Below are 72,089 nucleotides of genomic sequence, written 5' to 3'. Positions count from 1 at the left end.
AAAATTACACACCGATAAATTCGTGCATTATATTATAACTTAATTTCTATCTAATAAAGGGGGACAATTCGTTCCTCAATTTCCTCTACCATTTCACATGGTTACTTGCAGTCATTTCAGAACATAAATTCGAAATCCCTATTGGCCTGTTACCTTTTCAGACCGCAGATGAATACCACGTGGCGTTCAGCAGTTTTTATAGCAGTTTTCAATCAAAAGAGCCACTGAGTTTATTCTGATAAAAGTCCAGACTCCCAATGTACCCGCAACACATTTCATATTTTTAAAAAAAAGACAAAAAATAGCTTTATTTCACATAATAAATCTGTCAAATCGTAAATTACATTATTTTCATATAAAATACAATAGATAAATTAATGTACAAGATCATTTTGTCTATAACGTACGCCGGTTCAAACTTTTCACATTACATGATACGTCGCACATAATATTGACGGATCAAATAATATAATAGTACAGACGAACGTTGTTTCCAATGGGAGTTTAGCTGATCTACTGTCTGAGACATTATCGTTAATTCGGTGTTTGTGATGGAGAAGTTATGAAAGTAATTAAGTTTATATTAGATAAAATCCCATTACCGTTTATTCACCGTAATACGTGACATTAAGCATACTCGTTGTGATTATCTCAATTTCCGGTTGATACATCAATAGCATTTGTAACAACAGATACTATATAGCAATAACATTTATCCATATTTCAGGGCAATAAATCTTAGATTTAATGCGAAGAAATGTTGTTTCATTGAACCAAGAAACCATACTTAATCTATAAATTCTACTTTCTCAACAAACGTACAACCGGTAGTTGTCAGGTAACGGTATAGTAGTAAAACATGGATTTGCCAGCTACAAAATCAGCCAAGTTCAAGCGCACCTTCTATCAGGCTGGAGCGATAAAACCTGTTTATTTATTTGCTTATTTATTTATTGATCGATAGATTGGACAAGTTGATTCGCATGCTACTCTGCCATTCAAAGGTAATGATGCATTCAAGACGAGGTTCCAAATGCAAGCATATGCTATTTTAGACATGGTTATAATCTAAGTCCCAAAATAATACCTGGTACGTGTTACTCGCCACGCCGGCAACTTTCTGCACACTACGCATATATTTTTTATGTCTATAAAGTAATAAGCGCTGCATTAGGGGAATCTACTTTTCATTATATCGATTATTGAGAGTTTAATGACGTCTTGAAACAAACCAGTCATATTATTTGGTACAATCCTAACGCCATGGGAGTGCTTACTCTCGTCTTTCACTGAAATAAACGTGGTTAATTTACAAGTGCATCCGGGTTCAAGACAAAATTTGTAATAATAGTCTCGTTCCTTGACCATGTCCACTTTGTAACAGGATTGAATGCGGTGGAAATTTACCGATAATTACACTATGTCAACAAAAGTCCTAAATTCTAATTTTTTAATCTCAAAGTCTCCGCGTTAAGCTCACAATGATGTTGTTATACGTCCCGTTAACAAAAACGAATTGTGTTAAACAGGATAGCCGGGTCGACTTCCCCTGTGTGTCGTTGGAGAAGAAACTTAACACCATTTTCTGAGGCAGGATACAAAGATAACGTATTAAGGTGACGTTAAAGCCAACAAAACAATATTACAACCAGACGAAACAGTATTGCCTTGTAGAATCTATTTAACAAGTACAACAATAAATATTTACTGGTTATACACGCTTTTAAGTCAAGTCGACCGAAAACAATATTGAGCCTGAACTGCCGTCGCATACTGTTTTGGTAGATCAGGACGTATGATCTTTGTTCTACTGATCTTTGTTCTACTGATTACTCCTAGCAAATTGCCAGTGGCGTCACTAGGGTTGGTGTCACCCAGTGCGGTAACTCATGGTGTCACCCCCATGGACCTCCTTCCGTAATAGACCATACAAACATTTTATAGTCATTTTAGTGTCACCCCCTCTGATGGTGACACTCGGTGCGGTCCGCACCCACCCACCCCGTACCCGCTAGTGACGCCACTGCAAACTGCATAGAATCAGATGTGACGATACATTATACGATGACACATCTGGGTCTATGCAGTTAGTAGCTAGACTTATAAGCGAGCATAGAGGGCAAGTTTGACATTAAGATATTGTAACGTTTCATTTTAATGAACCAATCAATCTAATATCTAGCCTTCCTAAGTTAAAAGCAACATCAATCAATCTAATATCTAGCCTTCCTAAGTTAGAAGTAATCAATTTAATATCTAGCTTAAATTACATGCCAAAAAAGTAAATGTACTGAATAAAATTCTCATCTAATACTGCATGCAGAAATTAAAACATACAGGGTTTAAGAATTTGCAAAAGTAATAATCGCACACACACACACACACACACGTATATATGGCCTCGGTTTCTGGATTTGTTTTCTGGTCGTTTTCCTGTCATTCTCTTCTTAATCTTGTAGTTTTCTTATCATCCTTGTTGTTGCTTATTGTCTGCCACTTTCTCTACCTATGCGGTTTTCCCTGGGCAAGGCACTTGACTCAAGGTACCTGGGCACTGTTTTTGTGCCGTAAATCAAATACCAAAGCAAACCAAACTTTCCCTACCTAATTTGTCACCCATAACTGCCTGAACCTGCTCGATATTATGACTTATTCGAGATCTTAGCTATATATACGATGGCTTAAATTAATCGATTCTGAATCCACATATCATAATCCATATTCGTTTAGCATAGTCGTAAAATGTATGTCCTACAAAAATGCAAAGCGTATGCCTGTATTTAGCTTGGTAATAGATTGCATGTAGCAAGTACAACACATCATGGGTTCACTTCAAACAATCAGCGCCCCATGTTATTTGTAAGATGACCTTTGCCAGACGTGGTGCTGCACTTCATCATTTGATATTTCATTTAAATATTTGTCTACAGTACCAGTCTTCTCCTAAAACTTAACTCATAAATTGTGTTGATGTTTCGCTGTTGTTGTTGTTGATGATGATGATAATTTTGATCGCTGATGTTGTTGTTGATGGTGATGTTGTTGTTGATGGTGATGATGATGATGATGACGATTTTGATCGCTGATGTTGTTGTTGATGATGATGATGATGATGATTTTGATCGCTGATGTTGTTGTTGTTGATGATGATGATGATATTGATCGCTGATGTTGCTACTATTATGAAAATCACTGTAGATATCGATGACTTTACTGTTTTAATCCCTCAATCTGATACCAGTTTGCTTCGAACAATCACGAGTATATTATACATAGAATGCCCTTGTTAGTAGGAGGTATCAAGACTGTTAAGTGACAAAATCTTCACAGTCTCCCCCTAACAAAGGCAAGAATTTTTGTATATGCTGAATCAAGCAAGACAGGGATACACGGTCGCTCGAGGGAAACATGCTGACATTTAGGTATACCAGGTTGCATCCGTTAATCTCAAGCAGCTATTAAATTATATAATAGAAAGAAAAGTGCGAGTGTAACTTTAAATTTGAGCCGTGACCTCGACCTTGAAGATAGTTAACCCACTTGGTTCACAACAGTTTCGAATAAAGATATATAAGAATAACAAATTTTGCCCCTTAATATCATAAAGCTAAAGTTTTAAAGAGCAGAAGGGAAAGTGCGATGGAATACATTGATGTTGACCTTGACCTTCAAGATACAACCCTAATGTGGTTCTTGCTACGCCTTATGGGGATAATATATCAGTATATCAATTTACATCTCTTTGACTCAAAAACTGCTTCCTACATATTCCAGGTTTTCAAATATTGTGTTAAACAGTGATTGTTCCAGGACGAATAGAGTAACCGATGCTGAAAACAAAACGTATTCTTGCAATCAAGATCTAATGACGTTGATAGTAATATGTTTCTTATATATCTTTCAATTTTCAGATAATTTATGCAGCTAACTGAAAAACAAAAGACATTTTCTTAATATGTCAACCTTTCATGTATGAACTTCCTCTTAAATCATAAACCGAATTACATTTTGATCACTTAATATACGCATGAATATCGCAGTTTATGAATGAAGCGCCTGCAGTAGTCATTCGTTATCACTGCGATCAATGTCAATAGCAGCAAGTCTTAGACGCATGGGACAGCATGTTGATATATGTGATTGACAGCTACAGCTACTGTGTAATTGTCAAAATTTTGCATCACAGTAGATTTCACCAGCTGAGTGGGTATGACGGTTTAATCCGAGGTTTGGCTGATAGCTGATTTGTGCTTGGAGTGATATTGCAATAGACTTCGACACAGCGGGTTTAGACAGATTGTTGGAACTTAATGTAGTTAATGATACATATTTCGTGCAGATAATGCTACTCATTGTCATGTATCTGTCAAGTGTGGATACGGCACCGTTTTTTCGTGCTTTTTCGGTAGTGACCTCGAAACCTCGATGAAAAAGAAGCTCTAGACTTGTTTTAGAATATTGTGATACTGAATCTGAAAATATCAGCATCACTTTCCAACATGCAGGAAATGCCAGTAAAATTCTGGCTCTTTGTTCAATCAAATATTGATAGTTATATAGTAATGTATAATACGTGTTAGTTTAAAACGTTGCAAACGTTGTCGGCTTTATTTCAGAAAACCTGATTGGCTAAAGCTGAGAATTCATTCACATTGGCTAAATATATCTTGCTCCAGATAATAGTTGTCTCTCTGTCAAATAAATAAATGTCATTGTCCTCCAATGCGCTTTTCTTTGTTTGCTATAGACTACAACTTTGTTTGTTTGCTTTCTTTCAGCTCGTTTCTTTGAATGGTAGGATGTCCACTTCCTCTACACAGATATTTCAAATGTTATTGTATTAATTACAGTCACGAACATACCTTTCAAAAGTCTAAACCAATGACAATACGTTCTTACTACATTACACAAACACCCCAAGCATGTCAGTTTTATAAACCGACCCAATTATAGTGGAAATGATATAACTTCCGGCTCTGTATAATTGCTCAATGTTCCTCACTTCACAAAGCTACAAAATAGCACCGAAAAGTGAATGTAAGTGGCTAAACTGACCATCATTACACATTTCGAGCCGAACTTAAGCAGTAATTGGAAAATACATACACGTACCTGTATTTAATTAAGGTGATAAAACGATGCAAAATATATCTAATTTATGTATGTCTAATTTATGTAGTTTATACTTGCAAATATAATAGAACTCTAACGATCCTCACGACTTAGCGATGGGATGTTATTATACCCTGTCTGTCCATATGTGCGTCCGTAACTACACCACCTATGGTAGCTGAATAGAAAATCGCCTAATCGTGTACATATGTTGTACATATGGGGACCATCTCTGTGAAGTGTTAGTTCTTTAAGGAGGCCAGATACACAAAAACTTACAATTACAGTGAGACTTTTTTAAATACACTTTGCAGATGTAATAGATTTTGGGATATGAGTCCTGAGTAACGGTCCAAAAATGTGGAGGGGGGGGGGTAAGGACACGGACGTAGCTCTATCGTTTGTTTATGAAATACTTTCATAGAGATGTAATAAAAGTGTTTTGAGACCTGAATCTGGACAGAATCTTTCAAGGCAATTACGGCCTTCCGTGATCAAGCAAACACAGACGATAGCGAAAAATAAAATTGTGTCTTTTGCGTAAATGATAACCGCAAAAAAATACTGAAGTTACTTCGACCGTATGGGCTGCTTTTTAAAAATGTATTATTCTAAATAGAAAACACTATTAAGCTTTGTTTATGGATCAACGTACGTATTGAATATTTATATTCCGATAGTATTTTGGACAAGTGGATGATTTATGGCAACGGAGTGCCAACTGGCAATCTAACTGAGTGCCGAACATATCATTACAGCTGATCACTTTGTGGATTTAAATACTCTTTGCATGCTGGATAATATTATTACTAAACAAAATGTAAAGCTTGTATTAGCTAGGAATAATAATGGTGGAGGCGCTTAATAGGATTTCGGTGTTCAATACTAGAGTTCTGGTTTGGTGAACGGTGCTCCATGGTAGTGTAACCTATTTAAATTAGGTGTTTTTATTTTTTTAAATCATTATATGAAGGTCATGTATTAGTTTCGTATTTTGTTGTTGAATTTCTCGATACAAAACTACTCCCGACATTTGGCTTTTGGGATTATATGCTATTTAAAGAAAAGTACACTATGTTTACATGATTAAGTTTTTAAAGCATTCATTACGTAACAGCCAATACAAACATCTCGATCGTGACAATTACTACGGGGTTCTAATTTGAAAATAGACGCTTTGATTGTATGTTCCGTTTAAAATGAAACAACAAAAACATCCACGTGTATCGAATCAAATGTTGGTCAGATCAAACTGTCTTCACATTTCGGCTACAGAACTGCAATTTATGGGCCTTACATTTCCACACAAGCAGGTGTAGGAATACTCGTCTACAGAACGGCAATTTAAGGCATTATATCTCCATGCTAGTAGGTGTAGGAATACTCGTCTACAGAACGGCAATTTAAGGCCTTACATCTCCATGCTAGTAAGTGTAGGAATATTCGTTTATCTGAGACTTCATATCTGGATCTGTACAGTTTGTGAGCATTAATCAGTAGAATAAACAGGATAGATTCTGATCTGCAAGCACATTATGCTACGGCAGATCTGGATCTTTGTTGTTTGCAGTATGTCTCGGCTTGGAAGCACACACTGTAGTTAAGCAGGAGTGATTAATGAAGGATAATTGATTAAGGGAGCACGGTGGGAACCGGGCTGGACGATATGGTAGGGATATAATTATTTCCAGCTTACGCATATTTAGGAGTCCTTATATCAGAGGTTACTTAAACCATCTTTATCTACTTGAGAATGCTGATCTCTGCCATTATTATAAATAAATGAGTGACATAATGAAATACCCTGGCTTTTGATGGTTTTAATCATTTGATTTAGTGTATTAGTTATCATCATCATCATCATCATCATCAAAAGAACTAAAGCTAGATACAACACTGAAGCCAGACGTTTTGCATAACACGCACCTCGGTACAGCAAAAATATTTAAACTCAAGTGGCATGTGGTAGTAGTAGTAATAGTAGTAGTAGTGGTAGTGGTAGTCTTTGTAGCAGTGGTGGTAGTACTAGTAGTAGTGGTGGTATTAGTAGTAGTAGTAGTAGTAGCAGTAGCATTGGTAGTGGTAGTCTTTGTAGCAGTGGTGGTAGTACTAGTAGTAGTGGTGGTATTAGTAGTAGTAGTAGCAGTAGTAGTGGTAGTAGTAGTAGTGGTTGTAATAGAAATAGTAGTAGAAGTAGTGGAAGAAAAAGTATCAGTACAATAAGAAGAAAAGGGAATTCGATACAAATTTTCTTAAGCTTTCCATGCTTCAAATTTTAAAGGTAGCATAATGTATTAAAACAAGGGGGAAATGTCGAGGCTCATTCGTCGACAATATCTCACCGATTAAACCTATGAACGAATCTTCCTCAATGCTTGAGATGTGTATCTCTAACGAACAGTATAAGTCAGTCAGTCATATATTTGATGTAGGGACTTTTGAGTTTATGCTGTAAGCGACATGTCTATAGTCACATAGAATACACTATAGCTTAGGTATTCTATGTGAAATCGAAATATAAATGCAAACATTATCGTCGTGCGATGAATACCTTTTCTATTCATTGGATAAGGAAGTGTTCTATTAAATATTAACAAGAATGTATTTGACAGTACAATTTACATAGAAACTTAACACCGTTGACCCTTTCCGGGATGAACAAGCAAAAACTTTAAAACTGTCCTGATTAAGGAATTCAGTGATATATGGAACGTAATACGTAGCACGTGAATTATTGTATAGCACGCATATGACAACGTATATATGTCGCTGAACTATCGATGGGGACTAACGAATTTATTTTCCGCACATACGGAAAAGATTGATGTCCAAGAAAACAAAAACGAATTCACCATAATATTAATAAAAGTGTTTGACCCAGCAGCATTAACGAAAATAATTCAATTTTTTTTATAAACTTAATAGAATTATTTCCATTAATTATTGCTCGAAGGTAATCCTTGAGACATTATCAAAACTTAGAAGCTTATCTTCCTGGTTCTTGCAATAAAACAGTCATTTACGAAATAAAAGAGACGTTAAAATCATTAAAGTCCATTATGTTATATTTTGAACGTTAAGTGGCCATTTTACCCCCTAGGCATGAGCGATGTAGTAAAGTTCCATCAGCTCCCGCAATCGCAAATTTCTCTGCACAAAAACTGAGCACATTCTCAAATAATACAAACTGTTCATGATTTTAGATTTCCTGACATTTAGTCATTCAAAATCAGCATCTTTTATTTCCAAGCACTTGTTAAGTTTGGTTTTACTGCTGGGCCCGAAACCCATCTTCGAGTGCAAAAGTGCATTCAGTGAGCAAAAGTGCCAAAGTGCAATCCAAGCTTATAATACGCAGCAGATCTTGATGAAATGAAATATTATGAAGAGACAAATTGTTGTAAACAGGAAAAAAATAGCCATTTTATGTTCTTTCACCCAAAAGATTATCCAAAGAAATGTATCTTTATAATTTTACAACATTCCTATATATTATCAGGGTTCAGGTAAATCAATCGTCCAGGCTCGTTACAAATTGGTTGTGCCGATTAAAATTTTAATATGCACTCGTCAAAAGCCTGAGTATATGCTGATTCCAAACCGATGGAATAAATCTTAATATATCGCTTACCATTTGATCAAAATCATAGTAGGTGATGCTCTCTCTGCAATATACAATCTGGACAACGGAACTCGGCAAGGAAGTGTGATAAGTCCCACACTATTCAACCTCATGTTCAACAACCTCCACGACAATATTACTAACAAACTAGTCGAGCTATCTCAATTTGCTGACGATAGTGGAATCTGGAAAGCAGGTAACCCAAACAACAAAGCCAACATTAACCAAATACAACAGAGCTTAGATGAAATCGGCAAATGGGCAGACAGCTGGGGATTTAAAATATCAGGCACCAAAACTGTAGAAATTATTTTCTTCCCAACAACAAATAGATATATATATATATATATATATATATATATATATATATATATATATATATATATATATATATATATATATATATATATATATATAACATATCCCAAACTCCAACTGGAAAATACACCAATCAAATTTGTTAAAGAAACATATTTCATGGGAATGTTAATTGACGAGACCCTCAACTGGAAATCGCACATAACAGTCCAAACCAAAGGGTGCCAACAAGACCTCAACCTTCTACAAAGTATTAAGGGACAAAGTAGGGCGTGGAACAAAAACAATGTTCATGCTCTACAGTTTGTTAATCAGAGCTAAACTAGATTATGGCTGCCAAGTGTATGCATTGGCCAACAACACTCTGCTCCACAAACTAAACAGCATACAATATAAAGCGCTTAGGCTTTGTACGGGAGTTCTACCTAATACCTCAATCGAGGAACTCCAAATATTAACAGGAGATTTACCACTACATCTGAGACGAGGATAACAAATATTGAGATATGTCACCCGAAACTCAATTCACACAAGCTCCAACCCAACCAAATTGGCCATTAAAATGTGTAACACTCCATTCGGGAGAGAACATGTCCCACGCCCCCTTGCAACCAAACAATACCTACCTTCTGCAAAGAAATGGAACTCCCAGGTATTCAAGCAGAACAGTACAAAATATGCGATCCTACTCCATGGAAACATAACACCCCCAAAATCAACTTTATTGTCTAGACATTTGGATCCAAACTACAAAACCCGATAGCAACATTAACAGAAGTATGTAAGACCATCGGTGAAACATACTCTGAACATCTTAAAATCTAGACAGACGGATCCAAATCACAAGAACTAAAGAGAACAGCAGCTGAAATAATAATACCTGAACACTGAGTTGTACTCGGAGGAAGACTTCCGGATGACTGTTCCATCTGTACAGCAGTATTCTTGGCAATAAATGATGCACTTAAATGGATTAAAACCCAAACGTACAATCAGTAGGTTATTATAACAGAATCTCTAAGCGTACTCAAATCCTTGGAGACTGGTACAAAAAAAAGGCAGGGGAAATATGTTAAACGAACAATGAGAGATTGAATGAAAACAACAAAGCACTGAATTATTGTGGGTACCTAGGCATATTAATCTAATAGGAAATGACAAAGCTGACCAACAAGCAAAACCTAACCTCATGAACAATACACACCTTGGCTACAGTGTACAAGAGGTATATAGTCAAATGAAAATTAAAATAAAGAAATGGCAGCAACTCTGGAAAAATACCAACAAGGGCAGACAACTGCAAAAAGAGGTCAACCAAACCATCTTGACACCTAAAACATAGAAACCACCGACCTCCGTATTATTAATAGGTCAAAAACAGGAAAAACGTTACTAAGAAGCAGTTCTGAAAAACATCTCGAGAAAGAAAACTACAAACTGTCCTCATTGTCCAACAGCGGAAACACTAGACCATGTTTTCATGTTGCCCCAAATACCATAATAAACGAACTAACTTCCAAGAACAACAGAAGAAATACGAAACCCCTACGACATACCCAGAAATATTAAACAAAGTACATAATAAAACATCGAAACTGCATACAAGAACATAATATGGTACCTAAATCAAAGTAATAAACATGATAAAATATAAACAACCATAAGAAAATAAAAACATAACATTAAAATTCAAGACCAGAGAAAGACAGCATGACACAAATGTACATAGAGTGTCTGACACCCAGCTGCTTGGTACTATTTAAATAAGTGAAGATACACCATGAACACAAAATTCTAAAAAAAATCAAAATAGTCAATCAAACTGGAAGACTGCACAAGTGACCCACTCATTATTGGAAACGTAATTGTCCACTAGACAAACTGAACTAAAATTGTATCATACGCGCAACGACGGTTTAGGGCGTACCGCTTTGCTGTGGATTTTCGCGTCCCGGGGGTGCCTTTCCTCCATGCCTCGCCTAGACATGTCCAAAATTAAGGAGTGCGACATTTGCATATAAAAATGGGGATGTGGTGGCACCATACCCACAGCCCCGACCAATTAATAATCCTGAACTTCAGGACTTAACCGGTGGCGAAAGCACTTGTTGCGTAAACGATCTAAAACAATTTCAGTTCAGATTTGTGCAGGGAGTTGAATTACACTTCAAGTATACAAGCCACTCCTTACCAGATGGGAAGCAGCAATCCGGTCGCGGTTAGGATCCCTCAGGAGAGGCCCTTTCAAGAGTGGGACCGTCGGCAAATTGGGACTGAATGATAGCAGCGCTGTAAATCAGACCCAGGATCACTCGAAATTGAAAAGATCGAGCTACCTAACAAATCGTGGTAGAGAGTCCTGCAGTTTCCATTTGCCTGGAAACCACTTTAGATAATATCTCTATTTTTAAACCTAATCTGATCATTTCGATTCCACCGTCCAAATTTTACTTACCAGACTGGAACATTATAATCAGTGATATTTAAAAAATTAGTCATTCAGACTCAAACGGGTTGGTATTAATTTTATTTAGAGGAAAAATAATACACTTTGTACATTTAAATTCAAAGTTTTTTATTATTCCAAGGAAATGTATTAACTAGTTGGATTTGGCTGATTGCATAGGTGGTTTTTACACATTCTTGGCATTTTTAATCGTCCATTAGTAAAACTGGACTAGATATGAAATAAGTACGAGCTGGATTTTTTGGGCGTACACAACATCCGTGGCCTGCTTGTCGAGTTCCTTGCCACCTGCCTCTCTCGGACATTTGTACATGACGGAGATGTGGAACAGTTTCTGTCCGTCTAAAGGCAGGTGCCCCGATGTGACATCATAGTGACGACCAATCGCTACTGGTGTAAAATACTGCTTTGGTTGACACCTGGTACAGTTAACAACAGAATGAAATTCTTTACTTAACATGACTGCGTGTTGGGTTCAAGCTCAACGCTCAATGATGTTAACTAAATTTTAGCACCATTTATGCTAGTCTAAAATAAGAGATAACAATATTTTATTTGCCAACAAAGTAATCTCGGAAATTTAGAGTCGTTCTAAGCTCTAAATATAACAATTAAAAGTCGTTATCAACCAAGAGTAAGGAAATAGTGTTTAAGCGAGTCCAACTGTGTATACCTTCACTAAAATGTACGTGTGGGCTGTGTGTGACTACAAAAGAGTCAACAGGCTATGTTCAGTCTGATCTAAGAACGCAACGGCTACTTCATGCTTTTTGCACGGACAATTCATATTGCCAGTAAAAGCCATAAGGTATTCTTATTCATTTTAAAGACCATTTCATTCCACTACAATACTTTCTGAAACTCTGTTTTCCTTTTCTACAGAATGTATTGCATTGCCTTTTTTTACGGAATGTGTTGCATTGCCTTTTCTTTAGATTGTATTAGTTTGCATTTTCTACGGATTGTATTATATTGCCTATGCAATAGATTGTCTTGTTTTGCCTTTGCTACATACTGTATTCCATTGCCTTTTCGAACGATTGTATTGTATTGCCTATCCTAGATTTTATTGCCTTGCTATTTGTACAGATTGTATTACATTGCCTTTTGTATAGATTATATTGCATTGCCTTTTTTACGGATCGTATTGTAATGCATATCCTATAGATTGTGTTGCCTTACCTTTTATACAGATTTCATTGCATTGTCTTTGTATGTAGGTATATATATATATATATATATATATATATATATATATATATATATATATATATATATATATATATATATATATATATATATATATATATATATATATATATATATATATTATTGCATTACCTTTCCTTTAGATTGTATTGCCTTGCTTCAGCAATCAAAAGTACAATCGCATACATACATCACTTTTTAAGAGGAAATCAACGTTTTGGACATTTCATACTGAATAAAAATATCACGTGATTGCTGTATTAGTGTCATCTGGGTGATATCCCTTGTCAAACCCTTACATAACTGGGATAACGTTTTAGTATACTTTTAAATATCTTCGCATGTATGCAGCATGTTTAGAGCACGAGCAATGTAATAATATTGCTTTGAAATCGCTTCTTTCGTCATCTTCATCATCTCCAACTAATATTAAAAAACAAGACTGTTTCCATATCGCCAGTAATCTGCATGCACAGCTTCCGTCGTACAGACCTGCCAATCTTCTGGATCAGCGTTAGATGGACACCGCCGTATGGAAAATATAGGCTCAGTTTCACTATAATCAGATGAAGGAAGACGAAGACATTCTGCATTGCAACTCTTTCCGCCATTTAATAGTCAACAGTGATCGAGGGCAACGCATATTTGGACTAGCAAAATATATTGACATAGCACAATAGTCACATATATTTCCTAAGAGACAATTCAGTGTCCTTAAATAGGGCAGTTTGTCTTTCTTCTTTTGGTTTGCTTTCTACTGAACCTGCTCCTGTTCACAGCTAGTAGAAAAATATTTACTCATGTCAGGTACTTTTTAACTTCCTTCTTTTTGTTTCTTTCTTTTTTGTAGTAGGTATAGAAACCTCTCTGCAAGGAAAGATTTGTTGGTGTCTTCTGAACATGACATAAACAACTTTCCCAATGTTAGTTTCCCCTTACCTGCATCCTTTCTAGTTATTCATGACCAAGTGAAGCCATAACAACCTGTAAAAGTTATTTTATGTCAGGTTTCATCTGTACAGGTGAGACTAAGGTGGATTGGAGCACCTGAAGCTTTTAGTCCAAAACACGATACAGTTTGAGTCCAAATAAATGATGAAATTTTGAGTCCAAAACACCATATATTTTGAGTAAAAAGGACAATATATTTTGAGTCAAAAAGACGATATATTTTAGGTCCAATTGACGATGAAATGTTGAGTCCAAAAGAATGTGACTTTGTAGTCCAAAAATGCCATATATTTTCAGTTCAAAACCACGATACATCCTGAGTCCAAAAGACTGTAAAAATTTGAGTCCATAAGGAGATACATTTGAGTCCAAAATGATGATGACATTTTTGTAGTATAAAATACAACAATTATGAGTTAAAAAGATGATATATTTTAGGTCCAAATGACAAGAAATGTGCATGTGTACAAGGTTTGGTGGTGCATTAAAGCAAATGCCAGATACTTTAGTTGCATTTGACAGAAGCTTCCTAAAAGGATGCATTGATGGCATACATTATATTAATAGTATATAATAGAATATTTCTAGTGAAATTATTGATATAATACAGTATATTGTAGTAAAAAATAGAATATTCCTAACTGAAGCATTGACGGCATACAGTACATTAATAGTACATAACAGAATATTCCTAATGGAAACATTCATTGGATTACAGTATATTAGTAATACATAATATAATATTCATAATGGAAGCATTGATGGAATACAGTGTTTTAGAAGCATATAATAAACTTCCTAATGGAAGCATTGATGGCAAACAGTATATTAGTAGTATAAAATAGAATAGTCCTAATAGAAGCATTGATAACATACAGTATATTATTAATATATAAGAGAATATTCCTAATGGAAGCATTGATCGCATACAGTGCATTAGCGGTGTCAGCTTGCTCTCCTATTCATTGGAAATGATCAATAATCAAACAGATAAACATAATTTCTTCTCATGATGCAATTATTGTAGAATCAATATGCATGGCGATGGGTTATTGTCTGATTTAAATAAACAACGTCGCTTTGCGTCTGGTTAAAATATGCAAGACAAAGTTTTACTTGTTTACCTTGATAAACATTTTACCTCGAGACGCACGACTTTCCCATTCTCTGCTCCTCTCCGTTCCCTAATAATAATATTCAGGAAATCGTTTTATTCTATATAAGCTCAAGGAGAATCTTGTTGTTAATACAGATACTTCAAAACATTTTTCTGTTGGAATCATATAGTTGGCAACAAACGTTATAACAGCGCTTGGTTCCTTTTGAAGTTTACAATATATGTGATGTTTTCACTGTTTTTGTTTTATCTTTTTGGAAATTCGTAGAGCAAATTTTTCTCCAAACACATCAGTGATAATTTCTCCAAACTTCCATGTTCCTTAATGTGCTCCAAGATAAACCAACACAAAGAATTTATATTTACCCCGTTTTGTTTCATCCTTGTTCATTAGGATCCTCGTTACATACTCCGCCATCAATATGTTTGCAATAATCTTATGTTTTCAAAACTTATATAAATCGCTATGCTCAACATACATGGCAAATATGTGGAATGAAACTCAATCGTTATGTTAATGTACCCCCATATAAAATCTTGGACCTTATGAGGGTAAGCAGTTAATACAACAATATTCGGACACTATATTTTAAGGTTTTGTTTATGGCTCCATTTCTCCTTGAAGTCTCCGCGTTTAAAGTTGCTTCACTTTCTGATCTGTATATGGAGTGTTGTTACAGTTTCTTAGTATGTTCCACTCCAATTGTATTACTGCTAATAGTCTGTGTTTGTATTCGGAAATTATGTTAGTATTTCTGAGAGCTAAAGTATGTATCTTGACATTAACTCCCCGTTTTCATGCTACTAATTGTTTCTCTTTCTTTAAATCAAAGCAAATGGTACAGTTAAACATGCTAATCACGATCCTCTTTACTAAAATTTTTAGAGCAGTGAAATATTTATGAGATGCATAATGTATATATATCATACTGTTTTTAAGTCTTACCTCTAGCCTTGGAAATACAAATGGCAACAATGGTTGTTTTATTGTTTCACATTACTTACGTAATCAGCTTTCAAATAATATATACTGGTATATTTCCTCGTTCACATTCCATAGAAGTGCACCTGACCCTAAGCTAACTGTTTTTATGAAAATAGAATTGCCTCTTCAATTTAGGAATTTTAGTACCAACAAAAATGTCATCTTTAGCACATTAAGCGAAAATTGATATTCACGAAAATAAACGAATGTCACTGTAATTTCTCATACGGAAGCAGAAGTGCGGTATCAAAAAGATTATAACACCCTAAGAAGAAACCAGAAAAGGATTAGCAGACTAAAACGTTTAAGCATCCATGTACAGAATTTAGTTTTTATGATTTATAACCCCTGGGACATTTGAAAAGAGCTTTAACCCCCTCATTATGGTACTGTCTGTGTCAGTAGTCTATCATATACTAAAAGGAAGGCTGTCATTTGGCACTGTCTATGTCAGAATTCTATCTTATACTAAAAGGTCAGCTGTCATTTTTAAACTGCACTATGCAACAGTTTTATGTTGGTGACAATTTTATTCCTACCGCCAGCACTCACATGTTCAAGATCATGCAAATTTACATAAATTCCCCCAGTCACACGTGTACAATCCCACCACTATGTAATATTTAAAAGTTAAAGATTTTGAAAACATGTTTCAATGTGTTTTTATGCTTGGTGAGAGAGAGAGAGAGAGAGAGAGAGAGAGAGAGAGAGAGAGAGTAAAAAGACATTTGATGAATTGATTGAATATCAGTGCATTAATACTTAGTAATTTTACCATCCAATTTTTTAGTATGTTGTGATACGAAGTGCAAAAAATAAAGTAAACAAAAAATGAAATGTCCTTTTTATGCGGGGTTTTATTCATCCGTAAATATTGTACAAAGAAATTAGCGTTGATAATTTTAAAACACATATCTTGTGTTATATGATTTACATTTGCATGACTGACAGCACTATACATATCTGAAGTTGACTTTGTCTTGATTTTAATTATTTCATAAATGTCATTCCAGCTATATTCACTAATTTTACTCCGTCGACCAAAGCAGTGTGAGTGTTCTATCAAACACATTCCGTTTACTCAGACAGTATCCACGGCTTGTTATTAACATTCCGTTTACTCAGACAGTATCCACGGTTTGTTATTAACATTCCGTTTACTCAGACAGTATCCACGGCTTGTTATTAACATTCCGTTTATTCTGACATTATTCACAGTTTGTTCTTAAAATTGTGACCTCGTTTAACCTCAATTCTTTTTGGAAATAAACTTCTGAAATTAGGACAATAGATAATGTTTTTATTACCATAATGCCTAAAAGAAAAGCAAAATACCAGCTCTGTTTCTGGATTATACCGATCATTAAATTTAAAGAGGTTTTAGGAATAAATACGATGTAAAATATCTCTTTAAACGAAGTCTTTTGATTGGTGTCGATGAAGTGGATGATGCAACAGAACAAATTTACTGGTTTGATGTATTAAGAAAAGGACATGGTTTTATGTAAATCATATTGTGCGTTTAAGTTTTGTCCGTAATTGAGGATTGTAGATGGAGCTTTCGCATACCTGACTGTTGTCATGTTATAAGTAGCAAACAATATGCTTACCAAAATTTTCAAGGCCTAACCACGTTTACGAGTTAGTGGAATTTGCATGGAAAAGTGTAGATTCCCATAACACTATTGCGTGGTAGATCAAGTGGGGATTTGTATATAAAGAGGACTTAGTAAACTAATAATTCACTCCTGTTTTAAGATCGGTCTGTGGAATGGTTTACAGTTATGCTCAGACATAATTTGAGAAGAGTTATTTATTTAAATTATTTATGAGAATTAGGAAGTGCATTTTCTTTTATGCCGTTCGTTTCTTACACGCCTACATGCCTACCAGTCTTGATAATTAAATGGTGCAATGAAACTCTTAATTTTCATAAAGCCTTTCTGCGGTTGGCATTAGCAATTATTCCAAGATATTGTATATTAGATGAGCACCAGTCTGTCAGAATAGCAACTACCGAAGAAGACCGTGTGGTCAGAAGAAATGCTTGAAAGATTCCCTGAAGTCATCCTTGAAGCAGTTCAACATTGGCTCTGGATCTAATCTTGGAAAGATGACTTGGAACAGTCTCCTCCAAAATGGAGCTACATATCCGTTATATATTTTAAGCTTTCGAAAATCCCCGCTTTTCACAGAAATAAAACAAAATTGGAGATACATAAGATTCAAATATATCATATATTATATGAACTAGACATTGTATAGTATCAGCATTATTGAAAAGTACATTCTTTGCTTTGACATCTCTGCTATCAATCAGATCAGTAGCACATCAAAACGAGCCCCTTTTGGTAAAAACAATAAACGAGCCCCTTTTGGTAAAAACACTAAACGAGCCCCTTTTTGTAAAAACAAATCCCAAATGATTAACATTATAAAGAATATCGAGATTTTAAGCTCAGTACTTAAAGAAAATCTATAGTCTACTGACTATTTTGTTACAAACCATAACCTTTCTTTTATTAATATTTTACAAATATATGCTTCTAACGTATCTAATGATGATTTTAGGCCATCTGATGTCCCTGGAAATATTACTTTGTCATCAGTAAACAAAGACAGATATTATAAAATGATACCCGTCTCTATATTTGATTGTAATGCCATTTCAGGATCTTTAATAGAAAGCAAAAACAAAAATGGAGAGAGGCTTGGGCCTTGAAGAAACCCAGGTGAATAATCGCAATATTCTGAGTGCTTTAGATGTTTCTACACTAAGCTATAAATAGATCTTATTATCGTAAAATGTTTGCGCAGTCAGTCATCAGTTTGTTACATTTTGACATAAACTTGTCCTTTCTACACAATAAACTATTTGGTTTTCTTTTTAATCTATAAAAGCACACATAGAGCGTTTTATTTCCATCCAGTAGCTTTGGACTAAACAAAAAAATAATATTGAGATGGCGTCTATTGTACTATTATTCTTCTTAAATACCCTATTTAAAAGTATGACCTTTTGATTTAATATGCTAGTGAACATTTTCTTTCTATTATAACTAAGCAATGTTTTCCTTCGTTAAGTTGTTGCGTCTGATGGAACGTCTTTTGTAATACATGCTTTAAATACCCAAATTTGAATTATAAATACCACTGCTAACTATCATATTAACAAGTTTCATCGTACAATCTGCTAAAGTGGAAATGACTTCATACTGTTTTCAATCAAAATTGTGTCAGGGCCTGGTTTCTTGATTATTATTTGCATTTTCCAGCTGAGCAAAGTTCTTTAACTGCAATTGAGGCAGCCGACTCTCTAAATTTAAGTTCTCAGTCGTACCTTCGTCTTCTATATTTATACTCTTCTCTAATTGGAAAGTATTAATTTCTGGTAGTGCTGTTACTAGTTTCTTGAAATATGGATAATAATAAAAATGATTCGAATAATTACTGAAAAATTTCGGACTTATAAAAGATTCAGAAAATCATTTGAATTTCCTTCTCGTAAATTATGTTATATTTGCCCTCTTAATCTATTGCGGAGTCATTTACGCGCTCTGCAGAACGTTTTGTATTCTTTTTCCTTCATTTTGTAATTCCTTCTGTTTACATTGAATTGAATATAATTGTAAAGATCTTTCATTTAGTTTCCTTTATTTTCTCTACAAGCACCATTAAACCAAGAAGCCTTATTTTTAATATGAACATGTACCGTCTTATTAAACTATTGATTTGCATTGTTGGTAATAAAGAGCTTAAATGCCACAGATTTTTTATCGATTATTTGTGGTCTATAAAGTCCAATAATATTACCATTAAAGTGTTCTTCTTTTTTCTCCATTGTCTCGATTTGTATTAGCAGGGAACGCGATTTTAAAGTCACGATTCCATTTACGTTGCAGCATTTTAAACTTAATGTAATTTTAACGATTAATGGACTATGATTTGAAAAATCTGTAAATCTATGTACTCTGAAGTTTTTAATGATGGAGAAAGTATTCCGTCAAAACATAATCAATGGTACTTTCTCCTCTTCTTATTACTGACCCTTATCTGCATCATCACCTAGTCTTCCAATTACAACGTGTATACCAGTGCTCTTACACAAGTCGACTAGGTGCTTTCAAAAACTGTTATTGATTTGGTCGTAATTAGCCGTTGGAGTTGGAAGGTCACTAGTATTCTTTTCTTCAGTCGTTATGAAGGCAGCTTCATTTTCTGTGTAACCCGCTTTTAGACCGGTCCTACTATTAAGATGACCCGTTAATGTTACAGTTCCCTATGTGCATAATGATTGCCTTTCAATCAGTAGTTAACCAATCGAAATCATCGTCAAAAACAACGTAACCTTTTATAAGTTTAACTAAAAATTCAATTAAAATGATTTTAATCAGACTTTACATTGTATATAATGCAATACATCTACTGATACGTTTGATCACTCTTAACCAATTTTCTGGGGAAATGATAAACTTGGTAACTGCACAAATCTATGTGAGCTTTTTGCTTTTTCCATGTTTCGAACAAACATATTAGGTCGAATTTCGAGAGAAATTCATTTAACTTATTTGTGTCTTTTTCTCTTCCGTAAGCCCCTCAATGTCTTTACCGATGTTTCTTCGCTCCCCTTTTCTGACTGCGTCCTTTGAATGACCAGGCATCTGTAATCATTAATTTTGATGTTATCAGGAAGATTGCTATGTATGTTTCGTCCTCTGTTTTTGGCTGTAATTTCCCATCTCCTTGTCGAAGTTCCTTTTGTTTTTCACTATTCTCTCGTAACGGCTGGTTGTTCTCCATGTAAGAGTAGATTATCCTTCACCAGAACTAAGAAAGAGAAACTGATTTTACAGACGTTTTTTTTTCCATTGGTCCACTCCAATAGATACAATATATAGAGTCTGCAAGAAAGACCAGTTAGCATTTTACTTTGCACATCACAAAAGTTTTGAAAGGCTCCTATGTAATAAGTTTTGAAAGGCTCCTATGTAATCAGATACCAATGCATTTTCGATAACATCTTTCATAGCTTTTTTCTGCTTTTAGAAAAGAAAAGGGATGGATGTTAAACAACTCAACTGAAACTGGTTGTGGACTGAACGGGTGTACAATGGCTCCAATGTGGGACCAATAACAAAAGACCTATTCAAGGCCTTCGACAGTCTTCCGCATAGCCTCGTCATCGAAAAAATGAAAGCCTACAACATTGATCAAAACTCGATTAAGCTAACTGAAACTGTTTGTATAACAGAGAACAACACTTAAACTGGGACCCCCATATATTAACTGGGATATAACCTCCAAAGACGTGCTGCTATGACCTCTGATATTTATAATCCTTATACATTATATATCCTACTTCACAAAACAAACAATATTTTATAAGTATGCCAACGGCAAACCATATCTTACAGCTAGATACTGACTGGTACACAAGCGAACCCTCAGATACTCCAAGCTATTATTACTGGCAAGAAAGCGCAAAAAGTAACCAACATCAACATAGAAATCCATGAAATAGCCTGCGAGGACTCTTTGAAGCTCCAATGAGTAGATATTAATTCTCAACAAATTTTTAGCAACCACATATCTAAGATCTGTCAAAAAGCAGAAAGACAATTAAACGTTTTGCAACGTTTCGACCACTGTTTATCCACTAGTGCTAAGCTACTATTCTACAAAAGATCTTTTAGGTCCAATTTCAACTACTGCCCCCTTATCTGGCACTTCGGTACAAAACATAAATCGAACAAATGGAGGAAAGATAGTATAGGGCACTAAAATTGATGATTCTACTAACTCACATGATTCTCTGCCAAGACAAATAAACCTTCCTACTCTTCATGTTAGTCGATTAAGATATATGACAACTGAGGTGTAAAAGATACTTAACAATAAAATGTCTAATTACAAAAACTGTAAATACAATCGAAGAAATCAAATCTGGCAACAGTGCCAGGAGTAATGACCACTATGTATGGCATATCTGACAATCCTAGAGTCTGGAACGGTGTGCCCAATAAACTAAGAACAATCACTAATTTTAAAGATTTCATCAGGATAATTCAGACATGGCAGCACTGTAAATTTATTATGTCTGTTTAGTGGTCAATGGTACTTCAGGAATAGGGTGACCCTCTTCACTGTGATAATCAGACATAAACCTTGCTACCATAATGACTATTTTAAGTAAGCACAATCTTCTATTTTAACTTTCAGTACGTCCATTTCTCCTGACCTCACCTTTCTTACCCGAACAGCACCTTTAGCAGCATGCGATGTCACATTGTCTTGTCATTAATCATCTGTAGTCACTGACGTTGTGCATGCTTTTAAACAATAAAATAGTCATATTCCATATTTAAATTATTAAATGTGCTCCTCTCTGTCATATGTTACATATGTTCATACCTAACAAAAATAATTCATTTTCATGTTGTCTACTACTGTATGGTAGTTTAATTTAACTGCATTTTATATACTATTGTATTGTTCTTTTAATCTTATGTCACCGATGGCACTTAAATGTCTATATGTATACAGTTACAATGTAAATATGTATTACATGTATACTCTTAGACTGGAAATATGTACTACATGTATAGTTACACTATAAATATATATGTGTACTGTTACACTTTACATATGTACTACATGTGTACTGTTACACTGTACATATGTACCTTATGTGTACTGTTACACTGTATATATGTGCTATATGTATAATGTTAGACTGTAAATATACCCTATATGTATAATGTTACACTGTAAATATGTACTTAACGTTACACTGTAAATATGTACCGTATGTGTACTGTTACACTGTATATGTATACTATATGAGTACTGTTACACTGTAAATATTTACTATATGTATAATGTTACAATGTAAATATGTTCTATATGCATAATGTGACACTGTAATTATGTACTATATGTATAATGTTACAATGTAAATATGTACTATATATATGATGTTACACTGTAAATATGTACTATATGTATAATGTTACAATGTAAATATGGTACTATATGTATAATATTACACTGTAAATATGTACTATATGTATAATGTTACACTTTAATTATGTACTATATGTATAATGTTACAATGTAAATATGGTACTATATGTATAATATTACACTGTAAATATGTACTATATGTATAATGTTACAATGTAAATATGGTACTATATATATAATATTACACTGTAAATATGTACTATATGTATAATGTGACACTGTAATTATGTACTATATGTATAATGTTACAATGTAAATATGGTACTATATGTATAATATTACACTGTAAATATGTTCTATATGTATAATGTGACACTGTAATTATGTACTATATGTATAATGTTACAATGTAAATATGGTACTATATATATAATATTACACTGTAAATATGTTCTATATGTATAATGTGACACTGTAATTATGTACTATATGTATAATGTTACAATGTAAATATGGTACTATATGTATAATATTACACTGTAAATATGTACTATATGTATAATGTTACAATGTAAATATGTACTATATGTATAATGTGACACTGTAATTATGTACTATATGTATAATGTTACAATGTAAATATGGTACTATATGTATAATATTACACTGTAAATATGTACTATATGTATAATGTTACAATGTAAATATGTACTATATGTATAATGTTGCACTTTAATTATGTACTATATGTATAATGTTACAATGTAAATATGTACTATATGTATAATGTTACAATGTAAATATGTACTATATGTATAATGTTGCACTTTAATTATGTACTATATGTATAATGTTACAATGTAAATATGTTCTATATGTATAATGTTACACTGTAAATATGTACTATATGTATAATGTTACAATGTAAATATGTACTATATATATGATGTTACACTATAAATGTGCTATATGTGTACTGTTGCACTTTAAATATGTGCTATATGTGTACTGTTACACTGTAATATGTGCTATATGTGTACTGTTACACTGTAAATATGTGCTATATGTGTATTGTTACACTGTAAATATGTGCTATATGTGTATTGTTACACTGTAAATATGTGCTATATGTGTATTGTTACACTGTAATATGTGCTATATGTGTACTGTTACACTGTAAATATGTGCTATATGTGTATTGTTACACTGTAAATATGTGCTATATGTGTACTGTTACACTGTAAATATGTGCTATATGTGTACTGTTACACTATAAATATTTACTCTTTGTGCACCTGTTTGTTGAATTATGAAATGGGAAACTCTTGCGTAAGGAAGGAAATAAACAAGATTATGTATAATTGATTCGATAAAAATAATTAATCAACTCTCGTCATATATCATGCATCTAATGACCTACTATGCAACTCACCCCTGAATTTATCCTTTACAAATGGCATCAAAATATACAACCGAACAACCTAGTAAATATTCCTAAATGTGTAGAGTATAGTAAGAAAACTATAAAATAGTTGTATTAACAATTATTGTGTAAACGAAACTAGACAATATTAGTAATACAGTTATGATATAAATGAAACTAGACAATTATTAGTACTTACAGTTAGTGCGAAAACGAAACTGGGCAATTATTAGTACGTACAGAAAAATTAGTGTGAAAACGATGCTAAACAATGGTAATATTTACAATTAGTGTGTAAACGAAACATTGCAATATTAGTATTTAAAGTTATTGTTTAAGTATTAAGTGCCAAATTAATTCATCAAGCAAACGAAATGGACTATAGAGGTTGTAAATATCATTCCTCTCCTTATCTATCTATAATTTATTGAAATAAAATTAATTGTTGATTTACGCACCTATTCATGTCTATGTAACTTTTTTCTTCGAATTGTTCTGTCTTTCATAAGTTTAATGTTGACCTAGTTTAATATATTCTCAAGTCATTTAAATTGATGTCATTTCCGGAGCATTTATTGATATTTTTGGAAAAGAACTAAACTCGTGTCCAGTCCCACATTATTTAATTAAGTGACATCAAAATATATTTTTAGAAAAACAACAAACGAAAACTGCATTATTTCTTGAGGATTATCTTGTAAATAAAACAGAACCACGAAGTATGTTCTAATGGGTAATTACATAAAGTTCACGCTTCACTCCGGAATGTTCTCCATCCTGATGTGTGTTAATTTCAGGATAGGTAGAACTACGTCATATCTCACTTTTAATGTAATATATCTCTCTTATTATTTTTACATATAAAAATTAAATGCAAGACGAGACTGGCAAATTTAAAAGCTATTCAATATTCTTCTTGATAGAACGCAACTGAATAAAAGAAACTGCAACCGTCTTTATTTAGCATGCAGGAAATTGATTTCTGATGACGACCAAATTACTTTTTTATGCTGCAGAGGTTTACACCTGTTAGATTTGTACAATAAAATGGGTGTAATTGGGGATGGGGTGGACTATAAACTTTCCAATTGCTTAAAAATAGCTTGACGGCAGGTGTGTCATTATTGCATGCTTAGGATTTAGCCGCATTTTTCATGTTGATACTTGTGTTTGTACCTTTGATAAATCACCAGTTGATTTTTGTGTCATAATTATAACATGCAGCCCATACCGCAGCGCTTTTTGATTCTTTTTGCAGATCCAAATGATCACGTTCAAAGTTCAAATACCTTCAGTTTCTAAAGTTCTGTTATTTTCCAATCAAGTGATTAATTTTCCAAACATTAGTGCGCTTCATAAATTTATGAAATGAACAAGTTAGAAATACAAAACTGTCTACATGAATGCTGAGGAAGGAATGCAGTTTTCAAATTATCAGCTTAGATTTGTGGTTTAAACGCATATCATGTCACAATAATGTTAATGGAATTAGCAGAGAAAAAGTAAGTAAATTAATATTAATCATATTATATGAGCCAGGAGAAAAGGCCGTCACCTTATAAGCAAGTTATCGAGATATTCAATTATCAACAAAGACATCACTTGTATGAAATCAAGAAAAATGCTGCATATATTGAACTATCTGACTGTGGATTCCTTCGTCTTAATCAATGTGGGTATGTGAGAAAGCTTGCCAGTAGCTTCTCGTGGGTCGGTGGTTCTTCCCGGGGTTTTCCTGGGATTTTCCTCCACCATTAATACTGGACGCCATGCATAGCATATCGTGTGCTGAAAAATGGCGTTAAACCCCACAACAACAACAACAACCTAATTAATAAAAAGCTCCTGTCATACATCAATGTAATAATTGACTGTTCCTTATGATGATTGAGAGACAAATTGTTTTCTGTTGTGAATAAGAAAAGTATGTACTGCTTTCCTTATATGATCTCGCAAACCCGACTTTCACAAAAATGCAACAATCTTAAACATTTAAAATTATTGCCGATGCGCATTTTACGGTATGGTTACATGGACATACTAATTATCGGCTTCAACCCTTGAAAATGATTACCTATATTTATCAAGGGAAAAAATCACTATCGCATGTTAAGCTTACATTTTTATTGCATAATCTTTGACTTGATCATGAATTTAATGTTGAACAAAGTTTACACTGTTAATATCTTTGGGACTGACTACAAGTAACGAATTCCGAGAAGTATACTGGCAAACAAGACATGTCAGATGAACCTTCTAAATTTCAGAAGACTGTTGAAACCTACGCATTCACATTAGTCTCAGATATAGGTAATAACTTTTCGCTTTAACACTCCTTAATGGTCTGGACTTGCCGTATTCAATTCTCTCTCGTGCTTATACTCAGTCAAACAAAATAGCTGACATCTGATTGGCTAATTTCATATCACTGACCAATCAGACATCGAAAGATTGAACCGAGTCGAAGTTTTAGCATGAGAATGCTTGCATAACGCATCAGCCAATTTTCGCATCCTTTGAAAGACTCAATTTTTAGTGTATACTCAAATGAAATCTTTTTGGTCCATTAAATGTTTTTGTAAGGTATAAATTGTTATTAAGAACAAGCCAACCATTTCCAGCCTTAGAAACATGTACATCTTTGTAAATTTGATATATCAATAAGACAATGAAAATATATGTAGAGAAGTTCGTCTTTAGCATAAGTAAGCATTCTCATCTAGTTTGTTTTATGAACGATTCACTATAACTACATTAGTGTGTACTACGAACGTTTTATTTGTACTGATGACTCTCAAGAGATACTTGGTCAGCTGGATTTTAGAGGCATCATATTATTGGCTATATCATGATAAGAAAATAGAAACTAAGTTCCTTTCCCAATTATACCCAGAGGAAGTTGACCCTTCTTGGCCTGAACTTGTATCAAAAACACGTCCCTTGGATTACTGGAGCTACGCCATACCAAATGAGCTATTACGACTTTCTTTCTTTGTGAAATCTGTGGGAGCGGTGTCTTTGTAAAGTAATTATTACTGTTTTTGAATGATGCAAAAAAGAGAACAATTTCCTTTTATCGTGAATGCGATTTTCAAATCTTATAGGACTACGTCATGTTTTTTCTATTTTACGCAAAACTTAAAGGATCTGAAGGGAGGAACAGAATCTAAAAATACATTATTTTTTTCTCCTTAATATTACCTTAAATGTCAAATACCTCCAAATAAACGGACATGCGTCATGAAAGTACGTCATGAACAATAAAGAAATATACACTGTGAAATTCGATAAACAACGAAAAGAGGTTTAAATGCATTGTAAAAATCATGAATATGTTGTTAAATGACTAAAATAAGAGAAATTTGACCTTTTCATATACGTGCCACAAATTCGCAGTACAGCTGTATCGTAGTACAGCCCTAAATTAATTTTCTCGTTTTTCGAAATCAGTTTATTTTATTAGATTTATATTTGTACGTGTTTTCCATAAGAGCAACCATTTGAATATACAGTTTTCATCGACTTTAATCCTAACGATACCAATCTTCCCACAAACTAGTATAATGTATCTTTAAAGTAATACTTCTTTCTTAGCATGTTTTACATAATGCCTTTTTTACACATACCATGGTGAATATCAATCGTTGGAGTTAAAATTTTGACTATTGTCTTGTATATTTTAATGTGTATTACTTAGATCAAGTAATTACGTTATTCGTCCGTCTCTCCATAACATTTTTCTATAATTGTTTAATTTTAATTTTAAACTAGATTATTATTTCCTTCCTTTACAGGTCGTCCAACAGTGAAATCGCGCTAAAATTCGCCCTGCGATAACGCTAATTCGGATATAACGCTGTTGTGGCGTGGTTCCCGAAGTTTCATATAATAATAATAATAATAATAATAATAATGAGAACTTTGTATAGCGCCTAATCTTTAGAAGCTCTAAGCGCTTTACAACATTAGACAACACCTATAAGATAAGAAACATAATAATATTATTACAAAAACAAACAACATGAAATTAGAAAAACATTTAAACATAAAAAAAAAACATGCTGACAATATTTCAGGTAGGAAACATTATTAGGTCTTTAAGTTTGTTCTTGCAGTCGAAATAAGTGAGTTTTGAGAGACCTCTTGAATGTGATCACTGTGTTTTTGTGTCTAAGTTCAGTGGGCAATTCATTCCACGTTCTGGGCCCTGGTATGCAAAAGAATGCTGTCCACATGACTTTGCTGTCATAGTGGGAATAATGAGTATACGATTGTCAGAAGAGGAGAGTAAGTATCTTGCTGGTGTGTACACATAGGTGAGGTCAGATAGGTATGTTGGACTAGAGTCCGACAGTGAAATATAGCACATAGAACAAATTTTGTGTTTGATTCTGGATCGAATGGATAGCCAGTGTAGGGTACAGAGCAGCGGGGAGGTGTGCTCTGATCGTGGTACTCTAAGTATGATCCGAGCAGCTGTGTTTTGAACTTTTTGAAGTTTCTGGAGTAGATATTGAGATGAACCAGACAGAATTTAGTTACAATACTCTAGTCTTGAAAGTACTAATGAACAGACAAGTGTTTTAGTGGCATCAACTGAAAGATATTTGCGAATTGAGCTGATGCGTCTCAGCTCAAGATATGCAGCCTTGCATATGTTCGTGACATGTTGGTGCAATGTGAGAGTACTGTCCAGAGTAACACCTAGGTTTCCTACTGATTGTGTGAATTTAATGTTGGCGTTGCTAATATTTACTGTTTGAGGTAAAGGATGTGAATGAGAAAGTCTTTGTGTTGTGGCCAGAATGACCTCAGTTTTATCATCATTCATCTGCAGCTTGTTACAAGTCATCCATGATTTCACATCAGAAATGCACCTCTCTACACCTTGGATGGTAGCATCAACTTCAGTTGGGTGGCTAGATTTGTATATTTGGGTGTCATCAGCGTACAATTGGGGAGACACTGAATGATGATTTATGACACTTGAGAGCGACTGAGTGTATAGAATGAAGAGAACAGGTTCAAGAACAGACCCCTGTGGAACACCTTAACATAGATCAACTGGACTAGAGTGTATTCAATTTGCAGATACAATTTGTGTCCTGTTGACCAAGTGGGACTTGAACCACAGTAAGGCTGTATCATGAATGCCAAATACATGCTGGAGACGGTGAAGTAATATATCATGGTCTATTGTGTCAAATGCTGGAGACAAATCAAGGAGGATGAGGATTGTAATATTTCCGCCATCCAACGCAGAGAGAATGTCATTAACTACTTTTAGAAGAGTCGTTTCAGTACTGTGGCAAGGGCGATATGCAGATTGTACATTGCTAAAAAAGACTGTTTGAATTTAGATGAGATACAAGCTGGGATAGAACAACCTTTTCTAAGATTTTTGAAATGAATGGGAGATTAGATACTGGGCGGTAGTTCTTTAAATCGTTATGGTCTAGTGTTGGTTTCTTCAGCATTGGCTTTACAATGGCAGTTTTGAAAAATGATGGGAATTTCCCGGATGAGAGAGATTTGCTTATGAATAGTGACTCTGGTGGAAAGCCAGAGCCTCTCAGCTTTACAGCGGTCTCTTTTAGCAGTGCGAAGCTGGTCCATAACACTGCTATACCATGGAGAACACTTTCGAATTGATACTCTGCACTTGGTAGCTGAGGAATGTTTGACAAGCAATGAACGCAGACAGTTATTGAGTTGTTCTGCGGTAGGAGGTAAGCAAGTTGTTAGGTTAGCTTGGATGTCGTGCATTAGTTTGGTTCTATTTATCGTACGGAGGTTTCTTTTAGTAGCAGATAAAGGTGGAGGGTTAGGGACTGATACGTCAAGATGGCATATAATGCAGAGGTGATCTGATGCAAGGTCATGGGAGTCCAGGGAGGACCGTAGAATCCAGTCTAAAATGTGACCATGCTTATGGGTGCGTTGGTTAACTGACTGTTTGAGGTTGAAAACATTAATGGAATCTATGAGTTTTAATGTATTTGGGTTTCATGGACAGACAAAGTGAAAGTTGAAATCTCCAAGAATAATCAGGTTAACACCTATCGAATTTCCATAGTCCAGGAGACTCGGAAACTGCTCCAAAAAGAGAGAGTCAGCCAGCTTGTTTTTTCTACTAGGAGGAGGGCAGTATAGGCAGAAAAAATGGACTGACCTTTGCTCCAGTGTGAGTGTGGTTTGGACTAGTTCAAACGATGTGTGATCGAAATTGAATGTTGTGGTGTAGTTAAGACGTTTTATCATGGAGTTCTTTGTGATGACAGCAATTCCACCTCCGCGAGAATTACGGGAAAAGGGTTTGATGGAGTAACCAGTGGGTGCTAGATCCGCACACTTGGGTTCATCGCCTGATGTTTTAGCCTTGTTTCTGTCAGGAATAATATGTAAACATTCTAGTCGTTGATAAAATTACCTATTTCTGTGCGCTTTTCCGGTGGTCCTACTGACTGGGCATTGATTAATGCAATGCGCAGAGGTATTTCTTGGATAGTTGACACAAAGGTTGACGAATTAATAGGGATTTGAATTAGGTTATCTAAATTAACGGTCGAATTTTTTTAATGGTTGTGCCGAAATAAGGGAGATAGCTGGGATTCTTCTTCCTGTTCTACGCCAGCCAGCTTTGAAACAACGTTTCTTTTTTTCCGCTTCTGTTTACATTTAGTAATGATGAATGTAATCCCAGTTCGTTTAGTCTAGAGCACAATGTAGTGTGGAGAGCCAAGGAGTGATCATTTAAAACAATTAATGAGGGTCCATCGTAGCATAAACGGGTTGACTGGCGAGTATCATGTGATGGCGGTTTGTTCAAAAATAGTGGAGCAAGACAGCTGAGAAAAAGTCTAATTGTTCTCGATTCCAAAAGAAGGAGATGAAGAAACACATACGAATTTAACAGCCAATACATAATGAACACAATGAAGAAGATGAAAACAGGCAACAAGCACAAATAACATGAAAACGGCGCTAAAAAACGGAACAGCTGCTTCAAGCCGGTTAAGCGATAGCGGCCATCTTGTCTCTCCATATATTCACTTGCACATGAAAAAGGTATTTTTGTTCAAAGTACTTGAAATAGCGTATAAGAATTTTATTATCATTGTCGGAAAGAGATCGAGTATGAATTCGAATTAAATACCCGTACGTGTATTTTTCTCTTACCCGGAAAATTAATTGTTTTAAGTACGAGAAATAGTGATCAAAACGTGTATTATCATTTCGGGGAAGAGTTCGCGTATTATTTCAAATATAATACGACCCTGGCGTGACTTCTGAAACTGAACAATTTCACCAGGTTCTTGAAGTGTTATGCCAAAATAAACATTATCGGAAATGTTACTTATTACTGATCCATGATTAAAGCCAGTAAGTCATCTTTGTGATTGTCTTCAATTAATTCTGTATACAATCGTTGCTCAAACAATAGCCGACATGTGCTTTTTCTTTAACTGCATACGCAACCAAAAATCAGACAATGCGGTGGTTGGTAAAAGGCTGTCACAATTAATAAACATCAAGAAAAGGAAAGCCGTCAACGAGTTTGCTGGGCTGGATGGTGTTATTAGACGCAATCAGTTGACCAATAAATAATGTCTGCTTTATTAGCTTGAAAATGAAATAGGGGGTGAGGCTTCTACCCCCCCCCCCCAACAAAACTAATTAAAGGCTATGAAATTGTGCATGCGTTCAGCTTAATAATAAAACTTTATAAAAGTGACTCATGACTATTGCAGGCCTACTGCACTGAGTTCTCTGGTGTAACATGTGTATGGTGTTTGCTTATGAACTCGTTATTAATTTAAAATTTTTGATTTTTTAAAAAATATTTTACCGTCATGGAAAAGCATCTTCACGAACGCAGGAGCGTTGAAAATTATTTGGAATACCACGAAAGATTATTCAGAAGTTCATTCATTAGGACTTGTGTTAATAAATATATGATTATTTTGGATTTAATTCGCAATACCGTAAATGTTTCACTTTTTCAGTCTGCATCTATATATATATATATATATATATATATATATATATATATATATATATATAAAGTGTATGCGTAAGCCATTAATAAATAGAGAGTTGCATGCTCTTGTAACAAATCAATGACTGTACGAAATGCGTTAGAAGACTCCCATTGAGCGTGTCTATACTTGAAACTTTAGTCTTTTAAAAGATGCAACAATGTTCAATTACTAGATATCTATTTTGCATGCTTAATTAACAAAAGAGGTGTAACAAATTCTCTCTCTCTCACACACACACACACACACACACACACGCACACACACATACACATACATACATACATACATACATACATACATACATACATACATACATACATACATACATATCTGCTTGAATGGTTGTTCATCATTACTCTGTAACGACTACGATCTCAGTGAATACGGTATACATATGCTACTGTTTAAGGAAACATTGATATTACATATAAATTTCAAGTTTGGCTTTACATTTGTATGGGCCGGCAAATAGATAGATAGATAGATAGATAGATAGATAGATAGATAGATAGATGGATGGATGGATGGATGGATGGATGGATGGATACAGACAGACAGATAGATAGATAGATAGATAGATAGATAGATTGACAGATAGATGGCGCTGAAATGCTCATTTATATGTGATAGACTTTAAAGAAATTGGGTTCTCTTGTAAGTAAGTTTTGTAGTCATTCAATTATTAGATAAATGAATGGCAATCAACGTTCTATTTTTAACAGGCACTTGAAAATCTCTGTCAAATATCTAAAATATAGAGTCCAATACATAAGTCAAATATCTAAAATATAGAGTCCAATACATAAGGACCATATTATCATTACACATTAGACGACATTAAATTATTTACCTCATATCTTTGCGTATGTATGTGTAGATACATACATACATACATACATACATACACAAACATGTTAAGGAGCTTCAAAATAAGCTTTGAAAATATTTATTCATATTTATAAGCCTCTATTCCTCGTGATATGCATGAACATAAATGCACTATAAGATATGCCAAAGTATTTAGGATTAGAGATATCAATTAAACACCATGTATGCAAGTGGCAATTTTCAGATTTAAGGTTACAGATATCAATTAAACACCGTGTATGCAATTGACAATTTGCAGATTTAAGGTTACATATATCAGTTAAACACCATGTATGCAATTGACAATTTGCAGATTTAGTTTTGCTGGTAACAGTTAAACTACGTGTATGCAACGTCAATTTGTAACTCCCTTGAGACATTTGTTGCTTTTAATGCAGATACAGGCTGAAAGATATGAAAGAAGATTAAATCAATATGGAAAAATGGAAAGAGTTTATCTAACCTGCAATAAAGGTTGTTCTTCGAGAGGTTTCTGTAGTTCTTCCTCCAATAAATATGATGGCCGCCATGTATGGTCTATCATGTTCTGCAAATGGCGTCAAATATCCATGACAACATTTTAATAAAAATACAAAATGCAGTCATTATCAAAATAGTATGACGGTTCAAGATGAAAATTAAGGTAGTATGCATCACGTTCGCACAAGAAAACAGCCGTAATATTTGCTAGGGCATGGCGTCTAGTCGACGAGGTCACATGTCATTTATTTGCAAAAGATTTTCTTTTGGTTTTGATTCAGTGGGAAATTTTAACATGCCATCAAACACTCGGCATAAAATACGCCTGTCTCGTATTTAAGACCAAACACTTTATATACACCTTATTTGAAGATAGATTGTATACCATTAGATCTGAGTGTTATTCTCAGTGACACGTCTTCAATCAATAATGTAAATGCATACCTAATCTACTTAAAATTGCTTCCTAAATCAATATTATTTTTTTGATAAAACAGAAGTTAATATTCGTGAAGAATCAACACATTGAACAAAGCATGCAAGTATATCAACCATATGTGCAGTTTTTGCATAAATTTTTCATATCCACTCTAGATTTACTAACTGGAGATAGTATTAGATTTACTAACTGGAGATCGTATTTCCTAAATAACAAATTACACTTTTATTGACACCCCCTCCTCGACATATCCTTCCTCTCAGAATGTTAGGAATTTGCTTATCGTACATGTTCTCTTAAAAAATAAAAATAAAAACTGGCTGATTTATCTATGTTTTAACATGCTGTGAATTAAGTATTGTTTATGACAACGAAATTGTGATTTTCCTATTGCTACAAACCACGATACAATATACCCAACCAAATGATTCTTTTGTACACACCACAGGACCCCGCCCTAATCCTCGAAAATCACATGCACACAAGATGTCATTTTAAAAAGTCGAAAAGAAACAGATTACATAGTAAACCTACGGTAGTTTTCATTAATATGTGTATGTGTGTGTATTTTTCAGTCTGAGTGTCTGGATCATATTTCCTAAGTCTGGGTAAACAGTGTTGTCGTGACGAAGTTTCGGAAGGCTCTTACGCGACTGTTGTAAAATACTTTAAGACTTTTCAACAATCGTTGAAGAAAAGATCAAAACACAAATTCAGAAAGTGCGACAAACCCTACGAACTCATTCAGTTCGTCCTTTTTTTGCCTCTAACTCTCATGCAACCTAGACGAAATATTTGCGTACTGTTATCGATTTCTTAAGTCAGTCAAGCAGTTCCTTGTCAACAAGTGCAGAGGAGAGGCGAATTGATATAAAATATGTCCCGATTAGCACACGTCCATAACAGGAACAAGCATCTGAAACACTAAGCACCACATCATTCGGATATATTTTACGACATCCTGGTGAGAATTTGTTTGCACTTTTATGTTTGTTAAAATGAGTGTTATCCAGAGTCGAGACCAATTATCATTTGTCTGGACAATGTTATTATTAAAAAGATGGTAGAAAGACCAAACATCTGTAATAATTATATATGTCACTTTCACGATATGGACACAACCATATCTCGACCAAGACTTTACAATATAAATAAAGTTTTATTACTTCTCTTTGATAATGCCATTACATAATGCTTACCACTCAATAGTTAAGATTAAAAATACTTCAGTAAAGCACGTTTAAAGTACATCTCTTGAAAAGTAAATTACATGAATCACAATTTTCCCTGGTTATTTTTACAGACAGGTGGATATTGTTTCACAAAGTCGATGATCTACACTTCAGCCACAATATTAGTTTTCCTTCATAAGATTTGTAATGTAAAACACTCCATCCTAATATTTGTTTTTGAATGCCTATCTGTCGAACATATTTTTATTACGCTGTGAATTTTTAAAACAAAAATGAAAATGAATCTCAACTTTCCGTCTCTCAAATTTTTTTTTCTTTCTTCTCGTCGCTCATGGTCTCGACCTCGGAGCAGATTCGCGATACGCCAACGTTGTAACTTACATCCAACTGTGTATATGTGGATTTGACAGGTGCAATAAATTGTGAAATAAACATCGATGGAAATTATTTAGATATGCACAGCTATATCAGATTTGTATATGTATGCATGTTTGTAGAAAATGATGCATGCACATGTAATTTAATGATACATGTGTATATTGCAAATTTAATTGAACCTGTTTTGTGATATGCATACAGTGGCGTACTAAGGGTAAATGCGCCCGGGGCGGCGTTGATGGCCCCGCAATTTAATTTTTATCAGCTGGTTTTGGCGCGCCAAGACCTCCTCCACTCCATGCACACACACGTTCGTAGGCTACAGTGTGCATACACTACCATAAATGGACGCGTTTACTTTACCAGTAAATCACCTGTTCCAGTTTCTGTAAATATTTGTTTTGCACGCATAAATGTCATGTTGTGGTTTTCAAAGTATGTTTATTTATGCCACTTACATAGAGGTCTACATCATATTGTTTGTAAAGTCTCCCTTTTTAAGAATTTCCGTTTGGTAGAATTACTCGAAAACTTTATTGTCGAGCATTCTGAAAATGGACAATATATTAATATTTTGATATTGCTAAAATAATGCTTAGACGACCATATGACCTTATGAAGATTATGAAGTTGCTCAAGAGTTATTATTATTGCAAATGTACCAAGCAGCAAATAAATTAAACTGCTTTTGTAGACCTAAACTTAAACTATATATATAAAATGTTCCTCCTGTTTCCGACGGCTCCCAGAGGCCTAAGTGGTTAGAACGTCCGCCTCTGATAGTGGACTTACATAAATGGTACTAACAGCTGCCTCGCTTGGCGCTCAGCATTAAGAGGTTATTGTTAGGACTGGTCGGCCTGGTGTCAGGATAATGTGGCTGGGTGGGATATCATCAACTTTTCTTTTGTTTGTTTGTTTATTGTGTGCTTTGTATTCCTTTCTTTCTCTTTTTCTCGTTTTCTGTCTGATATGTAAAAAAAAGCACACTTCTTCGTTGTCCACGCAAGTCAACTTCGTCTTACGTTTTCGTCATAAATCAAATTTCGTCATACAAATCCAGACTTAACCACATACAAAAGTTTCGCTCGATTTATTCAGCAATTACTTCTTAATCAGCAATTCGGTCTTTTCAAAATATATTAGTCGTGCCGTTTAAAAATGATATTTCTTGTTTATCCCTCTATTTGATTCCCAGTTATAGACACATACTAATTTGTATAATCTGTTACTTGTATTGTCTGAAGTTGGGGTTTGAAACCTTAAAGTTTGATATAAGATATGCCATTATTAGTTTTACTTTTTAGTCAGCGATTTCGACTTCTGATGCGAAAATCGCTATTGTGCTCCAACACTATGCGTGACGTCCAAGTAATAAATCTTTTCAAAGAAAAAGTACAGAAGAAACATTAAGTTCTGCCACAGCTGCCAGGTCATATCATTTAGTGTTAAAATACTAACCAAACTACCCAAATTTATTGATCCGTTATTTAAATCATTCTGATTTCCCATTTGGTCTACTTCTAGTCTGATACTGCTCTTTTTATATTAAATTTGCTGCTGAATAGTTAACCAGTCTCCTTGTCAACAAGAGAAAGCTTTACAGCTGAAATGGTAAACTTCCCCAGTAAGTCCACATAGTTGCGTGATTGGTGTTCGAGTTATAGACGTTTCTCGATATTAATACATGAATTTGAACTTAATCTCATATGTCCATTGTTAGACTCGAGTTGGAAATAGTTCTATTCGATAAGCAAATGACCGTTCTGTTATGTTTCTACCCGCTACACAACTTTAAAAGATCACTTTTGGTGAACGACCTTTTTGTAAAAAAAACCGGAAAATTTTAGCCACATGATCCAAGGAAAAATTACAGAAACAAAAATCTTGTTTGGATCGACAGACGTAACCTGAGAGATATTTGTATCTTTTTATTGCTTTAGCAGAAGAAAAGCATACGGAATGTTAAAACTGTTTTTCCCATTTCACATATATCCTAATACAGTTCGTACGTTGCCTAGTAACCCTATATTAAGGATCAGACATGGAATCCTGGCATAAATGCATAAAACAAATGACAAGTATAAATAACCGGCCTTTAAACAAACCAATAACTTTCTAAAACAATGCGATCAAAGCTATTTAGATATACGTCTATCACTTTATCGTGTGGACATAACGTTGTGCCTTATTTACCGAACAAAAGCAATGCACAAACATTGATTTCCAAATGAAGGAAGTTACATACAAATAAAACATTTGATTGGCTACAGCCTATAGCTAATGGATTACAAACCATTCAAATTCAGTTTAGATATGATCACAAAGCCGTATTGAGGTCGTTATATGCAATGGAGCAATGTCAAATAGCTGCTGATTATAATCGCGGACCAGGCCGACTCAGGTGCAGTGTTGTGTTCCTAGGCAACACACTTTGCTCTCTCTACCCAAACAAAACGAGCAAAAGCCACAAATCGCCTTAAAGAGGGTTTAGCTCAATCAAGACAGACATGCCGATGCTCACCAGCAATTAAATGAAATTGTTGCTACATGCTCCAAAGACGCTACCTAATGATATATTCCCAGTAGCGTTAGTCTGTTCTTGAACTTTGTTAGAAGGACATGAAGTTTTATGTCAATAATTACAAACAATATGTTGTATGTTATCAAACGATATCAAAGGATATTTGCGGTTAGAAATGGGTTTGCCTTCAAACGCTTTGATTGAATAAAAATCTGCAAATCAAATACATTTATACGTCTGGCTGAGTATACTTGATACGTAATCTATTCAATATAATTAACTGCATTTTACTGAGGAATTTTATCAACAAATAGAAAACATGACATATAGAAAACTCATTGACCTCAGGTAAAATAATGAGACGACGGGTTCTTTTCTCGTGTTGACATGTAAAATTCAGTTAAATGGGATTTTATCTATCCCTGTCCACTGAAGGATGATGAAGATTTGATAATGAAGGAAGGGAATGATTCGATATTGTTTTGTTTGCTAAAAACTGAACCAGCAAAGGAGCCATTCAAATCATGTATATACTTGGTCCTTTTTAGATGCTAAAAATTATTTGTCAGAAAAATTTGAATTTATAGCATTTTATTGAGACTTGTTTAATTTCGGAAATGAATTAATGTTTACGAGATTGTTTACGAATTTCACACTTCAGAGTTATTCCTTCATCGTCTTTCTATCCTTTTGCGCATGATTCGTCGCATAGGGCGGACGCTATCACACGCAATCTTCCTGAGTCATGTGCCACAGCGGTCATCTAGTCTAGTTTTTCAAGATCTCCATATTTTAAGAGTATTCTTTTCAGGGATTCTGTTGATCTTCCCTTTTTCCTTCTATCACATGTGTATTTGCGATAATCTCTCAGGTGTCATTCTCAAAATATGGCCCATGTATGTCCATCTCTTCTTTTTGATGATTGCTAAGATAAATTCCTGTTTTCATTTCTCACGTACGTGTTTCTTACTTTTGTGTTCTTTCCATCGTGTTCCTCTTATCTTGCTGAGCCGTTTAATTCTCTCAAGAGTTTTGGTTTATTTTCTATTGTTCGTGTGCGCCTCCAGATTTCCGATCCATTAATCAGCATCGCGCTAACATTTTAGTAAAAGATCTTCACTTTCAATGACAGGCTCCGATTCTCGATTTCCGTATAATGTTCAATTTGTTGAAGGAAGCTGCAGTTTTCCAACTCTGGTTTTTATCTCTGCCCTGTGATCCAAATCTTACGTCATCACGCTGAAGGGCAGGTAAAGTTGTTGACGTTTTCTATTGAATTCCTCTCCACTTTGATCATCGAGTCAGAGTTATGTCTATCAAGTACCTTCCTCTTTGTTGCATTAATCTGCAACTTAATTTGCTCAGCCCAATATTTCAGGTTGTCTGTTTTACTTTGAAACACTTCGTACGTGGTGCTTAATAATGATAGATCGTCTGCAAAGCTCAGGTTCTGCAGTCCTTTGTTGTCTATCCATGATGGCATCACTGATAAGCACTTTTTGATCGTCCATTCTATCACTATTCCGAACAGAAGAGGAGATTAGATGCATCCTTGAATAACCCCGGTGTCAATATTAAACCATTGTGACAGCATGATGAACCTTGCATTTAGAGTCGTTGTATAAGGCTGTAATGATGTTGATGAATTGTTATGGTACTCCTTATCGATGCGTGATGTTCCATAAGGTGGGTCTCTTGAGGCTATCAAACGTCTTTTGGAAGTCCACAAATATTACAAGTGATAATTCGCACTTGAATATTCGTTATAACAAAAATCAATCTGCAAGATTTTAAGCGGAATACTTTTTATTTATATTGCTAACTTCATTCTCTTCTTCCGTCAACGCTTTCCGATGTCAACGTGTAAGATATCCAACGGCTAAATTCGTAGTCACCATTGTATAATGCTTAGAAATTCTACGCTATACAACCGAAGTTCCTTGCATATTATTCTACTCGATTAACTTTCATTTTCTTTTGAGCATTTATATATCATTAAAATATGTCCACTTATATTTATTTGCTAGCAATTGCTACGAAAAACAGATACATACATACATGCACACATATATCTCGCTTGCAATGAGTTCTCTCACTCATGTGTTTTGATACTGCGTTTTCTTTACGTTTCTTTATATTATTATATATATGTGTATCTATATATATATATATATATATATATATATATATATATATATATATATGTATATATATATATGTATATGTTTATATTTGTGTATATGTGTATATGTAAATGTATATGTGTGTATGAATATATATATATATATATATATATATATATATATATATATATATATATATATATATATATATGAATATATGTATGTGTGTATATATGTGTGCATGTATTCATATATATATATATATATATATATATATATATATATATATATATATATATATATATATATATATATATATATATATATATGCATATAGTGCTTGTTGCCTGTTTTCATCTTCGTTATTGTGTTCGTTATGTATTGGCTGTTAAATTCGTATGTGTTTCTTCATCTCCTTGTTTTGGAAACGAGAATACTTAGACTTTATCTCAGCTGTCTTGCTCCACTGTTTTTGAACAAACCGCAATCACGTGATACTCGCCAGTCAACCCGTTTATGCTACGATGGACCCTCGTTAATTGCTTTAAATGTTCACTCCTTGGCTCTCCGCACTACATTGTGCTCTAGACTAAACGAACTGGGACTACATTCATCATTACCTAAATGTAAACAGAAGCAAAAAAAGAAACGTTGTTTCAAAGCTGGCCGGCGTAGAACAGGAAGAAGAATTCCAGTTATCTCCCTTATTTCGGCACAACCATTTAATTTTTTTTCGACCGTTGATTTAGATAACCTAATTCAAGTCCCAATTAATTCGTCAACCTTTATGTCAACTATCCAAGAAATACCTCTGCGCATTGCATTATTCAATGCCCAGTCAGTAGGACCAACTGAAAAGCGCACAGAAATAGTTAATTTTATCAACGACGAAAATGTCGACATATTATTCTTGGCAGAAACATGGCTAAAAACATCAGGCGATGAGCCCAAGTGTGCGGATCTAACACCCACTGCTTACTCCATCAAGTCGTTTCCCTGTAATTCTCGCGGAGGTGGAATTGCTGTCATCACAAAGAACTCCATGATAAAACGTCTTAACTACACCACAACATTCAATTTCGACCACTTATCGTTTGAACTAGTCCAAACCACACTCACACTGGAGCAAAGGTCAGTCCATTTTTTTTGCCTATACTGCCCTCCTCCTAGTAGAAAAAACAAGATGGCTGACTCTCTCTTTTTGGAGCAATATCCAAATCTCCTGGACTATGGAAATTCGATAGGTGGCAACCTGATTATTCGTGGGGATTTCAACTTTCACTTTGAATGTCCCAAAAACTCAAATACATCAAAACTCATAGATTCCATTAATGTGTTCAACCTCAAACAGTCAGTTAACCAACCCACCCATAAACATGGTCACATTTTAGACTGGATTCTTCATAGACCTGATGATAACATTCTACGGTCATCCCTGGTATCCCATGACCTTGCATCAGATCACCTCTGCATTATATACCATCTTGACGTATCAGTCCCTAACCCTCTACCTTTATCTGCTACTAAGAAAAACCTCCGTATAATAAATAGAACCAAATTAATGCACGACATCCAAGCTAACCCAACAACTTGCTTACCTCCTACCGCAGAACAACTCGATAACTGTCTGCGTTCATTACTTGACAAACATGCCCCAGCTACCAAGTGCAGAGTATCAATTCAAAAGTGTTCTCCATGGTATAGCAGTGCTAGGGACCAGCTTCGCACTGCTAAAAGAGGCCGCCGTAAAGCTGAGAGGCTCTGGCTTTCCGCCAGACTCACTATTCATAAGCAAATCAATGAAGTCGCTAAGAAGAATGTCACAAATATAGTCCATGCAGCGAAATCAGCCCACTACACTACTAAGATCATGAAAAGTTCCAGCTGCAAAGAGCTCTTCGAGATTACAAACAACCTAATGTCAAGGAACAAATCAACACCACTTCAAACTACATTCTCTCCAGTCGACCTTCCGGACATGTTTGCAAATTTTTTCCATGACAAAGTACAAACCATTAGAGATAAGCTTGACACCACAATTTCAATTAACTCGTCGTCACCATACAATTGGGATACAGAATTTGAGCGGCAACCAACAGCAGCATTTTAACCTGTCTCTATCGATTTCGTACGTACAATCGTGATGAAGAGTGCACCAAAGTCATGTGAACTTGATCCAATTCCAACATCACTGCTGCTTGAGTGCTTAGATCCAGTATTGCCTTCACTAACTGATGTTATTAATACCTCTCTCTCATCTGGGGAATTCCCATCATTTTTCAAAGCTGCCATTGTAAAGCCAATGCTGAAGAAACCAACACTAGACCATAACGATTTAAAGAACTACCGCCCAGTTTCTAATCTCCCATTCATTTCAAAAATCTTAGAAAAGGTTGTTCTATCCCAGCTTGTATCTCATCTAAATTCAAACAGTCTTTTTAGCAATGTAAAATCTGCATATCGCCCTTGCCACAGTACTGAAACTACTCTTCTAAAAGTAGTTAATGACATTCTCTCTGCATTGGATAGCGGAAAGATTACAGTCCTCACCCTCCTTGATTTGTCTGCAGCATTTGACACAATAGACCATGATATATTACTTCACCGTCTCCAGCATGTATTTGGCATTCATGATACAGCCTTACTGTGGTTCAAATCCTACTTGGACAACAGGACACGAATTGTATCTGCAAATGGAATACACTCCAACCCAGTTGCTCTATGTTGTGGTGTTCCACAGGGGTCTGTTCTTGGACCTGCTCTCTTCATTCTGTACACTCAGTCGCTCTCAAGTGTCATAGATCGTCATCCAGTGTCTCATCAACTGTACGCTGATGACACCCAAATATACAAATCTAGCCACCCAACTGAAGTTGATGCTACCATCCAAGGTGTAGAGAGGCGTATTTCTGATGTGAAATCATGGATGACTTGTAACAAGCTGCAGATGAATGATGATAAAACTGAGGCCATTCTGATCACAACACAAAGACTTTCTCATTTACATCCTTTACCTCAAACAATAAATATCAGCAACGCCAACATTAAATTCACACAATCAGTAGGAAACGTAGGTGTTACTCTGGACAGTACTCTCACATTGCACCAACATGTCATGAACATATGCAAGGCTGCATATCTTGAGCTGAGACGAATCAGCTCAGTTCTCAAATATCTTTCAGTTGATGCCACTAAAACACTTGTCTGTTCATTAGTACTTTCAGAACTAGACTATTGTAACTCAGTTCTGTCTGGTTCATCTCAATATCTACTCCAGAAACTTCAAAAAGTTCAAAACACAGCTGCTCGGATCATACTTAGAGTACCACGATCAGAGCACACCTCCCCGCTGCTCTGTACCCTACACTGGCTATCCATTCGATCCAGAATCAAACACAAAATTTGTTCTCTGTGCTACATTTCACTGTCGGACTCTAGTCCAACATACCTATCTGACCTCACCCATGTGTACACACCAGCAAGATACTTACGCTCCTCTTCTGATAATCGTATACTCATTATTCCAAGTATGAAGACAAAGTCATATGGACAGCGTTCTTTTGCATACCAGGGCCCACCAGGGCCCAGCAACGTGGAATGAATTGCCCACTGAACTTAGACACAAAGACACAGTGAGCACATTCAAGAGGGCTCTCAAAACTCACTTATTTCGACTGCAAGAACAAACTTAAAGACCTAATAATGTTTCCTACCTGAAATATTCTCAATATGTTTTTTATTTTTTTAATGTTTTTCTAATTTCATGTTGTTTGTTTTTGTAATAATATTATTATGTTTCTTATCTTATAGGTGTTGTCTAAAGCTGTAAAGCGCTTAGAGCTTCTAAAGATTAGGCGCTATTCAAAGTCCTCATTATTATTATTATTAGCGTACTGTAAGTCAATTAATGTCAAGCTATGTTCCTATCTTTTCTGTATTAACGAAAAATTAACTGAATGAAATCTCTTCTGAAGTAGAAATAAAGTCATACATACATACTCACATACATACATACATACAGACAGACAGACAGATAGATAGATAGATAGATAGATAGATAGATAGATAGATAGATAGATCTTGTGCGTTTCGACAGCAGTAAATTACTCCGGCTCTACGTACACTTTCTAGCTTTTAACTCGTTTTTCTATCCTAATTTTTAATAGCAGATATCTACATAAACCGCCTGACATCGTGTAATGTAAAACAAAACACAAAAACCACACAAGAAAACAAAACAAAACAAAACAAAACACAATTAAGAAGGGTCAGATAGATAGAACCAAAAGGCAACATAATTTCATTAAAGAAAGTAATGATAAAAGTTCACTTTAACAATATTTAAAACGGGAAACCAAAAAAAAAATTAAGCTGATGACACATTTAATTTCTGTGTCACTCTTTGGATGTGTATTTTGCACATTCATTATCACCGTGTCAGTCTAAACTTCGCTGTTGGTGGCAACAGACACACTCTGAATTTGGAAAAGATAAATTGACTTCTCATAACGTAATCAGTGTTTAAATGTTGTCATGTTGATAAGTACAATCATTCGTTCGAAGTTCGTTGATTTAGGAAAAACAGTATACGCACCAGGTTTCGTTTTTTTCCCTTAAGAATTATAAGAACGCAATGACGCCATAATGAATATTACTTTTGTCCGCCCACTATACCAAATCGCGTATCGCACCTTTGAATTATGATTGGTACCCGTAGCAGACGACATCAACAAAAGGAACGATGAGACTCGTAACTAAAGTAGAAAATGAAATTTTTTTTCAATTCTAGAAGATGAAATCATTTTCTCCTCTTACGTCCCATGTACTTTCAAGTTAGAAGTATAACCAATACATTATTGAATAAACTCCACATATCTCGCTGCCTCATGTATTGTCTACTTCAAATGAGAAAGATTCACGTGTCTAGCTGAATCGTTCACGCGCTGTTTAGAATAACCAACTTCTATACGTATGAATTGCGACAGAAGCAGTTATAATGAAGGGATTACACTACCTGGTAGTTAGGAAAACATATAATGAAGAGGTTACACTACCTGGTAGTTAGGAAAACATATAATGAAGAGGTTACACTACCTGGTAGTTAGGAAAACATACGCACGACCAGTTCATTCTACATACATACATACATACATACATACATACATACATACATACATACATACATACATAGAATCGCTGCCATCGATAACATCCACTATGTGATCATGGTTCAACATGCAGACGAGAACGAATGCAATTGTAAATGTTGCGACTTCTACAACCTCCAGTTATAAATAGCATCTATACGACTGGTATAATACGGGTCATCGAGTTAGGAATGACGTTTTAACAGGACGAAAGAAAAGGTGTATCACAATTTACAGATAAAAATGTAGCATTTGTTGTGTGCAATCCACAGAACTAGTAGTTCTTATTTCAATGTCATTGAAAAATAATCAAAACCAATTGATGAGAATTATCTTCCTAGTCATCTTCGTTGTCATCGCATCACTAAAACATATAATACCACCACTAGCATAGCAATGCCACAGGAGTCTGACGTTTTATCAATAAAGTACGGCGAAATCTCTGACAATATGAAATCCCCTTATCGGTAATATAAATAAACACAAGGAGTGCAAGCATGACCAGAACCCTAGCAAAATCATCTTGACGGAAGTAGCACATTCTACTAGTTTCTACCCTGCAGTAAATATGTGTTAGGGTCTAATAATTGTACCGAACACGGCGCAGAATCTGTGTTATCTTTGAATATTAGGGAAATTTATTACGGTTGATGACGTCATCAACCGTTATTTCTACTATCAAAACTTTGACTACATATTTCTGTTCTGGAAACTTAAATAAAATTATAAAATGATACAATCTGAAATACAAAGCAAGATAAACATTTTATTTTGTGAAATTACTTTCATCATGTTATTCAGCATATTTACTGCAGGGTAGAAACTGGTAGAATGTGCTACTTCCGTCTACCCAATTTTGCTAGAAAGGTATTTTGACCGTAGTGGTGAAAATAAAGGTTAATTCGCCGGATTGGATTCAGGACATTTTCATTTAAGAGATATGCGTTGGTAAGTTACTGTCTTTTGAATGTATATGTGTAGTTTTTCAGTCTTCTTGCGATTCTGAAGCGATAAAAGACGCGTGAGAAATAGTCGAATCGAGCGAAGGGTTGTGGTCACGCTTGTACTCCTTGTGTTTATTTATATTACCGATAAGGGGATTTCATATTGTCAGAGATTTCGCCATACTTAATTGATAAAACGTCAGACTCCTGTGGCAATACCAAGACCACTACTATTAATATAATAGTACTGACCACTAACTGCTACTGTTACGGTTGCTACTACTAGTACTACAATGACGATGAAGATCACCACCACCACCACTGCTACAACTAGAAAAACAGTAATAAAATTACCAAGTCCTACTGCTACAATAGCTACGAGTAGCACTACTGCTAATACCACTACCACTACTAATATTAACACAACTTGATCCACTTCATGTCACCAACACAACCATTACTAAGACTACTACATCTACACCCTCACCAATATTACAATTACTACTACTGCCACCACCACAACCATTACCACTACTAGTCAAACAACAAAATTACTATAACTACTGCCGCTACGACTGCTGCTACTGCCACTATTCCCGTCACCAGTACCATTACTAAGAATGCAACTACTTATGTCACCGCTACTAGTACCACTACTACAACAGCACACCAAGCAGCAGAGGGGGCGAATCGGACATTTTGTCCAATCGTTATTTTGCTTAATTATTACTTTCTGCACTCAACGATCTAGTGTCGTCAGCGCCTGGTAAAAAAAAAACGACGTCGTCGTTGGGGGATCGTCCAAACGTCATTTGGTTTAATTAACACCTTCTGCGCGTCGATCCCCAGCGTCGTCAGCGTCCGGTAAGCACGTCGACGACCGCGTCGATGTCATCGCCCCCTCTGCTGCTTACAATGAAAATCTTTATGATCTTACAAACAGAGTGATCACTAACTCCTCCTCTTGCAGATCAATTAGGTTATTTGACTGATCGGTAAGTCTGAAATTAATTCTCGTTAAAAACCGATCATGGCATCGCATATAGACCGGATTAATCGGACTCTCAATGATCAAAAATCCCGGAGGGGCTGTTGGTGAAAACGAATAAAGGATATACCCCTGTTGAGCTTGATTTGATTGCTTGGTATCCACCTGATAACTCCCTTCGATAACATCACACACTAGATTGATCGCTATCACTGATGCGATATTTACGTTGTATGGAGCAATATGCCTACCACCATCTCCGTTATCGTGTCTGAGGATAGTTGATGGGGGGGTGTCCGCGGCTGGATTCTCAGGCCATCCTAGTATGGTTCTTATTGAACTGTTATAAATATCAACCATATACCCCGGTGTGCTTATTTCAATCGTCGACGATAACGTCGGTTCATGAACCGTAATAGCGATTTTTGATTCCTTTCCTGTGATCGATTTTATCCTGCGTTGAAATTCTTTATTGATTTGCTCTATTTGGTATGACCCAGTTGGTATTGTAACCTCCTCCCAGTCTGGGGTCCCATCGGGTTTATTTGTCCGTGCAAAAACCAGCGAGTTATTAGGTTGTTGTCCGTTAAATGCGTCCGCTCGAATATTAGGCCAACTGTGATATACTCGCAATTTTGCCAGCGCTATTTCCTTCACTGGAACCGGTGATGGGAAGTTCACACTGAATTCGGGTTTCGTTGACGTTATTGATATCATATTTGTTTGTACCGGAGTGGTGTTCTCCGCGATCCGCTGAAGTAATTGAAACCCTTCGGGGTTCAGCGACATTATTATTATTCGTTGTTTTTAGTGTCTAATTTTAACAACCAGGTGGTTTCGGCTTCCAGTTGAAAATCCTCGATTTTTGACATCGCGGAGCTATATAACTGGACCATCGTGGAGAATTCAACATCGGATACGAACAAATTATCAATCGATAACGAGATCAACCCGGATAATTTCGAGTATGCGTCGGATACTATTTGATGTTTTACTGTATACTCGTTGAGTTTTTTCTGAAAACACGATGATATCTTCCTAGTGATTGCGTTGGCAACTCCAGCAACTGTTGTCATTGCGGAGACAGCGATTGGAACAGCGATCGGGGTTATCGTGGTCACCGTGGATAAAATAACACCGGCGCCAGCTACTATACCCGACACCGAGTACACGACCGCGTCGATGGCGGTTATTTTACGACGGTATTTTTTTATTTTTGCACGGTATTGTTCGGAAAGCGTTTTCAAGTTCGCGGAAAATTCTTTTGCGGTATCGAATCGATATTGATGTGACGTCGGTGATACCTCTGATTCAATTTCCTTGGTGGTCATTTTTATTTTAAAAGAGCTAGTGTTTTTAATTACTTAGATTCGCTACAAATTCCACATACCATGTAATGTTTGCCCTGGTTAAATTTCCATCAACGGCATAAATTGTAAACGGTTCAGTTGCGTCCTTGTCTATAATTGTTGATATTGTATTGTTAAACCCGGATGAACTCGACGATAATATATTAAACTGCATCATTGAAACCAGTGTCAGTCGATAAATGCCCTTAACAGTTGCGGTGATATTTACTGTATTCTGTGTAAGAGTCCAATCGAATGATCCATGCCGAATTGTGTATACTGTGTTGATGATGTTCTCATGAGGGGTTTTTATTTTTTCGAGTTGCTCTGCCATTCTCGGTAGTCTGTCTTTAATCGCTTCAACATCAGTTATAACTATTCCTACTCCCCGCCAACTCGCGTCTATATTATTCTTGTTCGCTGCAACATTAGTTTTGATTATTTCTATTTCCCGTGTATTCTCGGTCATACTTTTTTTGTTCGCTGCAACATCAAGTTTGATTGTTTCTATTTCATATGTATGCACGTCCATACCTTTTTTATTCGCTGCAACATCAGTTTTAATTAATCCTATTCCCCGCCAATACGCGTCTACATTTTTTTTGTTCGCTTCGACATCAGTTTTGATTGTTCCTATTTCCTGTGTATGCGCGTCCACACCCTTTTTGTTCGCTTCAATATCAGTTTTGATTGTTCCTATTTCCTGTGTATGCGCGTCCATATTATTTATGATCGTTGTAACATCAGTTTTGATTGTTTCTATTTTCCGTCCATGCGAGTCTACATTATTTATGATCGTTGCAACATTAGCGCCGATTATTTCTATTTCCCGTTCATGCGCGTCTACACTCCTTTTGTTTGTTGCAACATCAGTTTTGATTGTTTTTATTTCCTGTCCATACGCAGTGATATCATTTATAGTTATTGTAATCTCATCCGGCTTGGTATTTTTTTTACCAAAGAATTTATCAAAGTTGTCATCGATCCTGTTAACATTTTTTCGCAACGGGGGTAAATTGGCCGACATCTCCATAAGATCCGAAATAGCATTTTTTATTATTACAAGATTTGGTTCGTCTGCCGTCGGGGGTCCCCGAAAAAAACTATTGACAATGTCTCGCATTTCGCTGACGTGCGTTATCATCGACCTGAACTGTTCTCCATGAAAGTTAAATTCACCACGTAAACCCTTTAACGAATTTGACATGGTTATATAATTGTCGCCAAGTGTACTTATTTTTCCATTTATTGTCAAGATGGATTCACCCGGTTTGAGTCGTCCGTCGCCGGTATACAACGCGATAGTGTCCTCGGCGGCATCACGCTGTCGTATTAAAACGTCATTCAGCGACACATTACTGGATTTCAATTTACCCTGGCGGTCTTGAAATACAACTATTTCATCTGGGTCAACACTGGTTAAGTTCAACGTATCAGCGATTTCATCCTCAATTAGTTTTTTTATGTCATCGGTGGCGGGCGTTTCCGTGGGCTTTTTCAGCGCCGAAACCGGTCGTCCCCAGATATCAATCATCGTTATTGTAAAATAAACCAGCGTTTCTAATTAACCCGCCGGGCCTCTACGACCCCACTAGTATATTCGTTTACAACCATATGAGGTGGTTTTCGCGATGATGAAATCGCCGCAAGTACGTTCAATACCTCGCGGCCACATATCGGTGGGTCGCTTAATCGCTGTGTTGGCAGCGTGGAATAAAAAACCCGGGCCGAACACGCCCGGGCTGAACACGCCCGGATATACCGCATGAACTCTTTCGGCGGGGCTAACCCGTATGAATCAAAATAGACGATCGCACGCGGATCAATCGCGTATGCAACCCAATGAGTTCCCGCTCCGGAGGACCCATCGAGGTTAATTATGCCGGTTTCAATATTCCTTGGTGCCGCCGGTAATTGATCCCTCATAAAAACACCTCTGAAGTTTTTTATCGCTAGCGCGTTTGCGGCGTCTATTAAATCAAAATTAGACATGGGAGTTAATAAACGGTTCCCGGTAGTCTTAGACCCTTTCCCGAGTACCATGAATACGGGGTTCCCGGTAGTCTTAGACCCTTTCCGGCCACGGGTCGTTTTTTTTTGTAGCCTTTCCCGGTTGCCTTCTTCAATGCCATCCCCGCCGCGGTACCAACGGCTCCTAACGCCGCCGCCTTAGCCACTGCTGGTGCGGCCGCGGCAATCAACGCTGGAATCGCAGCTAACAGCGGAAATATCCCACCGGTCTTTTCCATGTTTTTAATCGCTGCGGCCGAAAAATCTATTTGAACACCCTTTTTATTCTTCATCGCATCATTGAAATGTTTTATTTGACGCGCCGTCAACGATATCTTATGATTACCACCCGCCATCTGCGACGGCTTCAGCGTTATTGTGGTTCCGCATTGTTTAGCCGACTTTGATCGTAATTTCTTGACTTGACCATCAGTCAACTCTACACTGACGACACTATACGACATTTATTGTAAACGCGTTTTGTGCTTTCAATTACATGTTTTCCACTGGCGCATCAACGATTCTCATTCGTCCACCAACACCTTCTAGCAGCATTGATTTATCGCTGAGAATGACAGCAACCGCTCTATAATCGACACCACCCGGGGCTATACGAGCTCTGAAGTGTATATCAACGACGGATTGTCTCGTTAAATCAAGATGTTCCAGCGAAAAATAATAAATCGGATACAGGTTTTTAAAATCAAGTTGTGATATTTGCAAACCAGTGTCGACGTTTTGATCACGACCCATATACGACAGCAATCGATGGTACACACGTGCGATATGGTTGTTGTCGTAATTAAGCTGTATATCCTCGGATGGTTCCTGTTGTCCGTTTATTCTCAGCGAAACATCCCTGACTCCTAATTGATCAAATATCATATGGCTGCGTTCTTGACTGCCCAATCGTTCCCTATTCTGTAGCGCTATGAATATATGACGCGGGGCTGAAACACCCTGTTTTGATGCTAGGTGCCATGTAAACGTATCGGCGACGTTATCCTCTTTAGCATCAGTTGTTACCGCTAGCCAACTCAACAGCGATTTCCCTCCCTGTTCCATAAATGCTAACAATCGTGCTTCCGTGGTAACTGATGGAGTCAGCACCGGCATCCACAATGCCATTTTAGTTAAAATGACTTTACCGGCAGCGACGCCAGCAGCATGCCATATTGCATTGTTATCATCGCCCCTTCGCGTCAGCGCGATTGTATGCTTAGCCCCATAGACAACTTTTCTGACATTTCTGCAGAATCCAAATATGTGATGGAGTGGAATCGCGCATGAAAACTGTCGGCGTGGTCCTTGCAACATTCCTACTCGTGTTGCGAATCCCATATTGTAATTACCGTTAAGACTTTTTATAATATTGAAATCAGCGCCTGGTTTTGCTCTGCGATCTGGATTGGCTGCTTCAGCCTGATCACCTGCGATATTTTCCTTCGCTAGCACGTTGATATACTGAATATGATCAGCGTTATTAGTGGTGTCCTTTGCGAACATTATAGATGGGCCCGCCGATCTTGTATAATCATCCGAGTATCTCGCCAACCCAATTATCGTCGTTGCAACATCAACCTCGCGTTCTATTGATTCAATTTCTCGCCCGTCAATAAGATATCTGGCACTCTCAAATAACGCCATGATACCGTTGTTGACGAAACCAACTCGAATACGATGGTCATCTGCGTACGGTGCATTATCGGCAGCATTTGTCACGAGTTCTCCCTCAATTTCGATAAACGCTTCACACGGCAAAAAGTATTTACTGGTATCTTGGACTTGAAGTTCAATTCGCGATCGTAGGTCAGGTTGCGCTGCATAATAAGAATAATATTGATAATCGCGGACAGAATCATCCCTGTGCACTGGGGCGTCCATATCAAACGCGGGATCAGCGGTACGCGCAAACATTTTATTATTTATCATGTTGATGTTTTCAATTGCGATTTTTTCGTCGTAAATTCTTTGAATTTAAACCACTCCCCGCTATCGCGTTCATGAGTGCGTTGGTTGCCGCATCGGCGGATTGCGAAGTCGCCAACGACGGAGTCGTCGCCAACGACTGAGTCGTCGCCAACGACTCTAATTTTTCTTCCACGGCGTTATTTATTACTTTACTGACATTTGCAGGCATCACTGTCGTTGATGGCATTACCGGTGGTTTCTGTTTTTTTCTCTTGGATTTTACCAACGACATTAGTTTGTCTCGTGCGGCAGAAAACGCCCTTCCGGCAACATCTCCAATGGCACTAATACCCTTATCACGAATAACATCAATAGCCTTCATTCCTAATTGTTTGGCTAACGGCGCTACTTTTGGAGCCATTCTTGTAAATAACCCCGCAATGGTGCTACCGAGACCATCTCCATAGTACGCGCGGTAAATAGGCAATCGCGAGTTTACCACGTAGACGAGTACTGGTTTATCATGGTTGTAGTGTATGATCATCCTTATTAAAAACACCAGTTTTCCAATTAATCATCCACGAGTTCGTCTATGAGCGTTCGATATGCATTAATGTCTATGATACCGCCTGCAAATAACCGCTTGCAAATATCAGCAGCCTCATTGATTATTTCCGTAGAGTTATTTCCGGCTCGTTTTCCTCCAATTAATACCTCTAGCCGTGATATATCACTGAGAACACTATTAGGGCAGGTAACACTAGCGTTTTCAACTAGACCACTACCACTTGGATACCCCTCTCCGCTTGTTTTTTTAGAACCAGCTTTTTTTTGACGTTTTTCTCGGACTTCTTCTTTTTGCTGTTGTAGTATTTCTTGTTGTTGTCGTATATCATAATCATCAATTCCTTTTTTAAATTCTTTATATCCCAATTCTTTTGTATCCAAGCGATCAATCTCTTTATTCGTTTTATACAACCAATTAACCCAGTCATCTCGTTTTATATTACTGTTTTTATACTCGTCTTTTAAAAAGTTTTTTCTTGAATAATAGCTTTGAGCGGCAAAATTACCAAAAACCCTATACTCGTCGGATTTCAGTAATTGAGGTCGTTTTATTTGTGCTATAGCCCCTTCAGTGAGTTTATCTATAAAGGGGACTCCTTTTTGAGTGGAAATTTTTTGAAGTTCACCAACATCACCCTGTTCAGAATCATCAATATCAGCTAATCGTTCATACTCTCGTTGGGTTTTTATATCACTGGAAAGTTGTTTTATCCGTTGCTGTGTTTGTTCTGTCTCTGCTGCTATCTTTTCAAGTACAGGAAGAAGAGGCGCCTCTTTCCGTTCGCCCTCCTTAGGAATATCCCCGTATATTGCTCGTTCTGTTGCAGCTGTAACATCCTTAGTCGCTTTAGTTACCGGGGCAAATAACTGTTCGCTTCCAACAGTAAAATCGGTTTGCATTTGTTGTCGCGTTTGAAGTTTCTCTCTCACTCTGTCTCGTAACGGTATAAACTTTTTAAGCGCTGCTAGCCGCTCTCTGGCTAGCCGAGTAGTAAGTGATTCACCTACCATTATTGTAAATTGATCCGCAATTTTCTAATTTTCCGCCGAGTGTACCATCGGGAGCTCCACGGAGTTTTCGTCTATAATCCTTCTAATGTTTTTGATCTTACTAGAAATCTCCCGGCGTCGTTCATAAACACGTCCGAGTTTTTTTCGTATTATTTCAACGGCAGTAAATAGTCCAATGAATGCATTTGCGTCATTGTGGTACAAGTTTTCATTAATCGTATGTTGTAATCGTTTTATAAAAAAGTACTCGCGGGCCAGGGTAAAACGCCCCCGTTTCGACTGTTCGTTAATAATCTCATAATCGGATAATATTTTTTCACTGTCGAGACCATCAGATAATTCAATTCCTTGATTTTTTAATTTTGAAATCTCAGTTAATATATTATTGATGTCTTCGATATTCATTATTCTTATAAAACATCTTGTTTTTAAATAAAAAAAAATGAAAACCCCGTGTATCAATTCCGAGGTGTTCATACTTTGTTTTCTTCCGGAACGGACAATTTATTGTCAGCGCCGGTGGCCTTGTCAGCGCCATAGGCGCCGGTGACTTCGTCACTCGCTGATATTTACATATGAAAATCGAATTCTGTGTCCGGTCCTTTTTGAGATCGCTGTTTGATATACTCGTTCTGCAACAAATCGTACTGAGGCCCTACAAATGTCGAAATATTTTCCTGCCGCATGCATGGAGTGAAATGTTTTTTCCTCGTGCGTTGATGTATTAAACGATTTGACACCTCTTGCTTGATTTGAACACTTACCAGTTTGGCCTTTTTTAATATTTTCGCTCTGAGAGATAGCTTGCAGATTACACAGTCTGTTATCTTGACAATTAGAATTAATGTGATCAATAACGAGGCCATCTTTGATCAATCCGTTAAACGCTTCATATACCACCCTGTGAACAAAATACGTCTTCTTTCCAGCACTAAATTGCAAATACCCCCGATTATTCACGGTACCAACCGGCTTCTTCAGTTTGCGGTTTCTAACAATGCCGTCGCGAGATGCCTCGTAACTGACGAGCACAGGATGCGGCTGAAATTCTTGGTCCATTTGTATAATAATACTATTTGTCTAATTTATTATTTGGTTTAATTATAAATCTTTCAACGTAGTCTTGGGGGGTTTTGATGACGAAGTCTGCGGTAGGGTCAATGACGGCGTTTTTAATTCGCTTGTCATAATAGCGTTTTAGTTCCCTGTATCGCTTTCCGCCACAATTAATACATAACTGTGATTTTCCTCTTACACCGACGTGGCAAACCAAGCACGGGAGAGGGCCAAGAGAACCATTACGAACGCTTTGTAAATGGTATCCGCAGAATTCACCTCTACATGATTTATTGCACGGGGTTGTCGACCCAATCATCAACCATTTGCAGTGATTCATTATACTATATTCTTTCATTTAAATACTTGTTTTAATTATATGGATGAGTTTGAGAGATTGGCAGCAATTAAGCCCCGGAAAAATATTAAATTCAATCTCGATAGAGTCCTCAAGGACACACCAAAAGCGTTAATAAACGATAAAACCCTGTTGAATAAAATACGCGATTGTATCAATGAATTCAAGCGTGATGGCGCATCTCACAGTTGGTCAACATTTCGAATTGATGGCATTGTTGATGCTACCATGAACGACAACCGCGCAGCAACGATAATATCACAACTTGACGGTAAAAGATATTTCTTCAGAGTAAAATTCATTGTCCGGGTGAAATCAGGCGATTGGATCATACGTGATAAATTTGAACCGGTTCTCAGCGACAAGAAAACAGTCATTGTCAGCCGCGACTCCAAGCCGGGGTTGTTAACCGGAATTGACAGACCATACTATGAACGAGCGTATCCTGAAACAGCAGTTGTTTATGGAATATACCCGTTAAATAAGAAACCTGATATCGGAAAACTGAAACCGATGAAACAGTCAACGGGGATAAATTGTGTAGCAGAACGAGTAATAGAGCATTTTACAAATGCGTGTCGAGGAAACAAATTGACTGATTTACGACGTAGCAAAATCAACCAGTGGGAACTAACCGTAAAAGAGCGTGGAGCGACCATCAGCGACATAGCGAGATTAGAAACGTCGTTGAGATTTCCAATAACCGTTACAACGATAACCGGTGAAGTATTATACGAATCGAAGTATAAATCGAAGGGAGCCCCAATCAAAATTATTGATCATAACGAACACGCATGGACGCCTGCGATCACAATATTTCCACGGGATAGAACAGTAAAGTATATACCCGAAGAATTCCTGGGAGAACAATTCTCCAAGGACGGTTTTCTCGCGGAGAGGAAACTATTTGATGCTATTGCCTACTTGTGTAAAAACGACCCTGTATCAGTGTGGTTACTTCGCAGCGCTGAAAACGATGCGGATACCTTTGATCAGTTTGTAAGACCAAACGGCGAATTATATCGTACTGAAGCATTTCACAACAGGATGAAAAAAACCGCCATGGAATTTGAAGAGCATGATGAACAACTGCTAACAAATTGTTTTACGATTCCATCGGTTGTAGCTCATGTTGCAGCAAGGAAAAATGCGTGGAGACCAACGCGCAAGGAATTTTTACCAGATGTACAATCCAGTTGTTTGGAATACTATCACGGTGGACTATGGAACACTGAATACAACCGCGACGCTATGATCTCGGTTGATATGGTTGCCTGTTATCCAGCGAGTTTTCTCGGGTATGGATCCGCCGCTGAGTATTTCAAACGATTTGGACACCCCAGACATGAAATGACTCGTGTTGCTATTAATGGACCACTGCCTGATTTTGATTTAACCGGATTCGCTCGCATAGTATCATTTGAATTCGCGGCAGGACTCCATCGCTGTTGCTATATTTGGATCGGTAGACACATAGCTGAAAAGAAGTGGTTGCCAATAGCGCTGCTACGGTATATGATTGATTGTAGCATGCTAGTTTCGTTGATTGTCAGTGACGCGATTGTATCATACCGGGCGCAGACTGAAGTCTGGTTACCAGAACCAGAGCGTCTAGATAGCATAATTGATGAATCCAGAAAACACATTGATGCCGACGAGGAATATATCATCGAATGGTCCAGGAGGATATTTAACCAACGAAACCGCGAGGCAAAAGATCTCGGTAGAAGAATAATTGGTAAGTTCACACAAGGTGGAAAAAACCACGACTACAAACGATATTGCTCACGGCTGATTATAGATGACGCAGAATATGATTTCGTAATCAAGGACGCAGTGGCGAAAAATAGATACGTGAACTGCAAAACAGCTTTCTTGTCCAATGGAACAAAGTTGGGTACAGTTGTTTCCTACAGCGATGGAGACAGCCCAGCATACCCGCATTTGAGGGCGTCTATGCTGGGTTACGCCGCTATCAATTTATTCTCGATGATAAATAGATTCCCCGACACCGCGGTTAGAGTAGCCGTTGATTCATTTTATATAGACGCGAAGTATAAGAAAAACGTAGCCGAGTTTACTAGTCCGGACGAGAGTTGGGGTACATGGAGAATTAAAAATGAAATACGACGCGATTATTCCCCGTCAGCAAATGTCATCGTTGAGAACAATTACCTACGCGGTAATAATTTATCAGAATGGTCTAATGCACCATCGTGTTCTGATCCAATTTGTAGACACAAAACAGTTTATTTAAGCGGCTGTGGCGGGTCAGGAAAGACGACTCGGGCAATTGAATTATTTCGAACGCGGGCAAGTATAATCGTGCTTACACCGACCCATAGACTAACGCGAGAGATAAAACAACGAAATGTTGACGCCGTTACTTATCACAGCTTTTTTCGATACAGCGGCGGTGAGTGGACTCCTGATCGAATGGGTGAAAAATTTATTCCCGACATTATCATCTGGGATGAGATATGTACTGTTTCGTTAGATACTTTACAAATGTTTCTTGAGTGGTTGCTGCGCGCGAATACAGCAGTAATCATGTGTGGGGACCATGGCCAACCACCACCATTTGTCGGCGAGGGTCCACATGATTGGTTAAAGGGTTTTGTGGACTATTATGAAGAAACCGATACTGATTACCGAGCACTTGATGAACAACTGCGCGAGGTTAAAAAACTAATCAGATTACAGCCGGATAGAATTCAATGTGAAATAATCCGCGACGTGATTCCGGAAACGCCGTTAAATGAATTCTGGGAAACATGGAGACCAAACGATTTAATTGTAGCGAGCAGAAAGATAGTCAGAGACACACTTCAGCGGAGGTTGTTTGCGTTGCATAAGGAAAAGTTTCCAACGCGTCCAGTGCCGTTATGTTATAGACCCGCGGACACACGGCGGCAGAACATTGAAGTTGAAATTCCAGCCCCGACAGCGTCGGGGACAAAAAAACAAATTCTCGTGCTGAATGATATCGTGCTCGTTGATATCGGTGTCGTCGAGGACGCGCTACGTGCTGATAAATCCCCGTGGACGCTAGGATACGCAACAACAATACATTCCTCGCAGGGACTAACCATCACGGACACAATTGTTTGGATAGTTGATAATCGCATCGAATGGTCGAATCTAGTCTATCTTGCAGTGTCCAGAGTACGAAGGATAAATCAGCTTCGAAGAATTGTTATTGACGGAGCCGGTGACGAAGCCGGCGACAAAGTCACCATCGATGCAAGCGTCATTGATAGAAAACTCTCGGGTTACCGCCAACAGGATAAAAAAAAAACAGCGGCGTTTTGATATTGATGCCGAATTAATAATCTCGCTACGACAACAACAGAATAATCACTGCGTGAGTTGCAATTGTATAATGAGTTGGCGTTATTCGGATAAAGACACTCGCCAATTTACCGTGGATAGGATCGATAACAGTCTCGGTCATGTCAAAAACAATGTGAGGTTGACCTGTCTTGAGTGCAATAGACGCAACGGCGCTAGTTAAGACCACGTGGGGGCAATTGAGTATCGTTAGGTATCACTTGTAGTTGCTCGCGTGTAAATCCGCGCTGAGGAGCAGTTGAATCCAGTCTATAGATCGGTGGTCTACCAGTTGATCGTGTTATCGTTGATATGTTATGTGTGGTAACACTCCAAATAGGATCAGTAGCTCTTTTTTTACCGCCTTCAAGCTCTCCTGGTTCATATAGATATCTCACGGTGACATCGCCAAGAATCGACTTGGAAACGCTATTTATTTTTGATTTTCCGGGTATATACTCGTATTTAATCGCGTCGCTGGGCTTCATGTTGATTGCTCGGGTAATCTCGTTATTTAACGCTGCAATTACACCTGGCAACCTTTTGACCCATTCTCGAGATCGTTTTTCTTGGATGAATTCCTTCGCGTATTGATATCCAAATAACCGTTCAGCGAGAGTCCGATTGAATCGTTCAACAATTGCCTGATCACGATGTAGCGCAGTATGACCTCGTCGTATCGCGACGCTATGATGTTTCAGCGTTGATAAAACAGCGCCGCGAAATTCACTACCGGGATCAACTTGTAATAGATTTGGCCAGCGCAGAGGGCCTCTTCGATAAATTCTTTCAAACGCAGCGGCTACTTCAGTTGCTGACTTTGTTTTTAACGGCTCCGCTTGTTTGTATCGACTCGCAACATCAACTACGGTTAGCGCGTATTTGTAACCGTTGTCATGCGGCAAAAATAGTATATCAGCCTGATGAACTTCATTGGGTACGCTGACATCAAAGCGCGAGAAGTTGATTTGTTTAGGCGGTGGTAGATAAATTTGCCATATAGCCTGTTTGGATAACCAATTAACCGCAGTGGCCTTTGTTACCTTTGCAGCGCTTGCGAGTTTACCAATTGCGGCCTTCCCCTTCCAGTATCCTCTCGGAGAATAATAGATGGATTCCATGTTGTTATTATAAACGCTAGCGTTTTCAATTACCAGCGCGAGAAGCTCCGCTTCCAATCATTAATTTACCTTTCATAGCCGATTTTACCAACCATGAAGCCAATTTTTCTTTGACGGATTTATCAGGAATAGCATTTAACGCGTGAATTAATTTTACGTCCGCGATATGACGCTGTTGCAGATCGCTACTTTTGTAAGCAACATCATGAGCATGACACGCCTTATCGATAGCGTTTATTGGATACTCACCGGGTTTGGGCTGATTTTGATCATCGAGTCTAATATCTAATCGTGTTCCGGGGCCACAGTAGTTATATCCTGGGAGGTGTTTTTCTCCTGGATACTTTGCCCACGGTGTTCCGGGGAGTTTTGCCAATTTGGCTGCGATGTCACCTCCTCGCTTTTTTTTAAAACATCTCCGGGTCTAATAGAAATAAATCTAAATTTCTTTGTACCGCATTGTACACACTTGCCAGTAAGGGCCGATCTGTTATTTCTTGTCGTAGCGGTTGTCATATCATTTGTGCCAGTACGTACTCTACACTTCACACAATATAGATCCATAATTTATGTATAGAGATATGAATATAATTGATTTTTCGGCGACTAAAACAAGAGAACCAGTTAAGCATGTTGCAGCGTTACCAAACTCGATCCGAATGATTATCATCGGACCATCTGGATCCGGCAAGACGCAATTGTTACTCAATTTAATAATGAGATGGATGAAGTGGGATAAGTTGTATTTGGTTGCTCCTAGCGTAGATGATCAACGATGCTACGAGGTGTTGAAAGATTTCAACGAGAATGCTTCAGCGATCGCTAAAAAAAATGTTATTGAGTTTATTACGGATATCAATGATGCACCGGGTATTGATGATATTGATGGCGACGTTAACAATCTAGTCGTGTACGATGATGTTATGTTAGACAATCAAAAAAACCCAGCTAGGATATTTTCCAGAGGCAGGCATAAAAACACTGACGTGATATATGTCACTCAACGATACACTCAGATTCCAAAAGTAATTAGAGACAACTGTAATATTCTTGCTGTGTTCAACGGCGTTGATACACACACGCTACGAAATATTTGGCAGACATGGTGCGGCGGTGACATGGACTTTAATGTTTTTCGAAACTTTTTTAGTCATGCTCAGTCGACCCCACATGGATTCGTAACGATAAATTTACATGATCCTCGGACACGATATCGTATCGGACTTGACCAAATATTCGGTTAGTTGTAAATAATTTTCATTGTAAATAACCACTTAGCAGCAGAGGGGGCGATGACATCGACGCGGTCGTCGATGTGCTTACCGGACGCTGACGACGCTGGGGATCGGCGCGCAGAAGGTGTTAATTAAACCAAATGACGACGCGACGATCCCCCAACGACGTCGTCGTTTTTTTTTTACCAGGCGCTGACGACACTAGATCGTTGAGTGCAGAAAGTAATAATTAAGCCAAATAACGATTGGACAAAATGTCCGATTCGCCCCCTCTGCTGCTCACCACTACTACAACAGCACTAGTATTACTACTACTAATACCAGTACTAATAACGCTCCTGTTACCACTCCTACTACTACGACCACCACCATTACAAAGACTTATAGTTCTGCCGCCATCACCAACAATGTTACTACTACTCCCACCACTATCACCATTACTACTACTCGCAACTAAACAGTTAGACTGTTACAGCTACTACTGCTGCAAATATCATTACTTTTAATACTAAGATATTACTACTGTCTACAACCACCACCTCCAAAACTGCCACTAGCTCCACCACGACCACGACCAGTGCTACGACTACTATTACTAAACTCCTCAAATATCTGGGTTTTATTCCTCAAATTTCAGATCTCTTGCTGCATGTGGGTAAATCAAGAATACTTCGATTTTTGCGGACATGTACAATCTGTGCCAATTGGAAAGTCATACATTCCAATCTGTGCCAATTGGAAAGTCATACATTCCAATCTGTGCCAGTCTGGCAATCTGTGTCAGTTGGAATGTCATACATTCCAATCTGTGCTAACTGGAAAGTCATACATTCCAATCTGTGCCAATCGGAAAGTCATACATTCCCCTTTAAGGTACTACCTTAAGAGATTTTTTTTCAGTCAAACACTATAGGTACATTTGTTTACATTTTGGTGAAAAAAACGTATGTTTCACGTAAGATGGATTAAACTAATGTAATCTAATGTAACAAAGGCAAGATATAGGAAAATATTCCTCACAAACAGTACAGCTTCTTTGACATATAAATTTGTACCGCAAAAATATTTCAGTACTTTCTTTAAATCTTTATCTTCTTCGTCTTCTTCTTCTCGTCATTATTATTATTATTATTATTATTATTATTATTATTATTGTTGTTGTTGTTGTTGTTATTATTAATTTATTTACTTTTTATTTATTTATTTATTTATTATTTAGACCGTGGTGTGCACAGACCTTGAGCGCTGCCATGACATCCATCATTTGCAACAAAAAAAAGAATCAACAAAATTTATATATTTTCGAGCTTAGTCTGTTATTGTTGACTTTGGTCACCACGTCACGTCATGATCTACTTTGCATAAGTTTATATTTGCCATCTATCTTAAATTTAAACTTCAAGATATAATGTTACACAAAAATTAATTTCGAGAATAAAAGAAAACTGGGAATACAAAACAGTATCAAACGTCATAAGTCATTTTTCTCCGTCGTGCGAATATTAACCTTTTGTAATAAACAAGTGCTCTCGACAATATATCTGCATTTGATACAAAATGGACTGTGTAACATTCAAGTTTCGATTACTAATTACACTAGTACATTAATCATAGGTCTTGTGCGCTAGGTTTGGGTTACTATTCGAGTAAGCAGGTGAAGTATGAACAGTAGGAAGCAGTTTTAAAATTATGAATAGTTGAATATCGCAAGGGTTGAAATTGGCTTTCTCAAACAAAAAAAACGTATATTTGAACGTATACGGTAAACTACTATTGGCTAAGTGCCTAACCAATCATAACCGACCGTCGGATTTTTAAGCCAGCGCTACACACAATCTGTCAACAGTGTGAAACATGGCTATATCGTTACTTGAGGCTATTCGTAACGGCGACGAAAGGCAAGCAAAATCGATATTACAACAGAGGACGTGTACATTAGATTCTGTAAACAATCAAGGACCACAAAATGACGGTACACCACTGTTCTGGGCTTGCTGTCAAGGTTTTATAGAAATTGTGCAGTTGCTTATTTTACATGGAGCAGATATTAATAAGTGCACATCATGGGGTATGTCACCTCTGCACGCATGCGCTGACAATAACCAGATTGAAATTGCAAAGTAAGTACATCAAATTCTCGTTATTTTATTACAATTTTGTAATTCTGCTTGTTTTCAAAGATAATTAATTGTGCAAATATTGAAATATATGCTGCGTTCAGTGCTTACAATGAAAGGCGAACAAGTGTTAATATTGCATGCAAAATCTGGCGTTATTTAAATTTAAATCCAGTTATTTGGATAATGACATAAAAAGTAAATTTAGTATTTATTTCATTCGAAATAGAGTATAGAGATTTGAAAATCAATATAAACTGACATATCTCGACGAAATAAGAAACCGTCAATCTATGTTGATATGTACCTAAATCAACTGGAATCCCATTTACTGTTTTCAGAATGTCACAAAACTAATTTGCAGAGTAAATTGGAAATGGTCTAAATATAAATGACATTTTTTAAAGCTTATATGGCAGCTAATAAGAACTTCTGTGCAATAGTCTGTGAAAGTTAATCTGCCCCCCCCCCCACACACACACACACACACAAAAGAAAATAGAAGAGAAAAATAAAATATAGGAGTACAGAATAGAAACTGTTTCTGACAAACTTTCAAAAGTCAGTAATGAAAGAAATATGTCTTTTGTTCACTCAGTTTTATTCCAGTATGTTGAAGGCTGCATTACGTACAACAACTTTAAAAAAAAAATTAAATTAGAAAAAGAACATGCAAACCAATGCTTGGATTTTGTGTTAAATAGTACAAAGAGCAACATTCTAAATTATAGCGTTAAATGGGAGTGTCGTCACAAGACTAATCCACATGATTCACTGTTTGATAAGGAAACGTATAGCACGCAGATTGCCAGTTTGGCATGGGAATAATGGTTCACCACAAACGTTTACATCGGAAATGGCAGCAAGTCCGTTTCGCATAAATAATAAGGACGCAAAAATCATCTACAGACTGTTTTTAACACAAAGAAAAGAATAAAATTTTAGCAAAGCAGGCAATTTACAAATGAAAGATTTTCTTCTTGATCTGTTAAATAAACTCTGTTATGTAGCATTTAATTAAGAACTTCACATTTGAAATGGATTATATTGGTATAATTCCGAGATTGCGCATGTCCGTGCTACTGCGGAAACAATATATACTTATAAAGATTTCCTCATCAAGTGAGATAAATTGACTGATAATGAACAACCGGATTGAGGTTAGCATGGAATATATGCTACGTTTCAATCAATGTTCCGTATTATGGCTATATTTTCTGTTCCATCTACTCAGTAGGGTACCATTCTAAATCCATAACTAAGGTTGTTCTTTGAATGATTGCTCTAGAATTGTAACAGTGTGTTTCTGCAACTAGATGGTGGACTTGCATTCTCTCTCTCTCTCTCTCTCTCTCTCTCTGCAAAACTGCGGCTGGGAGCTCGTACTCTTTTTCAGGTTTCAGTTAATGTGAGAAGAAAATTAAAGGTAACGAAAGAAAAAATGCAAAATCAATTGCGATGTAGACAGTGTCAAGCATTCAGTTCAAGCCTCAACGTAATCGTGTCTGATTTTGTATATGAAAAGAAAAAGAAAAGGCCAGATAATTAAGGAGGTGGCTTCTCGGGGAAATTTTTAAAATCCTGAAACCGTGTTCAATAATGTTGTCCGCCACTTATTTTAACCACACCCACATGCACCAACGACACGATTATCTGTTTTTACACATAAATAATTTCATCTCGGAACCGATTAGCATAATGAATGACAAATGTTAGTTTTTCTTATGTTGGTTACACAGAAAACCTCTCTTAACACGTTACTGGCTATATCATGCCGAGAAAATGGGAGTTTAGTATGTTTCTCACGGACACGCCAAGACGACTGACCCCCTCCTGGGATGTTATCGAAGGGAAATGTTATAGACCACGTTTAGCTAAACGTACATTTCCGCAAAGCAACAAATTGAATTATGTGATCGCGTATATTCTCTCCTTCCACATCCTAGTCACCATCCAACTGCACCCTTGCCCAGGCTCGGTTTGACTAGCCGTGAGGACCGCTCCAGTGGCCTAGTGGTTAGAGCGTCCGCCTCGGATGCGGGAGGTCGTGGTTCGATGCTTGGCCGAGTCATACCAAATGCTTATACAAATAGTACTAACAGCCGCCTCACTTGGCGCTCAGCATTAAGAGGCTATTGTTAGGACTGGTAGACCTGGTGTCAGGATAATGTGACTGGGTGAGACATCATGCCACATGTCTGCGGCATGATGCCTCGGTGCTAGACATCACTATAAACTGCCACACTGCGGAAATCGTAGCGATATGACTAAAAAAAATTGTTAAAGTTACGTTAAAATCCGAATCACACACACACGCACACCGTGCGTAAACGTATGTGACTTTGTCGTCATGCATTACAGTAGGTAGAAAATGTCCCCCAAAAAGGGCATGGGCACAACAGATAATGTGGGGGGGGGGGGATTTAAAATAATAATAATAATAATAATAATAATAATAAAATTAACTCCAGCAACAGCAGTAACCATAATAAGAGCAACAACAATCAAAACAACAACCCAAATATCGATTTTTTTTTTTAAGTCAAGGAAGGTTTAACATTGTTGTGATTATACTGATTGTATTTTTTTTACTACATAGATGTGTCAAACATAAATAAATCAATATTCATAAATATCTATTACACGGTTTTTAAAAATCAATATCCAGATATATATATATATATATATATATATATATATATATATATATATATATATATATATATATATATATATATATATCGGATATTACCATTCCTTCCATGGGATATTTTATAAGCATTGAGTATTGAGGAAGATAACACCAGTCTTCTTTATGAACATTACTAGTTTTCATTATAAACTCAAATATGAGTAATGAAGTCGAAGTTCACACCCTAATTGTACCTAATTTTTTCTGATATATGTGGCATGATATTTGTGACGAATGTGTCCTCGTCTTTAACCTCTACATAATCTCAATATTTGAAGAGATGTAAGTTTCGTCCCGTTACGTTGATCAGCCGACTGGTCTTAGTGGTCAAGGCGTTAAACTTGTTTTCCAAAGGATGAGGTTTCGATTCCCACCGTCGATTACAGCTTGTGTCATTGGAAAGGCACTACTCTACATGCCTTGGCACGATATAATCTTCAAAGTGTTGCTCTGTCGTGAAGCAAAAAATAAAAACCTTCATATTTTACTCGCTGGCTATGTATGTATATAAATATGAACACACACACATACACACACACACACACATACATACATACATACATACATACATACATACATACATACATACATATTTATTTGTTTATTCTGATTAATTCCTAGTCTTCGTTTTATTCTTCTTTACCTTTATGATTTCTGGTTTCTTCATTAATTGTTGTTTCTTATTTGTGTTAATTAATTTTCTCGTTTACTTTATGCGCAAATATATTACGAGTCATTATTCACTAGACATACATTAAAACTGACTTGGGGGGAAAATTTGCAGACGTTTAGTTTATCACACATAATTTCACCATTTCATGTGTATATGTTGTTATGGTGTTTGTTTCGGGATCTGAATCAATCGTTTAAATAAGGAACTTTATCAAAAGAGTGATTTTGATTCAACGAAAACACGCACACAGAATAAAAATATGTGATCTATTTTAGTGATCTTATACAGCATGGGGATACGTTGCTATTGAACTAACCCCCTCTCTCTCTCTCTCTCTCACACACACACACACACACACACACACACACACACACACACATACTGTGGTCTTTCCATGTATGATGATTATCAATAGTACTGATCGGAAAGGATTTAATTAAGACATATACATTTATGTAGTCTTAGCTAGTACACCTGAACTTGGATAGCTTTCTCAGCAAATTCATTGAGTAAACATTAAACCGTAACTCTATTCGTACGAATAATCAGCCAATGATATTGGTGTTATACAGTGTAATGTTTCAAATACAACTCTTGCCAATAGAATTCCGTCATACCCATTGTAAGTTTCTATGTCATTGCGTGGCGTTCGTGAGTAATCGGTGCATATCAGTGAGCTGGTATATATATGTAAGCATTCCGAATAACTAGGTCAACACAACACAGTCACACGGTTTTACGTCACAGTTGTTTATGTGTGTGTGTAGTTTCTTTAGTGCTGTGAAGAGATAATACCGTCAGCAGGGGATCTACGCAATCAAAAAGCAGTAAACATGGGCATATTTGGGAAAGAACATGTTGTGAGGAAAGAGAATCGAAAACAGATAGAAAACAAATTAGCTTACTTGTTGATTATGTACTACTGGCTGAGTGTAAAATGTTAATGATAGAATACATATATACTCAGACACACGCGCACGCACACACACACACACACAGACATACATACATACATACATACATACATACATACATACACGTACGTAGTACATACAGATAATATAATATATTAATGTATTTCTAATTGTAAGTTTCTTGAGAACTTTGAAAAAACGCAGCACATTATCGTGTTTAACATAGTGAGTGAGTGAGTGAGTGAACGAGTGCCAGGATAAGAAAGTGAGTTGGCAAATAAATGAATGAGTTAGTGAGTGAACCAAATCGTCTTTTGGTATAGAAACAGTTGCAATATGCGATCATTTCTCAATATAATTACTTTTTAATTTCATATAACTGGAAAATTCCGTCGCTGTTTGATTTTACAAGGACTCTAGCCAGTTTTTAAAGCTTGTGAGAAAGCTTTCCTTAGTTTCCAGTGGTCATTTGGTTCTAACTGGAGTTTTCCCTGGATTCTTCCTCGACCAGTTATACTGGCCGCCATGTGCAGCCTATCATGCGCTGAAAAATGGTGTTAACCCCAAACAACAATAACAACAACACCTTCTGCAACTGAATTCAATTAACAGATCATAGATTGCACTTATAACACAAAGTTTTCGTCATTTCAGGTTATTGTTGCGGTGTGGTGCTGAAGTCGACCCTATGACAGTTAACGGCGACACACCATGCCACCTAGCGTCCTACAGAGGGCACGATGCAATTGTGCAGGCTTTAGTGGAAAAAGACGCATGCTTGGAAATCCATAACAAAAAAAATCATACACCATCCGACGAAGCATATTGTAATGGGCATTACCAGTTATACAGATACCTCACTGCAGTTCTTCAGCTAGGTGAATACTACTTACTTTGTTTTCGATCAGTTGAAAAATTCATCTAAAGTGGTGATTAAAGAATTATAAATGCTCGACACGAGACATTACATTCTTCCCACAATGCATGAAAACTGACACAAACACAAAACTTGACCGAACTTTCGAACAGATTGACAGATCTACCGTCGGACGAACGGATGGAGAAGGAAAAATCTATATGACCCAATCATATTGGCAGTGGTGCATTCAGACAGTTGTAGGATCAATAGTCATTTTTGATGTCTAACATGTTTATTCATTCCGACAAAATTTTTCGACAGATTATCAAAATCAAATCGGAATTAAGATAGTGTAGTAAAATATATATTATTTTCTATATCCATCAATATAATGATTGATCAAGAATGTGTGAATCGTAAGAGCATACAGATTCAGTATTCTGATAATATCAGTTTCGATAAAAAATACATTCAGAAATGTTTATTAGACTGGTGCAACAATTTACTGTTTATAATTTTTTAGATGACAGGAACACCGTCCCATGTTCCGTGGTACCCTAGTGCAGTGGATCAGTTCCTAAATGGAACATTGTAATGAACTAGCGTCACATATGGAAAATTTCGTGTTCGGTACTTTTGTCACTAATTGTAAACGTTTTTTGTTATGCAAAGAGAGGATAGGGCGAAAATTGTTGTATAAAACGATCCACGCGTTATTTAAGTTACGTGAACGTAATATAGACTAACTCAATTTATGAGATTTCGAATTGAAAACATTTTCAACGCGCATATTACATTTGTTTGCATTAAGTTTTCTCCTTTCGGAAATATAAATTGTTAGCTCATATTCGGTTATGTTTTGCGTATTGTATGTCATGTTTCCGCGGCATTTCAGAGTCTAGGTTACCAGACATCAAAATATTGCTTTATGTTATGTTATGGCGCTAGTCTCCATTGCACCTGGAATAATTGCCATTTTATGTAGGTTTTATTCAAGCCATTTCCTTCTGGATAAGATTCAAAATACCTTTACGGCCGTTGTAAGGAACAGGTTGGTCAGAATGAAATATCTGGCTCAGCGGTGACAACACGTTTATAAATATTGTTGGCCTTAACAAGGTTAAATAATGTTTACAATAATCCATAATGCTTTTTGCAGTAATGAAGCCACAAAGATAAATAAATAAAAAGGCCTGTTTCTACAATGTTAGCAAGAAAGAGATGGGTCAGGAAAACTGGACGAGATACTTCTTTATAGGAATTTAATATTGAACACATATAACTCTTCTAGTGGTTATATGATTAAATGTCGCTCGTAATTACATTCCCCAAAAGTTCTAACCAGTATAACGTATCTCAAGATAACTTAATTTTGGCAACGCATAATTTATACCTCGACAGTTTTCTTCACTGAATCTTTCCTACATTTATTCTTATTTTCTTTCTTGAATGGAAATGCAGTATTTCAGCATCTGGCAGAAATAGTCGTAAAATAGGCAAACTTGATTTATTTTCATTTATTATGAAATTTTGATTCATTTTGAGAGACGTAAAAAATGTTACATATATATTATTTTTTTTACAGTCCATACCTATGGAAAAAAGAATGAATCCAAGAAACAGAAGCAAAATAACAACAAACTCCAGAGGCTGCCGTCAGCAGGCAAGACGGAACCATCATTAGAATGCACAAATTCTTTATCGTCTTTCAAGTCCAATGAAAGTGACTTCAGTAATAATTTTGTTAGCGTGATTCACGTGCCAAGTTCATGCAGCGATTTTAGTGCAGACGACAGTGACTTCTCCTTCACAAATGACCTTTCCATGACCTCTACAGAAAGCACACGCTCATCCACATCTTTAATGTTTGTTAAAAATATACCCTGTTGACAAACAACTTCAAGAAATTTATCCCTACCATCTGTCCAATCTCGTTTTCAATTCAAAAGCGGAAGTAGATTAAAAGTTGAAAGGAAGTCAGAAGGAAATGTGACTGCTAAAATGATCGTATCCTGGTTTTCATTTTGATTGTCAATTTCGATTGGCTGTCATGTGCATTCATCTGTATTACTTCCTGCATATCTTTATAGCGATCGCTTTTTGGACATGTGGTTGTCGCTTGTGGCTCTGCTTTACCTGAGTTTATACGCGTATTCACCTTTACAGGAAAGGAAATGTGTAGACAAGCCTTTTTGTGGAAAGTACGTAGAGTTCTTAATTGATCACAAGTATAGGTTAGATATATGGCTGGAGGCGGTGAACCGAGACGGTGAAACATTGTTTCTGGCTAAATGTCAAGATGTCAGGAGTATTAGAGAAGACAAAACAATAAATGCCATTGTTGATGTTCGCATAATAAAAATGACAAAATTGCACCAAGGAAACTTGGTTATTTATCCTGAATGTGTCCTTACATCTTGTGTTATATATGTCAACCAGGACATGGCGGAAACAATGTTCGTATTTATATTTAAATCTCATTATACAAGTACTGAATAAGCAGTAATAATTATTCTGAGTATCAAATACCGGTAAAATAGCGATCTCGACAAATGCAGTTGGTAATCATAATTGGAATGGGGGCTGGGAATTTCCGGAATTGCTTGCATTTCATGTAGTCATCCATTTGTTCAATAATAGTACCTCATTTGCAAGATATTTGTATTCATTATTTAGATATATGCGGTCCGTATTTATATGATAACTTATTTGCATTTATCGTTAAATTGTTTACTTGTTACTCTACTGTTTTCCACACTTTAGCCAGAGATATTGGTATAAGAAAAAGACACATGTCATTCGAAATCAGTGATATTTGAAGTCTTTCATTTTTATTGTCTTTTATGTTGCAATAAATGTGTTATCTAATGACAAGAAACCTTAAAAATATGCGTCTTTTATTATTTAATTGTCTTTCATTTAAAAAAATACAAATCTTCAGTTTTCCGTTCTGATCTTATACTACGTATATTCGCAGTAAAATAGATGATATAAGAAGGGAAGTTATTGAATTCTAGACATAAGTTACAGTCTGTCTGTCTGATACTTGAACATATATACAGATATGCGTGTATACAATTTACTGTGTGATCCAATTAAATCAACGACACTCATATTGTGGTACGTGTACAACGAAGTGTAGCACATTATTTACCTGGTCAGTAAGTGATCACAGATATATCTTTTATAGAATAATAGGGAAGCTTCGCGATTGTTTTCTGCTTTAAAAATTTTAATACGTTTTACTGAAGTAGTAAATACATGGAAAATTTAGCGAAGTTTATCTTTTTATATACAACTAGCAACTAGTATATAGGACAACACTAAAATAAAAACTTACTCATTGGCGCAGGAAGACCACTTGCTCGGACAATTAATTCATTACTTACCTGATAAGATGTACATTTGGATAACCTAAATTAAAATGTGTGAAGTCAGAATTTAAAAACTAGAAAGCATTTTTTTTAAAGGGTTACCATCCTAACTTTGCCGAATATATATCTGATATCAGGCAAGTAATTTTAGTTTATTAGGTGTTTACAAACGGGAAAACTTGAATGGGAGGATACAGAGAGCATGTTTTAGGAACAATAG

At 36.4% G+C, this 72,089-nt stretch overlaps 1 protein-coding gene across 2 annotated transcripts; it reads left to right on the top strand.

The window, feature by feature from the left end:
* The first annotated feature begins 46,191 nt into the window (after positions 1 to 46,191).
* Positions 46,192 to 71,382, top strand: LOC149792607 (uncharacterized). 2 transcript variants are annotated; one of them, XM_089971236.1, is made up of 3 exons: positions 46,192 to 46,308; positions 68,291 to 68,514; positions 70,081 to 71,382. In XM_089971236.1, the coding sequence occupies exons 1-3, from the start codon at positions 46,301 to 46,303 to the stop codon at positions 70,383 to 70,385; spliced, it is 537 nt and encodes a 178-aa protein (XP_089827362.1). In that variant the 5' UTR covers positions 46,192 to 46,300; the 3' UTR covers positions 70,386 to 71,382. The 2 variants fall into 2 exon arrangements, with proteins under 2 accessions (XP_089827362.1, XP_089827361.1); XM_089971235.1 differs by lacking the exon at positions 46,192 to 46,308 and adding an exon at positions 63,062 to 63,360.
* The last annotated feature ends 707 nt before the right edge of the window (positions 71,383 to 72,089 follow it).

The sequence above is a fragment of the Sinohyriopsis cumingii genome, chromosome 9 (assembly GCF_028554795.1).
Source record: "Sinohyriopsis cumingii isolate HCF-2022 chromosome 9, ASM2855479v2, whole genome shotgun sequence".
In the NCBI taxonomy this organism is placed as follows: Eukaryota; Metazoa; Mollusca; class Bivalvia; order Unionida; family Unionidae; genus Sinohyriopsis; species Sinohyriopsis cumingii.
The sequence above is the reverse complement of the archived record's forward strand: the minus strand, read 5'-3'. Positions and strand labels throughout refer to the sequence as shown.

Bases quoted from the DNA above. Each gene is read 5' to 3' on its own strand.
- LOC149792607 (XM_089971235.1), top strand. From the start codon at position 63,095: ATGGCTATATCGTTACTTGAGGCTATTCGTAACGGCGACGAAAGGCAA. The intron at 63,361-68,290 runs GTAAGTACATCA...TCGTCATTTCAG, and splicing joins AACCAGATTGAAATTGCAAA to GTTATTGTTGCGGTGTGGTG. The intron at 68,515-70,080 runs GTGAATACTACT...TTTTTTTTACAG, and splicing joins CACTGCAGTTCTTCAGCTAG to TCCATACCTATGGAAAAAAG.